We start from the raw sequence: 69,474 nt of genomic DNA, 5'->3' as shown, positions 1-69,474 counted from the left end.
TGTGGGAGCTGTAGGCACAGTGTGCATTTATAAGAGGTGATTTCTGAGATAGCTGTTCAACCCAGCCTGTTTGAGCTGGGTCCATTTCATCAATCTTTACCCATGCTATCGTACCAGGAAACGCAGGAGGAGGTCCTGGTGGAATCGGTAGTCAGTTAGGCAGGTCTTTGCTCCCAGTCCTTCAGATCTAGCCCTAGGGTGTTGTGTGCGTTAGTAAAATCAGCTGCAGGTTCTTTCTGGATGTGGAGCTCAAAACAGAGGTGCATGGCAGCAAAGTATATCTTCAGCGAGAGTGGAAGAAACAATAGACAGGCTGATGTTGGAGTCCGTGTTTCCTCCCTGCTCTGTGTTTCAGCTTTGCCTCCCTCACCGAGAGATGTCTTGCTTCAGACCCTGTCCCCCACGCCCCTGCGGAGCCTGTGGCCCAACCCCACTTGCAAGCAGCTGCAGCGAGCCCTGCGTCGCCCGCTGCGCTGACTCGACGGTGGCCATCGAGGCTTCCCCGGTGGTGGTGACCCTGCCGGGCCCCATCCTCACCTCTTTCCCGCAGAGCACAGCCGTGGGATCCTCTCTGTCAGCTGCTGTCGGGAGCTCCCTCAGCACCGGGGGGGTTCCCATCTCTTCTGGGGGCTCCCTTGGTCTGGGGGGGTCAGGGCTGTGTCTGCCTATCCCCCGCTGCAGTCTGAACTGCTGAAGCCGGCGCATCATCCCCTTTGGAGCGGGAGGGAAGACGGGAACTCTGCAGCAGGAGTGTGGCCACGGCTTGCCGATGGGCTGGGTGTCCCCATCCCAGCAGGCAGGAGGGACCTGCGCCCGCTGCTCCTCACTGCATGGCAGGCCTCGCCGTGCCTCCCCTGGCTCCGATTTGCTCTGAGCTCCTTGAGAAAGGGCTCGTTCTTTTCTGCTTTGCTGAATCTCCTGCTGATGGGGAGAGGGTGCTGGAGTTAGGGACTGCTCTTGGTGGGCTGCGATTGCCACCAGGTAGAGCAGAATGGGAAAAGGCAAGCGCTTTGTGTGGAGCTTCTCCTTGGGCAGCGGGCCATTTTCTTTGCCTCCCTGCAGACGTGTGTCTTGGTCTCGGCCCTGTGCCACTGCATTTGCTCCTTCTCATTAAAGACTTTGTGCAGCATAGCTGGAGACTCGTGGTGGTTTGTTTCCCCCCCGCCTCAGCTGGCCAACACCTCTGAAAGGAAGAGCAACTCGCCTCTGACTCAAGCTTACACTCAGTTGTGAATAGAGCTCCAAGCATTTATACTAGAGCAGCAAAAGTAAGCAACCAGGAAAGAGAAACACCAAAAATGAAAATGAAAGCCTTGTGATCATGGCCCTGTGATATCTCTCAGGATCAGCCATGAGTGAGTTCCATCACTGAAAGCATTCAAGAGCTGACCTCATTTCTTCTGCCAGTGTGCCCAGCGCATCTTGCATGTACGCTTAGGAAGCCGTGACTCTTCTCCTCCTGCCCCAAGTAAGCCCTGGGCAGAGGACAGAAGCAGGCTTATGAACTGGGCTGAGATGACAACATAAAAATATGGATATGTGTGCTCAGCTGAGTTGTTGAGGGTGCCTTTGCAACATGCAAAGACATGTTGCCTTTCTGAGCATAAATCTCCGGCAGAGTCCTGGTATTTGGAAGTCAGGTTTATACCTCTTTTCCTTTTGCTGATGCCCTTTGCTACTCACAGGAGGTTTGGAGACAAAAAAGCACCAAAGCTGCTCAGCAGGAAAGCAGGGCCTCCTACATGCAAGCATGCAGCTAAGCACAAAGGAATATCCAGTCTCTCAGACGAGGCATTTCTCTCCTCCACGCTGCGCCACCAAACCCTCTCAGCAGTCATTGCTGATCGAGTTGCACAAACTTTGGGACAGGTGCACGTCTTCCTCTGACTGAACGCTGTTGCTTCTGCTTTCTCTCTTCCTCCATCTATTCCCAGCAGCAAGTGGAAATCCTTCTGCTAAGTGTTGTTCCTCTGCAGGAGACCTGGACGTCTGCATGCTAGGTCCCCTTACAGGGGCTCCACGGGTGTCATTGTGTGGCTGCTTCCCACTTCTGCACAGCTAGAGGTTTTGTCAGCCCTGCCAAAGGGACACTGAGGTGATTAAGGACTTGGCTCATCTGTCATACAGAGAGAGGCTGGGACGGCTGGGGTTGCTTAGCCTGGGGAAGGGAAGGGAAGGGAAGGGAAGGGAAGGGAAGGGAAGGGAAGGGAAGGGAAGGGAAGGGAAGGGAAGGGAAGGGAAGGGAAGGGAAGGGAAGGGAAGGGAAGGGAAGGGAAGGGAAGGGAAGGGAAGGGAAGGGAAGGGAAGGGAAGGGAAGGGAAGGGAAGGGAAGGGAAGGGAAGGGAAGGGAAGGGAAGGGAAGGGAAGGGAAGGGAAGGGAAGGGAAGGGTGAGGAGGCACCTTATCCATGTCTCCAAATACCTGGGGTGGGAGGGATGACAGGCAACGTAAAGGAGAATGCCATCTTCTTGTGAGGAGAAGAGGGAGAACTTGCTCCCTCCCATGTGTGTCAGGTCTCTGCCCTGTGCCACCGCATTTGCTCCTTCTCATTAAAGACTTTGTGCAGCGTAGCTGGAAACTCGTGGTGGTTTGTTTCCCCCCCCGCCTCGGCTGGCCAACACCGCTGAGAGGAAGAAGGAGAACCTGCTCTCTCCCACGACAGTGAGTCTGCCCCCCTGCATGGGGCACTCCCAGCTATGGGTGGAGCTCCCTGAGCCGGAGCACCAAAAATAAGCAAGCAGGCAAGGGAAAGTCAGAAACGCCTCAGAGCAACGGAGAGAGCAAGAAGCACTGGACAGAATTGGAAATACAAGTACTGCCACAAACAGTGGTGGTCAAAGATGGGAAACGTGTGCCCAGGGAGGTTGCAGAGTCTCCATCTCTGGAGATGTCCAACATCCAACCAGACAAAGGATGGCCTACAGGCCGTAAGCTGCAAGAGAAATGAGGGTGTCTCAGTTCTTATTTACCAGGAACATCGTTACACCCAATTCCTGTAAACTGCAGGGTGTCTCTGCAATGGTGGAGCCTGAACAGGGTAGGTCAGGGTCTGCAGGGGGACTGCAGATGAGACAGGCAGGCCTTTGCGCCATTACATAAAGAATAGATGAACGGAGCACCTCTCTTATGAGGAAAGGCTGCAGTGAGGAGCCCAGGAGACCTCCCAGCAGGCAGAAAGCACTGGTCTCAGTTGGTCTCTAAGATGCAGGGAGGCAAAGGGACTGGCTTGAAACCGCAAGGGGGAAAGCTGAGTATTTTTTGAGCAGGACAACCTGCCAGCAGAAGAAGATGTAAGAAAGCCTGGAGCCAGGCTGAAGAGATATCTGTTTGCATTGTCCAGGAATTGAAGCCGGGTCAACTGCTTGGAAGGCGGCTGTGCTCAGCACAAGTCCACCAACGCACCTGTGTGCAGTGCTGCCTCCTGCTCCTCCAGATCAGAGCCTGGCTGGCCTCCTGCTTCCAGCCTCACACAGACTCACTTCCTCCTGAAATCACACTCCCACCCCCTGCCACACCCCCACCTTCCCCCCATGGCAGGACATCTGAGATGCCTGGCTGAGGACAAGGCACTGGGAGCTGCCACCATAGCTCCTGGTGTTACACCTCTCAAGGCTTCTGGAAGGCTGGCACCAGGTGCCCGTCATGCTCCGTGCAGGTTGCAACTGCAAATCTTTGAGTGAAGGCTGGCACTGGAACTCCCCGGGAGCAGGGTGTCATTGCAGAGGGCACGTGATGAGCAGGGCAGAGACAGCTGGAGCAGGTAGTTGTGGCCGAGTGGTGAAGGCGATGGACTAGAAATCCATTGGGGTTTCCCCGCGCAGGTTCGAATCCTGCCAACTACGGGGCGCAGTCCCCTTTTGGTCTCCCTGCAACTGACCAGGCTGCAGCTGTGGGACTCGGCTCCATGTACCTGGTGCCCAGGGAGACAGTAAAACCCCTTGCCTGCAGCACTTGTCCGTGCCCCTCCCCTGAAATTCCTGCACGAATGGGAAATCCTGCTCCCTCCCCTGAAATTCCTGCACGAGTGGGAAATCCTGCTCCCGTTGACAAGGTAGGCAAGTTGAGGGCAGCAGAGAACGGACCAGTGCTGAGTATGAGCCACGAAACAGAGGGCCGCTGTTGTTGCTTCTTGAGCAGAACTTCAGAGCCTCTTCTCACCTGACACGCCAAGCAGCACAGCCCCAGCAGCTGTCTTCCCTATCCCTGAAACTACAGCAGCTCACCTCCAAAGACAGCCTGCACAACATGGCCCTCGGTGCTAAAGATGAAGGGAAGACACCTCATGGATTGGAGATCCTGCCAGCACTCACAAAGTGCCCCTCACTTTAGGTCTCACTAAGGCGGACCGGTGTGGAGCAGCAGCCAAGCTGGGGGAAGAGAAGGGGCCAGCACCGAATACGAGCTGCAGAAGAGGTGCTTCTTTGCACACCAGTGGACCTCACTGCTAACGATGAAGGGCAGACACGTCAGAGATCTGCGATCTTGCCTGCGGTCCTGGGGATGTTCTGCCTGAGCCGTTCCCGGTCCTTGCACACATGGACAAACTTTCCCAGGGGCTTTCACAAATTTTCCTTAAGGACGGAAAGATGAGAGGTGGGTCTCTTCTGTCTCTTCCTCTTCGGGAAAAGAGGTGGAAGTGCAAGAGAGCAGATGGTGGTGACCGTGGCATCAGGAAACCACCCCCCGCCACCACGGACCTCGATGGGTGGGACAGAGGAGAGCCGGAGGCTTCCCAGGAGACTTCTTTCAGTCCCGTACCCAGCTGCTCCCAACAGAGCGGCAGCAGAGGAGAAGGTGCTGGCAGCCTGCCTGGGTGGTGCAGCATCTTAAAGAAAAGGGAAACTCTGAGGGGCACACGCAGCGAGAGCCTGGAGAAAGAGGAGAGAAAAGCCTATTGCTGGTGCATGGTCCGTTCCCCGCAGCCGTGCCACTGAGGGCCAGGGAAGCATTGCAAGGGAAAAAAAAGATCAGAGAGATTGTCGGTATGAATGAAGAAGGGAAGGGACAATGGAGAGGGCACCTGAGCTGAGCCATGGGCCTCTTGATCTGCAGTGAAGAACTTTCCTCTGAGTAACAGCTCCTGCAGCAGACCACAGCTGTGGCCTGCAGCTGGCCACACTCCCCATGCTCACATCGGTGCCCACATCCCAGCCCTCTCCATCCTGCTTTTGCTTTTCTCTCCTCTGCCTGGCTGCTGCATGCTCTGGCCTGTGGATGGGTCGGGGAACCAGCAAACACTAGCCCAAAAATGCAAGCTTCAGCACTGCCACCTCGTCCCTTACCCTCACCAAGACGCTCTACCAGCTCAGCGTGCCCAGAGCCCAGATGCCTTGCAGCATCTAAGACTGGCCGCCACCCACTTCAGCTGGGCCAGCCCTGCCCTGGGGCGACTGGGAGCCACCTGCACGCCAGCAGTGTTGGGCAGGACAGGAATGGCATCAGGTTCAGAGAGAAGGGGTTTCTCTGGCTCTTTGGCACCCTGCATGGTGGCAGGGGCAGCCCTCGGCTGTTGGGCAGCAGCAAGGGCAAGACTGCGCCAGGAGGGAGGACACGCCAGGAGCTGTGGGGGAGCACAGCACAGCACAGCACGGGCAGGGAAAGGGGGAAAGGCTCTTGCAGCCTGTGTGAAAGGAAAGGTGCTAAGTGCTATGCAACTTGCTTAGAGGAACAAACACTGACTAGGGCTAAGAGCTTTTACCTCAGGGTCAATGTGACTGAAGACTTAATCTAAACCGGCTCTCACTGACGGAGAACTGCTCATACAGACAATAAAAAACCAGGAGATCTGTCTTTCAGAAAACCCCCAGGCATATAACCATAGCCATAACAGCAATGGGCCTGAATCTGATACAAAGCCCCTTCACCTACACGGGACATTAGTTTAGAAGAATGAGGATTAACACCCCACTGACCATACATTCACACACCCTGTTCCGGGATGAGCACAGGGCGATTTTGCGAGCAAGAATAACTGATTTGCCCACCCCTTCACATGAATAATTTGACTGGGCAACACAACTGTATTGGAAACGTATAACTCCTGTTTTCCTCTATAGACGGTCCGCCCTGCGTTAGGCTGGGGCACCGCTCTGCGCAGAGCTAAAACAGGAGAATCAATTCCCTTGGTAATTCTATGCTAATCATCCTTGTCTCACTCCTCGGCCAGCAAGGAACTGACTTTTACACAACGTACAGTCTGGCAGCATCTGGAGAGCTGGATTTGTGGGCAGGGTTGCAGCCCTCGTGAGCTCTCTGGAGAGCACCTCCTCTCCACCCTGCCAAGCAACAAGGTGCCCCCTTGCTCTGGGGTTTCCTTCCCTTCCTCCAGAGCCAGCTCAGATGGTCAAAGAGACAGACCCCGTGCAGGGTTACGGGCAGGAGGTGTGGGGAGAAGGGCAAAGCAAGGTCCTTGAGCTACCCAGCCCAGGCGCAAATGAGGTGAACTTTGCAGGGAGACAATTTTCCACCCCAGGTGAGGGCACAGGTAACAGGAAGGGAAGGAGGCCTGAGCGCTGGCAATGCCAGGGAGCATCAGGCAGGCCTGTGGGAGGTCCAGCTGAAGCGCTGTGGGGAGCAGAGTGGCGCAGCGGAAGCATGCTGGGCCCACGACCCAGAGGTCGATGGATCGAAACCATCCTGTGCTAATGGGCTTATTAAAGCTAGAGCCTCCTGATAGGCTTAGTTTTAACCTGCAGTGCTCTAGCTCTTTGGGAAAGCAGGGCCCTCCCGCACCTTCAGCCCCTTCTCTCTGTCCTCACGCCTTCTTTCTCCCTTGCTTTCTTAGCAGCCAGCACCCCCAAAGTCCAAAGTCACCCTCAGCAAGGCAGACGGGTAGGTGTGGAGCAGCAGGCAGAGCACAGCGCAGAGCTCCCCCCACCAGGCAGTGGGTGTCCTGGCGACCCAGGTCTTTCGGTCATCTCATCAGGCAGCTCAATTCCAACTTCCAGCCACAAGCAGGGACTTCCAGGACTCTGCAGGTGGGGAGGTGTGGGAGAATGGCTAGCTGAGAAGAGTCACGTAGACATGATCCAGCTGGCCGAGCAAAAGCTTGAGAAACATCGGATTCAGCCCCCATAACTGCTGGGCTGGCAAGGACACCTTGTCCTTGACTATAATTGTTGTATGATAACAGGGAGATTGCAGCTGCTCAGGCATGGGAAAAGAGGATGAAAGTAACTGTAAAGAAGGAATGACCATGACCTTTCAATTGCAATGACCCTTCAAAAGCAATTGAGAGTGGCCTCTGCCAGAAGTTCTCCTTGTCTGAGTGCTTCACGAGCTGTCAGCAGCAACACGGCATAGGTATCTGCAGGTGAGCTGCCTCCCACCTGGGTACTTGGTGGGCCAGAGGGTCGCTTGGATGTTGACTGTGGGGTCCCCTCTGGCTCTGCAGGTGGTGGGCCATCCACAGGAATACCACTTGCCCTAGGTGCTTGTCTTCATTTCATGGTGGATGCCACTCTGGTATAAACTGCATGGTATATCTTTTTATATCTGAGCACTTCTTGGTCCAAAGGAAGTGGACAGCCCACCAGAGGGAGATCTGAGAACGTGGTCAAAAATGGCCATCAGGCAATCACAAAGCAGTATGAGAACCCATGGGGAACGACGCTGTCAAAAGTTGCCTCTTCTGGGTATGTAGTGAGTGGGGGCTTCCTTGCCTGACGTGCTTCTGGGTACACGGGTAGGGTGGGCTGGTCCTGGCAGCCAATCACAGGTCTGCCTGAGAGCAGGTGGGTATGAAGGGGTCAAGAAATGGCTGTCAGCCAGTCACAGAGCAGCATGAAAATATCTTGGTAATGGTCTATAACAAGAAAACGCAGCTGAAAAACTGGTGCCTCCTGTGTACGCAGGGGAAGGTACTTCCTGGTCAGATGGACACCATCACTCGTCAGTGATGGCATGGGCATTCACCAAAGCGATCATCCACCACCAAAACCAGCAGCGGCGCAAGGCAGACTTTAGACCAGGAACTGATAATGGGTAGAATCCGGCCAAACAAATTGCTGACGGGCGTGCAGCACGCAATGTGGCAGATGCTCATATTTGACCAAATTATATAAACCGAGAAACCTGTGCTAGAAAATATCCACCTAGCCTACGCACACATCATACCATAGGGCAGGTGATTGTTACCGTAGCATTGCCTGCTTTTTGCTCACCGATTGCTGGGCTAATACTAGACAAGTGTACAAGATATAGACATATTCAGTGCCTAAGAAGAAACCCAGGCTGGTTGACCTGACCCTCGTTTCAACCAAAGGGCTCACCATGCAACCACGTTAGCCCGGGACAGCGTGAATGTGACTGCGACTGGGGCAGACTCCAACGGTGTTACCTCAGTGTTATGCCCTATGGTATTCCCAACTGTATTGGCTTCATATGGCAAGGTTTTGGAAGTGTCCGGGGTAGGGGATGCTGCAGAGTGCCCTCTGTGAGAAGAGATAAGGGGCTGCCCTGTGTCAGGCACAGCTCCACAGCGGACCCATCACACAAGACAGCTGAGCCATCATCAAAGTTTGTGGCCCCTCTGTGAAAAGATATTCCAGAAAGGGCAGAAAATGCCAGACAGGGAGAGGGGGAAGGAACAAAACAAGGAGGAAGAGCAGAGGGAAGATACACCCTGCTTGGGCAGATAAAGGAGTCTGGTGTGAAGGAGTAAAGTTGATCCAGGGACAGGGGAGAGGAAAGGCGATGCTCTGCATTTGTCAAATAATTGGCAAATCTATTTATTTGTTTGTTTGTTTATTTCCCCAGTCAAGCCTGATTTGCCCACAAGAGTTTTCGCTAAGGCATTTCCCTCTGTTTATCTTGACCCATGAGCTTTCTCATCCTCTTTTGCATGCTCTGGATCCCCCTGAGGGTGGGGAAAGGAGTGAGCAGCTGGGTGGGTGTTTGTCTGGGCTTAAAGCGCTGCAGGTACCTACACACAAGCGCACATACACTTTCATAGTACATGCACAGCTGGCACACATATGAACGCAGATGGGGAGAGGCAGCATTGGCAGCACCGAGCATCTTGAGTTTCCCTGGCCAACATCTGCACCCAGAGAAGCATACATGGCAGGTTGTGGTCGTGCATGTGCCGGGGTGCGGAAGCAGGAGTCCGTCCAGCGTGTCCACCTCTCTCTGGGCCCTGCCCTTGAGCCAGTTTTTAACCCAGCGAAGGGTACTCCCACCCAAGCCATGGGCAGCCAGTTTCTCCAGGAGGATACTGTGGGAGACTCTATCAAAGGCTTTACTAACTAAAGTCCAGGTAAACAACATCCACAGCCTTTCTCTCATCCCCCAAGCGGCTCGCCTTGTCATAGAAGGAGGTCGAGTTTGTCAAGAAGGACCTGCCTTTCATGAACCCGTGCTGGCTGGGCCTCATCGCCTGGGAGTCCTTCATGCCCCACAGTCTTCTCATCTCCAGGCTAAACAGGCCCAGGTCTCTCAGCCTCTCCTCATAAGAGAGGCACTCCGTTCATCTATTCTTTATGCAATGTCGCAAAGGCCTGCCTGTCTCATCTGCAGTCCCCCTGGAGACAGTGACCTAGCCTGTTCAGGCTCCGGCATTGCAGAGACACCCTGTACTTTACTGGAATTGGGTGTAACGATGTTCCTGGTAACTAAGAACCGAGACACCCTCATTTCTCTTGCAGCTTATGGCCAAGGGGAACACAAGGAGCCTCTCTCAGTAGGACTCTCTACCTGAAGGGGACAGAGATTGCCAAGTCTCTGATTCCAGGGTTGCTTAAAGAAAAAAGCAATGTCCTTTGCTGTGCTGACAGTCAAAAGCCAATCTGGATGGTGGGTTGTACGTGGGGGTGGTGTAGCACAGTATTTACAGACTCCCACTCTCTCATCAGCAGTGCTACAAGTAGACGGAGTTACGAAGACCAGGATCGTGATTGTGCATGCTCCGGTCCCTACCAAAATGCCCACCCTAACCCCATCCTGCAGTCACACTGCCTACAGAGACATCCTCATGCAATCCCACCACAGGTTGCAATTTTCAGAAGGACCGCAGTCAGGAAGTATGAGCCACAGAAGAGGTCTGCTGGGTGAAGGTGGCTCTCTGGCTTGCCAAGGTCTGCCCTCAGACAGAAAGGCCTCAGGAGTGCAGGACCTGGATTGACCTGGTGTCCTGTGTGGGACAGCCTGGCCCGAGCTGCAGGTCCCAGGCCCTGGGGAGCTCTGGGAGGTCTCTGGCTGCACACTGAATCCTGTAAGGGGGGCACAAAGGGTTCTCCCCAGGGAGGAGCAGCATCAGAGCCTACAGCGGTAGGAGCAGTTACCATGAGCTTGGGGAAGCAAACAGGCTGGGGACCATGGCAGCCCCAGCAGCTGGTGCTGCCAGGAAGGAAACCAAAGAGAAAAGCGAGGAACCTGCCTGCACTGGCCCACTACACCCACTGGCCCACTACATCCACTGGCCCAGAATCCTTTCTCCCCGATTGCTGAGTAAGCCTAGCAGAGCCCCAGGAGCACCCTCCACTGCTTGGAGGAATGCTGTCTCAGCCCCACAAGGGGCATTCCTCCTCCTGCAGCTGCAGAGTATCTGCATACCAAACATACCTTCCCTGTTTCCAAGACCTTCAGAGACTGGGTCCTGCCATACTGCCTCGGTCCCAGCAGAAGTCGGCAGTCCAGCTTGTGCAATCAGTAACACGCTGCTTTGGGTCCTGGTGCCAACTCTTCCCTCTGTTGAACCTCATTCCCTGCCCTCTCTCTTCGTCCCCTCGTTCAGCAAGGTCAGGAGCTCGGCTAGGACTGCAACCAAGAGTAAGCATATCTAGTTAATGGCTGCTTCATACTAGCTCCAGGTGAGAAACCAGAGAGGCAATAACTTACACAGGCAGATTGGCAGGTTGTCCAACACGGGGGTGAAGGGAGGCAGCAGCAGAGGTAGAATCATAGAATGGTTTGTGTTAGAAGGGGCCTTAAAGATCATCAAGTTCCAACCCCCCTGCCATGGGCAGGGACACCTCCCACTAGACCAGGTTGCTGACAGCCCCATCCAGCCTGGTCATGAACACCTCCAGGCATGGGGCATCCACAGCTTCTCTGGGCAACCAACCTCACAGTAAAGAATTTCTTCCTAATACCTAGTCTAAATGTCCCCTCTTTCAGTTCAAAACCCTTCCCCCTCCTCCTATGGCTCCACTCCCTGATCAAGAGTCCCTCTCCGTCTCTCGTGTAGTCCCCCTTTGGGTACTGGAAGGCTGCTATAAGGTCTCCCCGGAGCCTTCTCTTCTTCTCCAAGTGGAGAAGAGATGGCAAGTGCAGGCATCGAACCACCGATGACTGGTCCGTGAAGGTCCCCTGTGAGGTGCAACGTTGAAGAGGTTCTACTGGAAACTTCATAACCGGGTTTAATTAGGGAGAAGCAAGGGGTTCACAGCCTGGGTCTTGCAAGAGAGGGCATACCAGGCTTGCCCAAAGAGGTCTGCAGCTCCCTCCAAAGGTGAAATGAGCAGAGAACGCTTGGTGGCCCTGTAGAGAGGCCATACTTGGTGATGGGCAGGGAGACAGAGAGACTGCCAGGCTTGGCCAGGGGGATTTGGCTGAGTGAGGGTGACCACAGTGGAAAAAGAAGCACCATCCAGGAGGTCCCATGGCGTAATGGTAAGCACTCTGGACTCTGAATCCAGCGATCTGAGTGCAAACCTCAGTGGGGCCTGGTCCTTTTGGCTCCCTCACCATGCTTACACCCAATTCCCTTGACTTGCTCTTGGGTCAATTCTTTGATGCACTCACATCTTCCTTCTTTTCCTGCGCTTGCAGCACTGGCACTGACATCAGTGACCCTTCTACCCTGTGCCCACCAAGTCCCTGCAGCTTTCGTCAGAAATGGCCAGCGCCCCCTCTCTGCTGACTTCTGCTTGATGGCTGCTCCTGGATGAGGGCCTCCAGCAGGGCCTCAGAGAATCACACAGCAGACAGGGTGGAGACACGATGCAGTCTGAGCCTGAGCCCAGCTCAAAGCAAGGCCAAGTAGAGGCCGTTTTTCATCCTTTGTCTGGTTGGATGCTGCACATCTCCAGAGATGGAGACTCTGCAACCTCCCTGGGCACACGTTTCCCATCTTTGACCACCACTGTTTGTGGCAGTACTTGTATTTCCAATTCTGTCCAGTGCTTCTTGCTCTCTCCGTTGCTCTGAGGCGTTTCTGACTTTCCCTTGCCTGCTTGCTTATTTTTGGTGCTCCGGCTCAGGGAGCTCCACCCACAGCTGGGAGTGCCCCATGCAGGGGGGCAGACTCACTGTCATGGGAGAGAGCAGGTTCTCCTTCTTCCTTTCAGCGGTGTTGGCCAGCCGAGGCGGGGGGGAAACAAACCACCACGAGTCTCCAGCTATGCTGCACAAAGTCTTTAATGAGAAGGAGCAAATGCGGTGGCACAGGGCAGAGACCTGACACACATGGGAGGGAGCAGGTTCTCCCTCTTCTCCTCACAAGAAGATGGCATTCTCCTTTACGTTGCCTGTCATCCCTCCCACCCCAGGTATTTGGAGACATGGATAAGGTGCCTCCTCACCCTTCCCTTCCCTTCCCTTCCCTTCCCTTCCCTTCCCTTCCCTTCCCTTCCCTTCCCTTCCCTTCCCTTCCCTTCCCTTCCCTTCCCTTCCCTTCCCTTCCCTTCCCTTCCCTTCCCTTCCCTTCCCTTCCCTTCCCTTCCCTTCCCCAGGCTAAGCAACCCCAGCCGTCCCAGCCTCTCTCTGTATGACAGATGAGCCAAGTCCTTAATCACCTCAGTGTCCCTTTGGCAGGGCTGACAAAACCTCTAGCTGTGCAGAAGTGGGAAGCAGCCACACAATGACACCCGTGGAGCCCCTGTAAGGGGACCTAGCATGCAGACGTCCAGGTCTCCTGCAGAGGAACAACACTTAGCAGAAGGATTTCCACTTGCTGCTGGGAATAGATGGAGGAAGAGAGAAAGCAGAAGCAACAGCGTTCAGTCAGAGGAAGACGTGCACCTGTCCCAAAGTTTGTGCAACTCGATCAGCAATGACTGCTGAGAGGGTTTGGTGGCGCAGCGTGGAGGAGAGAAATGCCTCGTCTGAGAGACTGGATATTCCTTTGTGCTTAGCTGCATGCTTGCATGTAGGAGGCCCTGCTTTCCTGCTGAGCAGCTTTGGTGCTTTTTTGTCTCCAAACCTCCTGTGAGTAGCAAAGGGCATCAGCAAAAGGAAAAGAGGTATAAACCTGACTTCCAAATACCAGGACTCTGCCGGAGATTTATGCTCAGAAAGGCAACATGTCTTTGCATGTTGCAAAGGCACCCTCAACAACTCAGCTGAGCACACATATCCATATTTTTATGTTGTCATCTCAGCCCAGTTCATAAGCCTGCTTCTGTCCTCTGCCCAGGGCTTACTTGGGGCAGGAGGAGAAGAGTCACGGCTTCCTAAGCGTACATGCAAGATGCGCTGGGCACACTGGCAGAAGAAATGAGGTCAGCTCTTGAATGCTTTCAGTGATGGAACTCACTCATGGCTGATCCTGAGAGATATCACAGGGCCATGATCACAAGGCTTTCATTTTCATTTTTGGTGTTTCTCTTTCCTGGTTGCTTACTTTTGCTGCTCTAGTATAAATGCTTGGAGCTCTATTCACAACTGAGTGTAAGCTTGAGTCAGAGGCGAGTTGCTCTTCCTTTCAGAGGTGTTGGCCAGCTGAGGCGGGGGGGAAACAAACCACCACGAGTCTCCAGCTATGCTGCACAAAGTCTTTAATGAGAAGGAGCAAATGCGGTGGCACAGGGCAGAGACCAAGACACACGTCTGCAGGGAGGCAAAGAAAATGGCCCGCTGCCCAAGGAGAAGCTCCACACAAAGCGCTTGCCTTTTCCCATTCTGCTCTACCTGGTGGCAATCGCAGCCCACCAAGAGCAGTCCCTAACTCCAGCACCCTCTCCCCATCAGCAGGAGATTCAGCAAAGCAGAAAAGAACGAGCCCTTTCTCAAGGAGCTCAGAGCAAATCGGAGCCAGGGGAGGCACGGCGAGGCCTGCCATGCAGTGAGGAGCAGCGGGCGCAGGTCCCTCCTGCCTGCTGGGATGGGGACACCCAGCCCATCGGCAAGCCGTGGCCACACTCCTGCTGCAGAGTTCCCGTCTTCCCTCCCGCTCCAAAGGGGATGATGCGCCGGCTTCAGCAGTTCAGACTGCAGCGGGGGATAGGCAGACACAGCCCTGACCCCCCCAGACCAAGGGAGCCCCCAGAAGAGATGGGAACCCCCCCGGTGCTGAGGGAGCTCCCGACAGCAGCTGACAGAGAGGATCCCACGGCTGTGCTCTGCGGGAAAGAGGTGAGGATGGGGCCCGGCAGGGTCACCACCACCGGGGAAGCCTCGATGGCCACCGTCGAGTCAGCGCAGCGGGCGACGCAGGGCTCGCTGCAGCTGCTTGCAAGTGGGGTTGGGCCACAGGCTCCGCAGGGGCGTGGGGGACAGGGTCTGAAGCAAGACATCTCTCGGTGAGGGAGGCAAAGCTGAAACACAGAGCAGGGAGGAAACACGGACTCCAACATCAGCCTGTCTATTGTTTCTTCCACTCTCGCTGAAGATATACTTTGCTGCCATGCACCTCTGTTTTGAGCTCCACATCCAGAAAGAACCTGCAGCTGATTTTACTAACGCGCACAACACCCTAGGGCTAGATCTGAAGGACTGGGAGCAAAGACCTGCCTAACTGACTACCGATTCCACCAGGACCTCCTCCTGCGTTTCCTGGTACGATAGCATGGGTAAAGATTGATGAAATGGACCCAGCTCAAACAGGCTGGGTTGAACAGCTATCTCAGAAATCACCTCTTATAAATGCACACTGTGCCTACAGCTCCCACAACACTCACTGTGCCCTCCGAGTTGTGCGGGATGGGAAGGCTGACCCCCTTTGAGATAGGACCCAGCACAGTGGGTGTAAAGCGCCTGTGGAAAGACTGATCACATTCCATCCCCAGAACTAACACTGCTGCATTGAAGAAGGCACTGGATGAGCTTGTCCAGTTGGTTAGAGAGCACGTGCTGCAGGTGCAAATTCTGGTGGGCAGACCTCCCTGCGGCTGAGCCCCATTGATCCCCTTCTGCTTGAAAGAACCCCTCCCTTCCCACCTCTCCCCGGCCACCACCATCAAAAGGCAAAGAGGTGGCAGCCCTCAAACAGTTCTGTTGTAGGGCCAGGCTGAGGCAGCCCAAGTGTCAGCCTGAGTAACCACCATGATAGCAGTTCAGCCCACGGGGAGAGATGGAGCGGACGCGGGCTTACCTTGCTCCTTGAGGAAAAGGAGGCAAGAGAGGAGCATGCGGAGCCAGGAGCAGCGCAGGCTTTTATGCTGCGTCCCAGAGCCCCATGGGGCCACAAACATTCCTTGCTCATGAAGCATCTGAACACCTAGCAGTTACTGCTCGCTGAAGCCCCAATGGTGATTAAGCGCTGGCCTCTTTCACCTGAAATGTTTTGCTCCAGCTGCATACCATCGAATGCCAATATATTTAATTTGTGTCCAGGCCTGCAAAAACCCACTGGCTCAGAGGTCTCAGGCTAGCTGGGCATAGATTTTACGTGGCTTTCCATCACACGGATGACACTTGTTCCGTCACCTTCTTCACGGTGAGCTTGGCCACCAGTCACGTTATTCAGCTATTAGGGACGCCTCCAGTCAGCTCTCAAGTGCTTTCAGTCCAGGGGCTCATGCTGACCCGGGGAGATACGCCTCTCCAGCGGGTCATTGTAGGCTCACAGGAGATGGTGGGAGAAGAGACTCATATCTCCAGGGATGTGGCAAAGCTCAAGGGCAAGGAAAAGCCATTGTGGGCTGAGGGCAAGCTTGAGGGCCTCAGGGACCTTGCTTACGCTCAGCAGGCTCTGCCAGAACCTGTCTTTTCTGCCCGCGAGCCCAGGGAACAAAGGCAGTTTCTTCACGATGAAGAGCAGAGGGTCGGGCAGGTCCCTCTCAACTAATCTCTCCCTGGGATCTCCATTGCCATGTACCCTGATGACTTGACCAGGCCCTCACGCTTCTTCCAACCAGGGGGTTGGGCTCAGCTTGGGAAGCGGAGAACCTGATGGAAAAGAGCAAATCAGCGCGTAGGAGGGTGATCAAAGAGATGCCCGCGTCCTCCCCTGAAGGGGAAAACCCGCACCCAAATTGACCTGTTTTGCTCAGTGAGTTCACCCCGGAGGCCAAAGGCCGGATGGTCTGCTTTTGAGGAGAGCCTCAGGGCAGGGAGCCAAAAGCTCATGGCTCTCTTTTCTGGGTAAGGGATGGGGTGGCTCGTTCCCTGCATTTCAAATTTCAAAGGGACATGGGATCGGTCTCCCAGAGCACCTGGGAGTCATTGTGATGTGGAAGAGTTGGGAAAAACCCTGAGCTCCAGGCAAACATGACTCATCATGCTGTGGACTTCACTGGACACGGTGGCCTGGCCTCAGATGTGCCAGGGATACCAGAGCTCATAGGCTCATTCCTCCCAAAGCGGCTGCTTTCCTCTAGGCTATTTCCACACATTTTAGCACCATTCCTGAATCAGCTGGTGCTTCTGTGGCTTCTCGTGCTGCCGCTGCCGCCTTCCAGGGCATTGCCTTTTGTTGGCTGCTCAAGAGAGCATGTGACTCAGTGCACCCCGGAATAAGGAAGGTTAGAAGGGACCTCTGGAAGTCCTCTGGCTGACCTCCTGCTCTGAGCAGACAAACCTTTCCAGTGACCTCAGCAGGCTCTAGGCCTTTTCTTCTGAACTTTTGACTGCTGAACACTGCCACTGTTGAAGAGGTCACTGTCTCCCAGGCACCTCTTCCCGGGCTGCACCGCCACCTCCATCACTTCTTTTCCCCAAAAGACAGTTGGCATTAGCCTTGTTGCAACTTGTGAGTAATGTGGGTCTTAATGATTAGTCTCTCCCCTCTCCCGCCACGTGGCCTGTTGTGATTGGCTGATGGGACCAGCTGCCCCTTCCCGTTTACCTGCAAGTACATCTGACCATGAAGTACCTTCCCCTACATACAAGGGGCGCACCATTTTCTGTCAGCTGCCATTTTTAACACTGTCACAGCTGCATATTCTCAGATCTCCTCTAGTGGGCTGTCCACTTCCTTTGGACCAAGTGGTGTTCGCATATGAAAAGATATACCATGCAGTGGCATCCACTACAAAATTAAGACAAGCACCTAGGGCAAGTGGTATTCCTGTGGATGGCCCATCACACGCAGAGCCAGAGGGGATCTCACAGTCAACATCCAAGTGACCTTCTGGCCCACCAAGTACTCGGGTAGGAGGCAGCTCACCTGCAGATACCTATGCCGTGTTGCTGCTGCTAGCTCACAGACAAGGAGAACTTCTGGCAGAGGCCACTCTCAACTGGTTTTGGAGGGTCATGGCCTGGCAAGGGAAGGAGCAACTCATCCTGGAGCTCCATCACAGATGCCACAAACTCGGCTGATGGCTCAGTGTTATCCAGCTGGGTCCAGCACAGGGCAGCCCCTTACCCCTTCTCACAGAGGCCACCCGCTGCCCTCCATACCAACGCCTGGCCACATACAGCCAATACAGTGCCCACTGGGAATACCTGCTCGGACCTGCTCCTGGCTGGACCTGCGAGTGGGCATGGCAGCAAACAGACTAGGATGGAGAAAGCCATAGGGTTAGGAGTGAAGACTCATCCCAAGGATTTACAGTGAAATCTGTGTTGGAAGAGACTTTCTCTCCTCTCTCCAGGCCTTCTGGCCAGAAGGGTCTTCTAGTCACTGGCATGAAACTGAAATGCAGAGCAGGTGGATTCCTTACACACAGCAGCCCTGTTGCTCTCCAAGGTGGCAGATGAAGCACACTCCGACCTCTTGGTGCATGCAGATCAAACCTAGAAGTAGATGGGTTTTTAAAGTGGGATGAAACAATTCAGCTGAGAATGAGGTAAAGAAAAGGGAATCCTTGAGGTATCACTATAGAGAAGACAAGAAAACTTCCATTCAACCCATCAGCAGACCTTACCCCATAACCCTAGCATCTGCTCTCCAGTGCAGCCACTTAAAGGCAATGGCCAGGAAGGCAGCTGCAGTACAAGATTAGACAGAAGTAGCAGCTGATTCAGGAACGGTGCTAAAACCTGAGGAAATGCCCTTGAGGAAAGCGGCACTTTTAGAGGAATGAGGCTATGAGCTCTGGTATCCCTGTCACGCCTGAGACAGGGGCCCAGTGTCCACTGAAGCCAACAGCACGACGGCTCATGTTTGCCTGGAGCTCAGGGTTTTTCCCAACTCTTCCACATCACGATGACTCCCAGGTGCTCTGGGAGACTGATTCCATGTCCCTTTGAAATCTGAAATGCAGGGAACGAGCCACCCGATCCCTTACCCAGAAAAGAGAGCCATGAGCTTTTGGCTCCCTGCCCCGAGGCTCTCCTCAAAAGCAGACCATCCAAGCCTTTGGCCTCTGGGGTGAACTGACTGAGCAAAACAGGTCAATTTGGGTGCGGGCCTCTTCCAGGGAAGGACGCGGGCATCTCTTTGATCACCCTCCTACGCACTGATTTGCTCTTTTCCAACAGGTTCTCCGCTTCCCAAGCTGAGCCCAGACTCCTGGTTGGAAGAAGCATGAAAGCCTGGTCGAGTCATCAGGGTACATGGCAACGGAGGTCCCATGGAGAGAGAGACTTGAGAGAGACCTGCCTGCCCCTCTGGTCTGCTCTTTGGTCATTATGAATAGCCTTCCTTCCCTGGGCTCATGGGCAGAAAAAAACCCGGCTGTGACAGAGCTGAGGAGAATATGCAAGGTCCTCGTGGCCCTCACTCCTGTCCACAAGGGGCTTCACTCCAGCCCACAGGGATCCTGCTTTGACTTTGAGCTTTGGCACATCCCTGGAGACGTCTCTCATCTCACCACCTGTCAACTGTGTGCTTACAGGGACCGCCAGGGAGAGATGTCTCTCACTGTTAGCTGTGTCTGTGGATGGAAAACCCTTGAGAGCTGGCTTGACGCCTAGAACCAGGTGGGCTTTAAAGCAGGACGTGACCACCAAGCTAAGAATGAGAGAGAGAAGTGGTGGCTCTTAATGTACCATTGTACAGACTGCATGAAAACTTTTAATTCAACCCAATTAACAAGAAAGCCAAGAACAAAGGCATTCTGGAAATCCCTTTACTGAACACAGCCCTTTCCCCAGGACAGTGATTTGAGATTGTCGCATGAGCACAAAACCTTCGCGCACCAGCTCAGTCTCCTAAGAATAACCTCCACCCACCAAAAAACACAAAAAGAGAACATTAGATGTGAGGCTCTAGTTATGATTTTCATGGAGATTATGTGAATCAAACGGTTTTACTTGAAATAGCAACAGCTACAAAGCACGTCACAGAAAAGATAGGTGGCAGTCAGTTTGCACGTGTAGTGCAACACCCACTTTTAAGACCCACCTAGTTCTACTCTGGATCTGAACTAGCCAGGAGATCTTAGTGTGCTCCACGCCACCATGGAGAGCACAAGGGCTCAGTGGGTGCATGAAATGCCGCCTGCTCTGCATTTCACTTTCATGCCAGTGACTAGAAAGCACTCTTCTGGGCAGAAGAGCTGGGAGGAGGAGGAGGGAAAGTCTGTCCCAGCGCAGCTTTCACTGTAAATCACTGAGGAACACTTCACTCCCAATCCTGATAGTTCCTTCCTGTCCACCTCCAGACCTTAGCCCCAAACCCCGGCATCTTCTCACCAGTACTGGCACTGTCACTACCATCTCCTGGTGGCCCACTTGTGAGTGTGGGAGGCTCAGCTGTGAGATCCCCTGGCTGCTATGGTGGGGACCAGGCCTCGAGTCCCTGCCCAGGTGAAAGTGTAACTGTTAGGTGGATACGTGGTTGGAGTGGGTGGTGTCAAAAGGTCCTTTCCAACTGAAGCTGTTTGATGAAAGCTGAGGGGAGCGATCATTGCCCTTCCCTTGGCACTGCAGAGGCCACATCTGGATTGGTGCGTCCCCTGGAACAAGAGAGCTGGTGACGGTCTGTCATGGGCAGAGGTACTGGCAGAGGACCAGGCAGAACGTTAAGGGCTGGAGCACATGACGTATGGGGTGAAGCCAATGGCACTAAGATTGCGGAACCTGGTGGAGGTGAGCAAAGTGGGGAGGAAGGGCTGGAACTGCTGTCTCCCACTAGCTACAGGAGGTTATGGAAAGCATGGAGCCAGAGCCTCCTGAGAGGTGCGCTGCAAAAGGGCATGAGGCCACCATCGCAAGTTGCAACAAGGCTCATGCCAGCTGTCTTTTTGGGAAAGGAAATGACAGGGGGCACGGTGCAGACCTGGAAGAGCTGATGAAGAAACAATGAGCTCTCAGACAGTGGCAGTGTTCAAAAGTGAATGGGATAAGGCTCTGAGACTGCTGAGGTACCGGGGAGGTTTGGAAGCAGTGGATAGGAGCAGAAGACTTGCAGACGTCCATTCCAACCTTTGTTATTCTAGGGTACACTGAGCCACACAAGCCCTTGAGCAGCCACTGAAAGGCAATTCCTTGGAACAGAGCGAATGCAGGAGATTGCATAGAAGGACCGTTGTTTCAGGAACAGTGCTAAAACCTGAGGAAATGCCCTTGAGGAAAGCGGCACTTGGTGGTCACTTAGCACTTAGTTCTAGTTAGGTCCCTTCTAACCTTCCTTATTCCGGGGTGCACTGAGTCACATGCTCTCTTGAGCAGCCAACAAAAGGCAATGCCCTGGAAGGCGGCAGCGGCAGCACGAGAAGCCACAGAAGCACCAGCTGATTCAGGAATGGTGCTAAAATGTGTGGAAATAGCCTAGAGGAAAGCAGCCGCTTTGGGAGGAATGAGCCTATGAGCTCTGGTATCCCTGGCACATCTGAGGCCAGGCCACCGTGTCCAGTGAAGTCCACAGCATGATGAGTCATGTTTGCCTGGAGCTCAGGGTTTTTCCCAACTCTTCCACATCACAATGACTCCCAGGTGCTCTGGGAGACCGATCCCATGTCCCTTTGAAATTTGAAATGCAGGGAACGAGCCACCCCATCCCTTACCCAGAAAAGAGAGCCATGAGCTTTTGGCTCCCTGCCCTGAGGCTCTCCTCAAAAGCAGACCATCCGGCCTTTGGCCTCCGGGGTGAACTCACTGAGCAAAACAGGTCAATTTGGGTGCGGGTTTTCCCCTTCAGGGGAGGACGCGGGCATCTCTTTGATCACCCTCCTACGCGCTGATTTGCTCTTTTCCAACAGGTTCTCCACTTCCCAAGCTGAGCCCAACCCCCTGGTTGGAAGAAGCGTGAGGGCCTGGTCAAGTCATCAGGGTACATGGCAATGGAGATCCCAGGGAGAGATTAGTTGAGAGGGACCTGCCCGACCCTCTGCTCTTCATCGTGAAGAAACTGCCTTTGTTCCCTGGGCTCGCGGGCAGAAAAGACAGGTTCTGGCAGAGCCTGCTGAGCGTAAGCAAGGTCCCTGAGGCCCTCAAGCTTGCCCTCAGCCCACAATGGCTTTTCCTTGCCCTTGAGCTTTGCCACATCCCTGGAGATATGAGTCTCTTCTCCCACCATCTCCTGTGAGCCTACAATGACCTGCTGGAGAGGCGTATCTCCCCGGGTCAGCATGAGCCCCTGGACTGAAAGCACTTGAGAGCTGACTGGAGGCGTCCCTAATAGCTGAATAACGTGACTGGTGGCCAAGCTCACCGTGAAGAAGGCGACGGAACAAGTGTCATCCGTGTGATGGAAAGCCACGTAAAATCTCTGCCCAGCTAGCCTGAGACCTCTGAGCCAGTGGGTTTTTGCAGGCCTGGACACAAATTAAATATATTGGCATTCGATGGTATGCAGCTGGAGCAAAACATTTCAAGTGAAAGAGGCAAGGGCTTAATCACCATTGGGGCTTCAGCGAGCAGTAACTGCTAGGTGTTCAGATGCTTCATGAGCAAGGAATGTTTGTGGCCCCATGGGGCTCTGGGACGCAGCATAAAAGCCTGCGCTGCTCCTGGCTCCGCATGCTCCTCTCTTGCCTCCTTTTCCTCAAGGAGCAAGGTAAGCCCGAGTCCGCTCCATCTCTCCCCGTGGGCTGAACTGCTGTCATGGTGGTTACTCAGGCTGACACTTGGGCTGCCTCAGCCTGGCCCTACAACAGAACTGTTTGAGGGCTGCCACCTCTTTGCCTTTTGATGGTGGTGGCCGGGGAGAGGTGGGAAGGGAGGGGTTCTTTCAAGCAGAAGGGGATCAACGGGGCTCAGCCGCAGGGAGGTCTGCCCACCAGAATTTGCACCTGCAGCACGTGCTCTCTAACCAACTGGACAAGCTCATCCAGTGCCTTCTTCAATGCAGCAGTGTTAGTTCTGGGGATGGAATGTGATCAGTCTTTCCACAGGCGCTTTACACCCACTGTGCTGGGTCCTATCTCAAAGGGGGTCAGCCTTCCCGTCCCGCACAACTCGGAGGGCACAGTGAGTGCTGTGGGAGCTGTAGGCACAGTGTGCATTTATAAGAGGTGATTTCTGAGATAGCTGTTCAACCCAGCCTGTTTGAGCTGGGTCCATTTCATCAATCTTTACCCATGCTATCGTACCAGGAAACGCAGGAGGAGGTCCTGGTGGAATCGGTAGTCAGTTAGGCAGGTCTTTGCTCCCAGTCCTTCAGATCTAGCCCTAGGGTGTTGTGCGCGTTAGTAAAATCAGCTGCAGGTTCTTTCTGGATGTGGAGCTCAAAACAGAGGTGCATGGCAGCAAAGTATATCTTCAGCGAGAGTGGAAGAAACAATAGACAGGCTGATGTTGGAGTCCGTGTTTCCTCCCTGCTCTGTGTTTCAGCTTTGCCTCCCTCACCGAGAGATGTCTTGCTTCAGACCCTGTCCCCCACGCCCCTGCGGAGCCTGTGGCCCAACCCCACTTGCAAGCAGCTGCAGCGAGCCCTGCGTCGCCCGCTGCGCTGACTCGACGGTGGCCATCGAGGCTTCCCCGGTGGTGGTGACCCTGCCGGGCCCCATCCTCACCTCTTTCCCGCAGAGCACAGCCGTGGGATCCTCTCTGTCAGCTGCTGTCGGGAGCTCCCTCAGCACCGGGGGGGTTCCCATCTCTTCTGGGGGCTCCCTTGGTCTGGGGGGGTCAGGGCTGTGTCTGCCTATCCCCCGCTGCAGTCTGAACTGCTGAAGCCGGCGCATCATCCCCTTTGGAGCGGGAGGGAAGACGGGAACTCTGCAGCAGGAGTGTGGCCACGGCTTGCCGATGGGCTGGGTGTCCCCATCCCAGCAGGCAGGAGGGACCTGCGCCCGCTGCTCCTCACTGCATGGCAGGCCTCGCCGTGCCTCCCCTGGCTCCGATTTGCTCTGAGCTCCTTGAGAAAGGGCTCGTTCTTTTCTGCTTTGCTGAATCTCCTGCTGATGGGGAGAGGGTGCTGGAGTTAGGGACTGCTCTTGGTGGGCTGCGATTGCCACCAGGTAGAGCAGAATGGGAAAAGGCAAGCGCTTTGTGTGGAGCTTCTCCTTGGGCAGCGGGCCATTTTCTTTGCCTCCCCGAACCCTGCAGACGTGTGTCTTGGTCTCTGCCCTGTGCCACCGCATTTGCTCCTTCTCATTAAAGACTTTGTGCAGCATAGCTGGAGACTCGTGGTGGTTTGTTTCCCCCCCGCCTCAGCTGGCCAACACCTCTGAAAGGAAGAGCAACTCGCCTCTGACTCAAGCTTACACTCAGTTGTGAATAGAGCTCCAAGCATTTATACTAGAGCAGCAAAAGTAAGCAACCAGGAAAGAGAAACACCAAAAATGAAAATGAAAGCTTTGTGATCATGGCCCTGTGATATCTCTCAGGATCAGCCATGAGTGAGTTCCATCACTGAAAGCATTCAAGAGCTGACCTCATTTCTTCTGCCAGTGTGCCCAGCGCATCTTGCATGTACGCTTAGGAAGCCGTGACTCTTCTCCTCCTGCCCCAAGTAAGCCCTGGGCAGAGGACAGAAGCAGGCTTATGAACTGGGCTGAGATGACAACATAAAAATATGGATATGTGTGCTCAGCTGAGTTGTTGAGGGTGCCTTTGCAACATGCAAAGACATGTTGCCTTTCTGAGCATAAATCTCCGGCAGAGTCCTGGTATTTGGAAGTCAGGTTTATACCTCTTTTCCTTTTGCTGATGCCCTTTGCTACTCACAGGAGGTTTGGAGACAAAAAAGCACCAAAGCTGCTCAGCAGGAAAGCAAGGCCTCCTACATGCAAGCATGCAGCTAAGCACAAAGGAATATCCAGTCTCTCAGACGAGGCATTTCTCTCCTCCACGCTGCGCCACCAAACCCTCTCAGCAGTCATTGCTGATCGAGTTGCACAAACTTTGGGACAGGTGCACGTCTTCCTCTGACTGAACGCTGTTGCTTCTGCTTTCTCTCTTCCTCCATCTATTCCCAGCAGCAAGTGGAAATCCTTCTGCTAAGTGTTGTTCCTCTGCAGGAGACCTGGACGTCTGCATGCTAGGTCCCCTTACAGGGGCTCCACGGGTGTCATTGTGTGGCTGCTTCCCACTTCTGCACAGCAAGAGGTTTTGTCAGCCCTGCCAAAGGGACACTGAGGTGATTAAGGACTTGGCTCATCTGTCATACAGAGAGAGGCTGGGACGGCTGGGGTTGCTTAGCCTGGGGAAGGGAAGGGAAGGGAAGGGAAGGGAAGGGAAGGGAAGGGAAGGGAAGGGAAGGGAAGGGAAGGGAAGGGAAGGGAAGGGAAGGGAAGGGAAGGGAAGGGAAGGGAAGGGAAGGGAAGGGAAGGGAAGGGAAGGGAAGGGAAGGGAAGGGAAGGGAAGGGAAGGGAAGGGAAGGGAAGGGAAGGGAAGGGAAGGGAAGGGAAGGGAAGGGAAGGGAAGGGAAGGGAAGGGAAGGGAAGGGAAGGGAAGGGAAGGGTGAGGAGGCACCTTATCCATGTCTCCAAATACCTGGGGTGGGAGGGATGACAGGCAACGTAAAGGAGAATGCCATCTTCTTGTGAGGAGAAGAGGGAGAACCTGCTCCCTCCCATGTGTGTCAGGTCTCTGCCCTGTGCCACCGCATTTGCTCCTTCTCATTAAAGACTTTGTGCAGCGTAGCTGGAAATTCGTGGTGGTTTGTTTCCCCCCCCGCCTCGGCTGGCCAACACCGCTGAAAGGAAGAAGGAGAACCTGCTCTCTCCCACGACAGTGAGTCTGCCCCCCTGCATGGGGCACTCCCAGCTATGGGTGGAGCTCCCTGAGCCGGAGCACCAAAAATAAGCAAGCAGGCAAGGGAAAGTCAGAAACGCCTCAGAGCAACGGAGAGAGCAAGAAGCACTGGACAGAATTGGAAATACAAGTACTGCCACAAACAGTGGTGGTCAAAGATGGGAAACGTGTGCCCAGGGAGGTTGCAGAGTCTCCATCTCTGGAGATGTCCAACATCCAACCAGACAAAGGATGGCCTACAGGCCGTAAGCTGCAAGAGAAATGAGGGTGTCTCAGTTCTTATTTACCAGGAACATCGTTACACCCAATTCCTGTAAACTGCAGGGTGTCTCTGCAATGGTGGAGCCTGAACAGGGTAGGTCAGGGTCTGCAGGGGGACTGCAGATGAGACAGGCAGGCCTTTGCGCCATTACATAAAGAATAGATGAACGGAGCACCTCTCTTATGAGGAAAGGCTGCAGTGAGGAGCCCAGGAGACCTCCCAGCAGGCAGAAAGCACTGGTCTCAGTTGGTCTCTAAGATGCAGGGAGGCAAAGGGACTGGCTTGAAACCGCAAGGGGGAAAGCTGAGTATTTTTTGAGCAGGACAACCTGCCAGCAGAAGAAGATGTAAGAAAGCCTGGAGCCAGGCTGAAGAGATATCTGTTTGCATTGTCCAGGAATTGAAGCCGGGTCAACTGCTTGGAAGGCGGCTGTGCTCAGCACAAGTCCACCAACGCACCTGTGTGCAGTGCTGCCTCCTGCTCCTCCAGATCAGAGCCTGGCTGGCCTCCTGCTTCCAGCCTCACACAGACTCACTTCCTCCTGAAATCACACTCCCACCCCCTGCCACACCCCCACCTTCCCCCCATGGCAGGACATCTGAGATGCCTGGCTGAGGACAAGGCACTGGGAGCTGCCACCATAGCTCCTGGTGTTACACCTCTCAAGGCTTCTGGAAGGCTGGCACCAGGTGCCCGTCATGCTCCGTGCAGGTTGCAACTGCAAATCTTTGAGTGAAGGCTGGCACTGGAACTCCCCGGGAGCAGGGTGTCATTGCAGAGGGCACGTGATGAGCAGGGCAGAGACAGCTGGAGCAGGTAGTTGTGGCCGAGTGGTGAAGGCGATGGACTAGAAATCCATTGGGGTTTCCCCGCGCAGGTTCGAATCCTGCCAACTACGGGGCGCAGTCCCCTTTTGGTCTCCCTGCAACTGACCAGGCTGCAGCTGTGGGACTCGGCTCCATGTACCTGGTGCCCAGGGAGACAGTAAAACCCCTTGCCTGCAGCACTTGTCCGTGCCCCTCCCCTGAAATTCCTGCACGAATGGGAAATCCTGCTCCCTCCCCTGAAATTCCTGCACGAGTGGGAAATCCTGCTCCCGTTGACAAGGTAGGCAAGTTGAGGGCAGCAGAGAACGGACCAGTGCTGAGTATGAGCCACGAAACAGAGGGCCGCTGTTGTTGCTTCTTGAGCAGAACTTCAGAGCCTCTTCTCACCTGACACGCCAAGCAGCACAGCCCCAGCAGCTGTCTTCCCTATCCCTGAAACTACAGCAGCTCACCTCCAAAGACAGCCTGCACAACATGGCCCTCGGTGCTAAAGATGAAGGGAAGACACCTCATGGATTGGAGATCCTGCCAGCACTCACAAAGTGCCCCTCACTTTAGGTCTCACTAAGGCGGACCGGTGTGGAGCAGCAGCCAAGCTGGGGGAAGAGAAGGGGCCAGCACCGAATACGAGCTGCAGAAGAGGTGCTTCTTTGCACACCAGTGGACCTCACTGCTAACGATGAAGGGCAGACACGTCAGAGATCTGCGATCTTGCCTGCGGTCCTGGGGATGTTCTGCCTGAGCCGTTCCCGGTCCTTGCACACATGGACAAACTTTCCCAGGGGCTTTCACAAATTTTCCTTAAGGACGGAAAGATGAGAGGTGGGTCTCTTCTGTCTCTTCCTCTTCGGGAAAAGAGGTGGAAGTGCAAGAGAGCAGATGGTGGTGACCGTGGCATCAGGAAACCACCCCCCGCCACCACGGACCTCGATGGGTGGGACAGAGGAGAGCCGGAGGCTTCCCAGGAGACTTCTTTCAGTCCCGTACCCAGCTGCTCCCAACAGAGCGGCAGCAGAGGAGAAGGTGCTGGCAGCCTGCCTGGGTGGTGCAGCATCTTAAAGAAAAGGGAAACTCTGAGGGGCACACGCAGCGAGAGCCTGGAGAAAGAGGAGAGAAAAGCCTATTGCTGGTGCATGGTCCGTTCCCCGCAGCCGTGCCACTGAGGGCCAGGGAAGCATTGCAAGGGAAAAAAAAGATCAGAGAGATTGTCGGTATGAATGAAGAAGGGAAGGGACAATGGAGAGGGCACCTGAGCTGAGCCATGGGCCTCTTGATCTGCAGTGAAGAACTTTCCTCTGAGTAACAGCTCCTGCAGCAGACCACAGCTGTGGCCACACTCCCCATGCTCACATCGGTGCCCACATCCCAGCCCTCTCCATCCTGCTTTTGCTTTTCTCTCCTCTGCCTGGCTGCTGCATGCTCTGGCCTGTGGATGGGTCGGGGAACCAGCAAACACTAGCCCAAAAATGCAAGCTTCAGCACTGCCACCTCGTCCCTTACCCTCACCAAGACGCTCTACCAGCTCAGCGTGCCCAGAGCCCAGATGCCTTGCAGCATCTAAGACTGGCCGCCACCCACTTCAGCTGGGCCAGCCCTGCCCTGGGGCGACTGGGAGCCACCTGCACGCCAGCAGTGTTGGGCAGGACAGGAATGGCATCAGGTTCAGAGAGAAGGGATTTCTCTGGCTCTTTGGCACCCTGCATGGTGGCAGGGGCAGCCCTCGGCTGTTGGGCAGCAGCAAGGGCAAGACTGCGCCAGGAGGGAGGACACGCCAGGAGCTGTGGGGGAGCACAGCACAGCACAGCACGGGCAGGGAAAGGGGGAAAGGCTCTTGCAGCCTGTGTGAAAGGAAAGGTGCTAAGTGCTATGCAACTTGCTTAGAGGAACAAACACTGACTAGGGCTAAGAGCTTTTACCTCAGGGTCAATGTGACTGAAGACTTAATCTAAACCGGCTCTCACTGACGGAGAACTGCTCATACAGACAATAAAAAACCAGGAGATCTGTCTTTCAGAAAACCCCCAGGCATATAACCATAGCCATAACAGCAATGGGCCTGAATCTGATACAAAGCCCCTTCACCTACACGGGACATTAGTTTAGAAGAATGAGGATTAACACCCCACTGACCATACATTCACACACCCTGTTCCGGGATGAGCACAGGGCGATTTTGCGAGCAAGAATAACTGATTTGCCCACCCCTTCACATGAATAATTTGACTGGGCAACACAACTGTATTGGAAACGTATAACTCCTGTTTTCCTCTATAGACGGTCCGCCCTGCGTTAGGCTGGGGCACCGCTCTGCGCAGAGCTAAAACAGGAGAATCAATTCCCTTGGTAATTCTATGCTAATCATCCTTGTCTCACTCCTCGGCCAGCAAGGAACTGACTTTTACACAACGTACAGTCTGGCAGCATCTGGAGAGCTGGATTTGTGGGCAGGGTTGCAGCCCTCGTGAGCTCTCTGGAGAGCACCTCCTCTCCACCCTGCCAAGCAACAAGGTGCCCCCTTGCTCTGGGGTTTCCTTCCCTTCCTCCAGAGCCAGCTCAGATGGTCAAAGAGACAGACCCCGTGCAGGGTTACGGGCAGGAGGTGTGGGGAGAAGGGCAAAGCAAGGTCCTTGAGCTACCCAGCCCAGGCGCAAATGAGGTGAACTTTGCAGGGAGACAATTTTCCACCCCAGGTGAGGGCACAGGTAACAGGAAGGGAAGGAGGCCTGAGCGCTGGCAATGCCAGGGAGCATCAGGCAGGCCTGTGGGAGGTCCAGCTGAAGCGCTGTGGGGAGCAGAGTGGCGCAGCGGAAGCATGCTGGGCCCACGACCCAGAGGTCGATGGATCGAAACCATCCTGTGCTAATGGGCTTATTAAAGCTAGAGCCTCCTGATAGGCTTAGTTTTAACCTGCAGTGCTCTAGCTCTTTGGGAAAGCAGGGCCCTCCCGCACCTTCAGCCCCTTCTCTCTGTCCTCACGCCTTCTTTCTCCCTTGCTTTCTTAGCAGCCAGCACCCCCAAAGTCCAAAGTCACCCTCAGCAAGGCAGACGGGTAGGTGTGGAGCAGCAGGCAGAGCACAGCGCAGAGCTCCCCCCACCAGGCAGTGGGTGTCCTGGCGACCCAGGTCTTTCGGTCATCTCATCAGGCAGCTCAATTCCAACTTCCAGCCACAAGCAGGGACTTCCAGGACTCTGCAGGTGGGGAGGTGTGGGAGAATGGCTAGCTGAGAAGAGTCACGTAGACATGATCCAGCTGGCCGAGCAAAAGCTTGAGAAACATCGGATTCAGCCCCCATAACTGCTGGGCTGGCAAGGACACCTTGTCCTTGACTATAATTGTTGTATGATAACAGGGAGATTGCAGCTGCTCAGGCATGGGAAAAGAGGATGAAAGTAACTGTAAAGAAGGAATGACCATGACCTTTCAATTGCAATGACCCTTCAAAAGCAATTGAGAGTGGCCTCTGCCAGAAGTTCTCCTTGTCTGAGTGCTTCACGAGCTGTCAGCAGCAACACGGCATAGGTATCTGCAGGTGAGCTGCCTCCCACCTGGGTACTTGGTGGGCCAGAGGGTCGCTTGGATGTTGACTGTGGGGTCCCCTCTGGCTCTGCAGGTGGTGGGCCATCCACAGGAATACCACTTGCCCTAGGTGCTTGTCTTCATTTCATGGTGGATGCCACTGTGGTATAAACTGCATGGTATATCTTTTTATATCTGAGCACTTCTTGGTCCAAAGGAAGTGGACAGCCCACCAGAGAGAGATCTGAGAACGTGGGTCAAAAATGGCCATCAGGCAATCACAAAGCAGTATGAGAACCCATGGGGAACGACGCTGTCAAAAGTTGCCTCTTCTGGGTATGTAGTGAGTGGGGGCTTCCTTGCCTGACGTGCTTCTGGGTACACGGGTAGGGTGGGCTGGTCCTGGCAGCCAATCACAGGTCTGCCTGAGAGCAGGTGGGTATGAAGGGGTCAAGAAATGGCTGTCAGCCAGTCACAGAGCAGCATGAAAATATCTTGGTAATGGTCTATAACAAGAAAACGCAGCTGAAAAACTGGTGCCTCCTGTGTACGCAGGGGAAGGTACTTCCTGGTCAGATGGACACCATCACTCGTCAGTGATGGCATGGGCATTCACCAAAGCGATCATCCACCACCAAAACCAGCAGCGGCGCAAGGCAGACTTTAGACCAGGAACTGATAATGGGTAGAATCCGGCCAAACAAATTGCTGACGGGCGTGCAGCACGCAATGTGGCAGATGCTCATATTTGACCAAATTATATAAACCGAGAAACCTGTGCTAGAAAATATCCACCTAGCCTACGCACACATCATACCATAGGGCAGGTGATTGTTACCGTAGCATTGCCTGCTTTTTGCTCACCGATTGCTGGGCTAATACTAGACAAGTGTACAAGATATAGACATATTCAGTGCCTAAGAAGAAACCCAGGCTGGTTGACCTGACCCTCGTTTCAACCAAAGGGCTCACCATGCAACCACGTTAGCCCGGGACAGCGTGAATGTGACTGCGACTGGGGCAGACTCCAACGGTGTTACCTCAGTGTTATGCCCTATGGTATTCCCAACTGTATTGGCTTCATATGGCAAGGTTTTGGAAGTGTCCGGGGTAGGGGATGCTGCAGAGTGCCCTCTGTGAGAAGAGATAAGGGGCTGCCCTGTGTCAGGCACAGCTCCACAGCGGACCCATCACACAAGACAGCTGAGCCATCATCAAAGTTTGTGGCCCCTCTGTGAAAAGATATTCCAGAAAGGGCAGAAAATGCCAGACAGGGAGAGGGGGAAGGAACAAAACAAGGAGGAAGAGCAGAGGGAAGATACACCCTGCTTGGGCAGATAAAGGAGTCTGGTGTGAAGGAGTAAAGTTGATCCAGGGACAGGGGAGAGGAAAGGCGATGCTCTGCATTTGTCAAATAATTGGCAAATCTATTTATTTGTTTGTTTGTTTATTTCCCCAGTCAAGCCTGATTTGCCCACAAGAGTTTTCGCTAAGGCATTTCCCTCTGTTTATCTTGACCCATGAGCTTTCTCATCCTCTTTTGCATGCTCTGGATCCCCCTGAGGGTGGGGAAAGGAGTGAGCAGCTGGGTGGGTGTTTGTCTGGGCTTAAAGCGCTGCAGGTACCTACACACAAGCGCACATACACTTTCATAGTACATGCACAGCTGGCACACATATGAACGCAGATGGGGAGAGGCAGCATTGGCAGCACCGAGCATCTTGAGTTTCCCTGGCCAACATCTGCACCCAGAGAAGCACACATGGCAGGTTGTGGTCGTGCATGTGCCGGGGTGCGGAAGCAGGAGTCCGTCCAGCGTGTCCACCTCTCTCTGGGCCCTGCCCTTGAGCCAGTTTTTAACCCAGCGAAGGGTACTCCCACCCAAGCCATGGGCAGCCAGTTTCTCCAGGAGGATACTGTGGGAGACTCTATCAAAGGCTTTACTAACTAAAGTCCAGGTAAACAACATCCACAGCCTTTCTCTCATCCCCCAAGCGGCTCGCCTTGTCATAGAAGGAGGTCGAGTTTGTCAAGAAGGACCTGCCTTTCATGAACCCGTGCTGGCTGGGCCTCATCGCCTGGGAGTCCTTCATGCCCCACAGTCTTCTCATCTCCAGGCTAAACAGGCCCAGGTCTCTCAGCCTCTCCTCATAAGAGAGGCACTCCGTTCATCTATTCTTTATGCAATGTCGCAAAGGCCTGCCTGTCTCATCTGCAGTCCCCCTGGAGACAGTGACCTAGCCTGTTCAGGCTCCGGCATTGCAGAGACACCCTGTACTTTACTGGAATTGGGTGTAACGATGTTCCTGGTAACTAAGAACCGAGACACCCTCATTTCTCTTGCAGCTTATGGCCAAGGGGAACACAAGGAGCCTCTCTCAGTAGGACTCTCTACCTGAAGGGGACAGAGATTGCCAAGTCTCTGATTCCAGGGTTGCTTAAAGAAAAAAGCAATGTCCTTTGCTGTGCTGATAGTCAAAACCAATCTGGATGGTGGGTTGTACGTGGGGGTGGTGTAGCACAGTATTTACAGACTCCCACTCTCTCATCAGCAGTGCTACAAGTAGACGGAGTTACGAAGACCAGGATCGTGATTGTGCATGCTCCGGTCCCTACCAAAATGCCCACCCTAACCCCATCCTGCAGTCACACTGCCTACAGAGACATCCTCATGCAATCCCACCACAGGTTGCAATTTTCAGAAGGACCGCAGTCAGGAAGTATGAGCCACAGAAGAGGTCTGCTGGGTGAAGGTGGCTCTCTGGCTTGCCAAGGTCTGCCCTCAGACAGAAAGGCCTCAGGAGTGCAGGACCTGGATTGACCTGGTGTCCTGTGTGGGACAGCCTGGCCCGAGCTGCAGGTCCCAGGCCCTGGGGAGCTCTGGGAGGTCTCTGGCTGCACACTGAATCCTGTAAGGGGGGCACAAAGGGTTCTCCCCAGGGAGGAGCAGCATCAGAGCCTACAGCGGTAGGAGCAGTTACCATGAGCTTGGGGAAGCAAACAGGCTGGGGACCATGGCAGCCCCAGCAGCTGGTGCTGCCAGGAAGGAAACCAAAGAGAAAAGCGAGGAACCTGCCTGCACTGGCCCACTACACCCACTGGCCCACTACATCCACTGGCCCAGAATCCTTTCTCCCCGATTGCTGAGTAAGCCTAGCAGAGCCCCAGGAGCACCCTCCACTGCTTGGAGGAATGCTGTCTCAGCCCCACAAGGGGCATTCCTCCTCCTGCAGCTGCAGAGTATCTGCATACCAAACATACCTTCCCTGTTTCCAAGACCTTCGGAGACTGGGTCCTGCCATACTGCCTCGGTCCCAGCAGAAGTCGGCAGTCCAGCTTGTGCAATCAGTAACACGCTGCTTTGGGTCCTGGTGCCAACTCTTCCCTCTGTTGAACCTCATTCCCTGCCCTCTCTCTTCGTCCCCTCGTTCAGCAAGGTCAGGAGCTCGGCTAGGACTGCAACCAAGAGTAAGCATATCTAGTTAATGGCTGCTTCATACTAGCTCCAGGTGAGAAACCAGAGAGGCAATACCTTACACCGGCAGATTGGCAGGTTGTCCAACACGGGGGTGAAGGGAGGCAGCAGCAGAGGTAGAATCATAGAATGGTTTGTGTTAGAAGGGGCCTTAAAGATCATCAAGTTCCAACCCCCCTGCCATGGGCAGGGACACCTCCCACTAGACCAGGTTGCTGACAGCCCCATCCAGCCTGGTCATGAACACCTCCAGGCATGGGGCATCCACAGCTTCTCTGGGCAACCAACCTCACAGTAAAGAATTTCTTCCTAATACCTAGTCTAAATGTCCCCTCTTTCAGTTCAAAACCCTTCCCCCTCCTCCTATGGCTCCACTCCCTGATCAAGAGTCCCTCTCCGTCTCTCGTGTAGTCCCCCTTTGGGTACTGGAAGGCTGCTATAAGGTCTCCCCGGAGCCTTCTCTTCTTCTCCAAGTGGAGAAGAGATGGCAAGTGCAGGCATCGAACCACCGATGACTGGTCATTCTACATGACAGCATGTAGAATAAAGATCTTCTAATAGGGTGAATGCAGTTCTAGGTGCAGTTTAGCTGGCCAAAGCTGTTGGTGTCACTGAGCATGGTCCATGCCATCACGACCTAAAGGGTTACTTGGCCTGTGGCTGTGCACAGATTGCGACTGTGTGTTTGCAGGATTCCGTAATACCCAAGGAAATGGAGGCTTCATCCTCAAAATTTCTTTACTTTATTACAGATTTCACAAATAGTACAAAAAACATCACTAGCAAGTATACCTATGATTAATAAAGCAAATATATATATTGCAAGCTATTGCAAATTATTATCAGCAAACAATAACGACAATAAATTATAGCAACAATCAATAACAGTGACAATAATAGCAGCACTCAATAACAACAGCAACATCTGTATATATAATACACACAGGTTACTACAAACTTATTCCTAGTAACGCGAACTTATCGATAATATAACAGCAGATTATGATAGATCGCTTACATGCACGTATACGGTCCCAAGAGCATTAAACCAATGCCAGAGGGGGGCAAACTATCCCAGAAAGCAGGACAAACTGCTCTCAGAAGGGGACCCAACCATCTCAGAAGTGGGAGGACAGCCCACACAGACCCCAGAAGTGGGTCCAGAGGGGGATGAAATAAAATAACAGAGTCTTGGTTCAAAAGTCATCTACATGACAGAGTTTGGGGTGAGCCAGGTGTCCCTGGCGAGGGCCCAAAATTTCGTAGAAAGTTGATACAGAGAACTCAACCTACTTCGGAAAAGCATGTGCAGAGCACAGGCAGGAGAAAGGGAAGGGGACCTGAGGACAAGCACTGGTGCTGGCAGTGCCAGGGGGCATCATCCACCACTGTGGGAGGGCGCAGGCAAAGGGGCCACAGGAAGCAGAGTGGCGCAGCGGAAGCGTGCTGGGCCCATAACCCAGAGGTCGATGGATCGAAACCATCCTCTGCTAGCCAGATGCTCTTTTCCCCCCTGCCAAAAGGAGAAGGTCCCACTGAGATTTGAACTCAGATCGCTGGATTCAGAGTCCAGAGTGCTTACCATTACACCATGGGACCTCCTGGATGGTGCTTCTTTTTCCACTGTGGTCACCCTCACTCAGCCAAATCCCCCTGGCCAAGCCTGGCAGTCTCTCTGTCTCCCTGCCCATCACCAAGTATGGCCTCTCTACAGGGCCACCAAGCGTTCTCTGCTCATTTCACCTTTGGAGGGAGCTGCAGACCTCTTTGGGCAAGCCTGGTATGCCCTCTCTTGCAAGACCCAGGCTGTGAACCCCTTGCTTCTCCCTAATTAAACCCGGTTATGAAGTTTCCAGTAGAACCTCTTCAACGTTGCACCTCACAGGGGACCTTCACGGACCAGTCATCGGTGGTTCGATGCCTGCACTTGCCATCTCTTCTCCACTTGGAGAAGAAGAGAAGGCTCCGGGGAGACCTTATAGCAGCCTTCCAGTACCCAAAGGGGGACTACACGAGAGACGGAGAGGGACTCTTGATCAGGGAGTGGAGCCATAGGAGGAGGGGGAAGGGGTTTGAACTGAAAGAGGGGACATTTAGCCTAGGTATTAGGAAGAAATTCTTTACTGTGAGGTTGGTTGCCCAGAGAAGCTGTGGATGCCCCATGCCTGGAGGTGTTCATGACCAGGCTGGATGGGGCTGTCAGCAACCTGGTCTAGTGGGAGGTGTCCCTGCCCATGGCAGGGGGGTTGGAACTTGATGATCTTTAAGGCCCCTTCTAACACAAACCATTCTATGATTCTACCTCTGCTGCTGCCTCCCTTCACCCCCGTGTTGGACAACCTGCCAATCTGCCGGTGTAAGTTATTGCCTCTCTGGTTTCTCACCTGGAGCTAGTATGAAGCAGCCATTAACTAGATATGCTTACTCTTGGTTGCAGTCCTAGCCTGCAGCTCGGGCCAGGCTGTCCCACACAGGACACCAGGTCACTCCGGGTCCTGCACTCCCGAGGCCTTTCTGTCTGAGGGCAGACCTTGGCAAGCCAGAGAGCCACCTTCACCCAGCAGACCTCTTCTGTGGCTCATACTTCCTGACTGCGGTCCTTCTGAAAATTGCAACCTGTGGTGGGATTGCATGAGGATGTCTCTGTAGGCAGTGTGACTGCAGGATGGGGTTAGGGTCGGCATTTTGGTAGGGACCGGAGCATGCACAATCACGATCCTGGTCTTCGTAACTCCGTCTACTTGTAGCACTGCTGATGAGAGAGTGGGAGTCTGTAAATACTGTGCTACACCACCCCCACGTACAACCCACCATCCAGATTGGCTTTTGACTGTCAGCACAGCAAAGGACATTGCTTTTTTCTTTAAGCAACCCTGGAATCAGAGACTTGGCAATCTCTGTCCCCTTCAGGTAGAGAGTCCTACTGAGAGAGGCTCCTTGTGTTCCCCTTGGCCATAAGCTGCAAGAGAAATGAGGGTGTCTCGGTTCTTAGTTACCAGGAACATCGTTACACCCAATTCCAGTAAAGTACAGGGTGTCTCTGCAATGCCGGAGCCTGAACAGGCTAGGTCACTGTCTCCAGGGGGACTGCAGATGAGACAGGCAGGCCTTTGCGCCATTACATAAAGAACAGATGAACGGAGCACCTCTCTTATGAGGAAAGGCTGAGAGACCTGGGCCTGTTTAGCCTGGAGATGAGAAGACTGCGGGGCATGAAGGACTCCCAGGCGATGAGGCCCAGCCAGCACGGATTCACGAAAGGCAGGTCCTTCTTGACAAACTCGACCTCCTTCTATGACAAGGTGAGCCGCTTGGGGGATGAGAGAAAGGCTGTGGATGTTGTTTACCTGGACTTTAGTTAGTAAAGCCTTTGATAGAGTCTCCCACAGTATCCTCCTGGAGAAACTGGCTGCCCATGGCTTGGGTGGGAGTACCCTTCGCTGGGTTAAAAACTGGCTCAAGTTTTGGTGCTCTGGTTTGGGGAGCTCCACCCACAACTGGGAGTGCCCCATGCATGGGGGCAGACTCACTGTCATGGGAGGGAGCAGGTTCTCCCTCTTCTCCTCACAAGAAGATGGCATTCTCCTTTACGTTGCCTGTCATCCCTCCCACCCCAGGTATTTGGAGACATGGATAAGGTGCCTCCTCATCCTTCCCTTCCCTTCCCTTCCCTTCCCTTCCCTTCCCTTCCCTTCCCTTCCCTTCCCTTCCCTTCCCTTCCCTTCCCTTCCCTTCCCTTCCCTTCCCTTCCCTTCCCTTCCCTTCCCTTCCCTTCCCTTCCCTTCCCTTCCCTTCCCTTCCCTTCCCTTCCCTTCCCTTCCCCAGGCTAAGCAACCCCAGCCGTCCCAGCCTCTCTCTGTATGACAGATGAGCCAAGTCCTTAATCACCTCAGTGTCCCTTTGGCAGGGCTGACAAAACCTCTAGCTGTGCAGAAGTGGGAAGCAGCCACACAATGACACCCGTGGAGCCCCTGTAAGGGGACCTAGCATGCAGACGTCCAGGTCTCCTGCAGAGGAACAACACTTAGCAGAAGGATTTCCACTTGCTGCTGGGAATAGATGGAGGAAGAGAGAAAGCAGAAGCAACAGCGTTCAGTCAGAGGAAGACGTGCACCTGTCCCAAAGTTTGTGCAACTCGATCAGCAATGACTGCTGAGAGGGTTTGGTGGCGCAGCGTGGAGGAGAGAAATGCCTCGTCTGAGAGACTGGATATTCCTTTGTGCTTAGCTGCATGCTTGCATGTAGGAGGCCCTGCTTTCCTGCTGAGCAGCTTTGGTGCTTTTTTGTCTCCAAACCTCCTGTGAGTAGCAAAGGGCATCAGCAAAAGGAAAAGAGGTATAAACCTGACTTCCAAATACCAGGACTCTGCCGGAGATTTATGCTCAGAAAGGCAACATGTCTTTGCATGTTGCAAAGGCACCCTCAACAACTCAGCTGAGCACACATATCCATATTTTTATGTTGTCATCTCAGCCCAGTTCATAAGCCTGCTTCTGTCCTCTGCCCAGGGCTTACTTGGGGCAGGAGGAGAAGAGTCACGGCTTCCTAAGCGTACATGCAAGATGCGCTGGGCACACTGGCAGAAGAAATGAGGTCAGCTCTTGAATGCTTTCAGTGATGGAACTCACTCATGGCTGATCCTGAGAGATATCACAGGGCCATGATCACAAAGCTTTCATTTTCATTTTTGGTGTTTCTCTTTCCTGGTTGCTTACTTTTGCTGCTCTAGTATAAATGCTTGGAGCTCTATTCACAACTGAGTGTAAGCTTGAGTCAGAGGCGAGTTGCTCTTCCTTTCAGAGGTGTTGGCCAGCTGAGGCGGGGGGGAAACAAACCACCACGAGTCTCCAGCTATGCTGCACAAAGTCTTTAATGAGAAGGAGCAAATGCGGTGGCACAGGGCAGAGACCAAGACACACGTCTGCAGGGTTCGGGGAGGCAAAGAAAATGGCCCGCTGCCCAAGGAGAAGCTCCACACAAAGCGCTTGCCTTTTCCCATTCTGCTCTACCTGGTGGCAATCGCAGCCCACCAAGAGCAGTCCCTAACTCCAGCACCCTCTCCCCATCAGCAGGAGATTCAGCAAAGCAGAAAAGAACGAGCCCTTTCTCAAGGAGCTCAGAGCAAATCGGAGCCAGGGGAGGCACGGCGAGGCCTGCCATGCAGTGAGGAGCAGCGGGCGCAGGTCCCTCCTGCCTGCTGGGATGGGGACACCCAGCCCATCGGCAAGCCGTGGCCACACTCCTGCTGCAGAGTTCCCGTCTTCCCTCCCGCTCCAAAGGGGATGATGCGCCGGCTTCAGCAGTTCAGACTGCAGCGGGGGATAGGCAGACACAGCCCTGACCCCCCCAGACCAAGGGAGCCCCCAGAAGAGATGGGAACCCCCCCGGTGCTGAGGGAGCTCCCGACAGCAGCTGACAGAGAGGATCCCACGGCTGTGCTCTGCGGGAAAGAGGTGAGGATGGGGCCCGGCAGGGTCACCACCACCGGGGAAGCCTCGATGGCCACCGTCGAGTCAGCGCAGCGGGCGACGCAGGGCTCGCTGCAGCTGCTTGCAAGTGGGGTTGGGCCACAGGCTCCGCAGGGGCGTGGGGGACAGGGTCTGAAGCAAGACATCTCTCGGTGAGGGAGGCAAAGCTGAAACACAGAGCAGGGAGGAAACACGGACTCCAACATCAGCCTGTCTATTGTTTCTTCCACTCTCGCTGAAGATATACTTTGCTGCCATGCACCTCTGTTTTGAGCTCCACATCCAGAAAGAACCTGCAGCTGATTTTACTAACGCGCACAACACCCTAGGGCTAGATCTGAAGGACTGGGAGCAAAGACCTGCCTAACTGACTACCGATTCCACCAGGACCTCCTCCTGCGTTTCCTGGTACGATAGCATGGGTAAAGATTGATGAAATGGACCCAGCTCAAACAGGCTGGGTTGAACAGCTATCTCAGAAATCACCTCTTATAAATGCACACTGTGCCTACAGCTCCCACAGCACTCACTGTGCCCTCCGAGTTGTGCGGGACGGGAAGGCTGACCCCCTTTGAGATAGGACCCAGCACAGTGGGTGTAAAGCGCCTGTGGAAAGACTGATCACATTCCATCCCCAGAACTAACACTGCTGCATTGAAGAAGGCACTGGATGAGCTTGTCCAGTTGGTTAGAGAGCACGTGCTGCAGGTGCAAATTCTGGTGGGCAGACCTCCCTGCGGCTGAGCCCCATTGATCCCCTTCTGCTTGAAAGAACCCCTCCCTTCCCACCTCTCCCCGGCCACCACCATCAAAAGGCAAAGAGGTGGCAGCCCTCAAACAGTTCTGTTGTAGGGCCAGGCTGAGGCAGCCCAAGTGTCAGCCTGAGTAACCACCATGACAGCAGTTCAGCCCACGGGGAGAGATGGAGCGGACTCGGGCTTACCTTGCTCCTTGAGGAAAAGGAGGCAAGAGAGGAGCATGCGGAGCCAGGAGCAGCGCAGGCTTTTATGCTGCGTCCCACAGCCCCATGGGGCCACAAACATTCCTTGCTCATGAAGCATCTGAACACCTAGCAGTTACTGCTCGCTGAAGCCCCAATGGTGAGTAAGCCCTGGCCTCTTTCACCTGAAATGTTTTGCTCCAGCTGCATACCATCGAATGCCAATATATTTAATTTGTGTCCAGGCCTGCAAAAACCCACTGGCTCAGAGGTCTCAGGCTAGCTGTGCAGGGATTTTACGTGGCTTTCCATCACACGGATGACACTTGTTCCGTCGCCTTCTTCACGGTGAGCTTGGCCACCAGTCACGTTATTCAGCTATTAGGGACGCCTCCAGTCAGCTCTCAAGTGCTTTCAGTCCAGGGGCTCATGCTGACCCGGGGAGATACGCCTCTCCAGCGGGTCATTGTAGGCTCACAGGAGATGGTGGGAGAAGAGACTCATATCTCCAGGGATGTGGCAAAGCTCAAGGGCAAGGAAAAGCCATTGTGGGCTGAGGGCAAGCTTGAGGGCCTCAGGGACCTTGCTTACGCTCAGCAGGCTCTGCCAGAACCTGTCTTTTCTGCCCGCGAGCCCAGGGAACAAAGGCAGTTTCTTCACGATGAAGAGCAGAGGGTCGGGCAGGTCCCTCTCAACTAATCTCTCCCTGGGATCTCCATTGCCATGTACCCTGATGACTTGACCAGGCCCTCACGCTTCTTCCAACCAGGGGGTTGGGCTCAGCTTGGGAAGCGGAGAACCTGATGGAAAAGAGCAAATCAGCGCGTAGGAGGGTGATCAAAGAGATGCCCGCGTCCTCCCCTGAAGGGGAAAACCCGCACCCAAATTGACCTGTTTTGCTCAGTGAGTTCACCCCGGAGGCCAAAGGCCGGATGGTCTGCTTTTGAGGAGAGCCTCAGGGCAGGGAGCCAAAAGCTCATGGCTCTCTTTTCTGGGTAAGGGATGGGGTGGCTCGTTCCCTGCATTTCAAATTTCAAAGGGACATGGGATCGGTCTCCCAGAGCACCTGGGAGTCATTGTGATGTGGAAGAGTTGGGAAAAACCCTGAGCTCCAGGCAAACATGACTCATCATGCTGTGGACTTCACTGGACACGGTGGCCTGGCCTCAGATGTGCCAGGGATACCAGAGCTCATAGGCTCATTCCTCCCAAAGCGGCTGCTTTCCTCTAGGCTATTTCCACACATTTTAGCACCATTCCTGAATCAGCTGGTGCTTCTGTGGCTTCTCGTGCTGCCGCTGCCGCCTTCCAGGGCATTGCCTTTTGTTGGCTGCTCAAGAGAGCATGTGACTCAGTGCACCCCGGAATAAGGAAGGTTAGAAGGGACCTCTGGAAGTCCTCTGGCTGACCTCCTGCTCTGAGCAGACAAACCTTTCCAGTGACCTCAGCAGGCTCTAGGCCTTTTCTTCTGAACTTTTGACTGCTGAACACTGCCACTGTTGAAGAGGTCACTGTCTCCCAGGCACCTCTTCCCGGGCTGCACCGCCACCTCCATCACTTCTTTTCCCCAAAAGACAGTTGGCATTAGCCTTGTTGCAACTTGTGAGTAATGTGGGTCTTAATGATTAGTCTCTCCCCTCTCCCGCCACGTGGCCTGTTGTGATTGGCTGATGGGACCAGCTGCCCCTTCCCGTTTACCTGCAAGTACATCTGACCATGAAGTACCTTCCCCTACATACAAGGGGCGCACCATTTTCTGTCAGCTGCCATTTTTAACACTGTCACAGCTGCATATTCTCAGATCTCCTCTAGTGGGCTGTCCACTTCCTTTGGACCAAGTGGTGTTCGCATATGAAAAGATATACCATGCAGTGGCATCCACTACAAAATTAAGACAAGCACCTAGGGCAAGTGGTATTCCTGTGGATGGCCCATCACACGCAGAGCCAGAGGGGATCTCACAGTCAACATCCAAGTGACCTTCTGGCCCACCAAGTACTCGGGTAGGAGGCAGCTCACCTGCAGATACCTATGCCGTGTTGCTGCTGCTAGCTCACAGACAAGGAGAACTTCTGGCAGAGGCCACTCTCAACTGGTTTTGGAGGGTCATGGCCTGGCAAGGGAAGGAGCAACTCATCCTGGAGCTCCATCACAGATGCCACAAACTCGGCTGATGGCTCAGTGTTATCCAGCTGGGTCCAGCACAGGGCAGCCCCTTACCCCTTCTCACAGAGGCCACCCGCTGCCCTCCATACCAACGCCTGGCCACATACAGCCAATACAGTGCCCACTGGGAATACCTGCTCGGACCTGCTCCTGGCTGGACCTGCGAGTGGGCATGGCAGCAAACAGACTAGGATGGAGAAAGCCATAGGGTTAGGAGTGAAGACTCATCCCAAGGATTTACAGTGAAATCTGTGTTGGAAGAGACTTTCTCTCCTCTCTCCAGGCCTTCTGGCCAGAAGGGTCTTCTAGTCACTGGCATGAAACTGAAATGCAGAGCAGGTGGATTCCTTACACACAGCAGCCCTGTTGCTCTCCAAGGTGGCAGATGAAGCACACTCCGACCTCTTGGTGCATGCAGATCAAACCTAGAAGTAGATGGGTTTTTAAAGTGGGATGAAACAATTCAGCTGAGAATGAGGTAAAGAAAAGGGAATCCTTGAGGTATCACTATAGAGAAGACAAGAAAACTTCCATTCAACCCATCAGCAGACCTTACCCCATAACCCTAGCATCTGCTCTCCAGTGCAGCCACTTAAAGGCAATGGCCAGGAAGGCAGCTGCAGTACAAGATTAGACAGAAGTAGCAGCTGATTCAGGAACGGTGCTAAAACCTGAGGAAATGCCCTTGAGGAAAGCGGCACTTTTAGAGGAATGAGGCTATGAGCTCTGGTATCCCTGTCACGCCTGAGACAGGGGCCCAGTGTCCACTGAAGCCAACAGCACGACGGCTCATGTTTGCCTGGAGCTCAGGGTTTTTCCCAACTCTTCCACATCACGATGACTCCCAGGTGCTCTGGGAGACTGATTCCATGTCCCTTTGAAATTTGAAATGCAGGGAACGAGCCACCCGATCCCTTACCCAGAAAAGAGAGCCATGAGCTTTTGGCTCCCTGCCCCGAGGCTCTCCTCAAAAGCAGACCATCCAAGCCTTTGGCCTCTGGGGTGAACTGACTGAGCAAAACAGGTCAATTTGGGTGCGGGCCTCTTCCAGGGAAGGACGCGGGCATCTCTTTGATCACCCTCCTACGCACTGATTTGCTCTTTTCCAACAGGTTCTCCGCTTCCCAAGCTGAGCCCAGACTCCTGGTTGGAAGAAGCATGAAAGCCTGGTCGAGTCATCAGGGTACATGGCAACGGAGGTCCCATGGAGAGAGAGACTTGAGAGAGACCTGCCTGCCCCTCTGGTCTGCTCTTTGGTCATTATGAATAGCCTTCCTTCCCTGGGCTCATGGGCAGAAAAAAACCCGGCTGTGACAGAGCTGAGGAGAATATGCAAGGTCCTCGTGGCCCTCACTCCTGTCCACAAGGGGCTTCACTCCAGCCCACAGGGATCCTGCTTTGACTTTGAGCTTTGGCACATCCCTGGAGACGTCTCTCATCTCACCACCTGTCAACTGTGTGCTTACAGGGACCGCCAGGGAGAGATGTCTCTCACTGTTAGCTGTGTCTGTGGATGGAAAACCCTTGAGAGCTGGCTTGACGCCTAGAACCAGGTGGGCTTTAAAGCAGGACGTGACCACCAAGCTAAGAATGAGAGAGAGAAGTGGTGGCTCTTAATGTACCATTGTACAGACTGCATGAAAACTTTTAATTCAACCCAATTAACAAGAAAGCCAAGAACAAAGGCATTCTGGAAATCCCTTTACTGAACACAGCCCTTTCCCCAGGACAGTGATTTGAGATTGTCGCATGAGCACAAAACCTTCGCGCACCAGCTCAGTCTCCTAAGAATAACCTCCACCCACCAAAAAACACAAAAAGAGAACATTAGATGTGAGGCTCTAGTTATGATTTTCATGGAGATTATGTGAATCAAACGGTTTTACTTGAAATAGCAACAGCTACAAAGCACGTCACAGAAAAGATAGGTGGCAGTCAGTTTGCACGTGTAGTGCAACACCCACTTTTAAGACCCACCTAGTTCTACTCTGGATCTGAACTAGCCAGGAGATCTTAGTGTGCTCCACGCCACCATGGAGAGCACAAGGGCTCAGTGGGTGCATGAAATGCCGCCTGCTCTGCATTTCACTTTCATGCCAGTGACTAGAAAGCACTCTTCTGGGCAGAAGAGCTGGGAGGAGGAGGAGGGAAAGTCTGTCCCAGCGCAGCTTTCACTGTAAATCACTGAGGAACACTTCACTCCCAATCCTGATAGTTCCTTCCTGTCCACCTCCAGACCTTAGCCCCAAACCCCGGCATCTTCTCACCAGTACTGGCACTGTCACTACCATCTCCTGGTGGCCCACTTGTGAGTGTGGGAGGCTCAGCTGTGAGATCCCCTGGCTGCTATGGTGGGGACCAGGCCTCGAGTCCCTGCCCAGGTGAAAGTGTAACTGTTAGGTGGATACGTGGTTGGAGTGGGTGGTGTCAAAAGGTCCTTTCCAACTGAAGCTGTTTGATGAAAGCTGAGGGGAGCGATCATTGCCCTTCCCTTGGCACTGCAGAGGCCACATCTGGATTGGTGCGTCCCCTGGAACAAGAGAGCTGGTGACGGTCTGTCATGGGCAGAGGTACTGGCAGAGGACCAGGCAGAACGTTAAGGGCTGGAGCACATGACGTATGGGGTGAAGCCAATGGCACTAAGATTGCGGAACCTGGTGGAGGTGAGCAAAGTGGGGAGGAAGGGCTGGAACTGCTGTCTCCCACTAGCTACAGGAGGTTATGGAAAGCATGGAGCCAGAGCCTCCTGAGAGGTGCGCTGCAAAAGGGCATGAGGCCACCATCGCAAGTTGCAACAAGGCTCATGCCAGCTGTCTTTTTGGGAAAGGAAATGACAGGGGGCACGGTGCAGACCTGGAAGAGCTGATGAAGAAACAATGAGCTCTCAGACAGTGGCAGTGTTCAAAAGTGAATGGGATAAGGCTCTGAGACTGCTGAGGTACCGGGGAGGTTTGGAAGCAGTGGATAGGAGCAGAAGACTTGCAGACGTCCATTCCAACCTTTGTTATTCTAGGGTACACTGAGCCACACAAGCCCTTGAGCAGCCACTGAAAGGCAATTCCTTGGAACAGAGCGAATGCAGGAGATTGCATAGAAGGACCGTTGTTTCAGGAACAGTGCTAAAACCTGAGGAAATGCCCTTGAGGAAAGCGGCACTTGGTGGTCACTTAGCACTTAGTTCTAGTTAGGTCCCTTCTAACCTTCCTTATTCCGGGGTGCACTGAGTCACATGCTCTCTTGAGCAGCCAACAAAAGGCAATGCCCTGGAAGGCGGCAGCGGCAGCACGAGAAGCCACAGAAGCACCAGCTGATTCAGGAATGGTGCTAAAATGTGTGGAAATAGCCTAGAGGAAAGCAGCCGCTTTGGGAGGAATGAGCCTATGAGCTCTGGTATCCCTGGCACATCTGAGGCCAGGCCACCGTGTCCAGTGAAGTCCACAGCATGATGAGTCATGTTTGCCTGGAGCTCAGGGTTTTTCCCAACTCTTCCACATCACAATGACTCCCAGGTGCTCTGGGAGACCGATCCCATGTCCCTTTGAAATTTGAAATGCAGGGAACGAGCCACCCCATCCCTTACCCAGAAAAGAGAGCCATGAGCTTTTGGCTCCCTGCCCTGAGGCTCTCCTCAAAAGCAGACCATCCGGCCTTTGGCCTCCGGGGTGAACTCACTGAGCAAAACAGGTCAATTTGGGTGCGGGTTTTCCCCTTCAGGGGAGGACGCGGGCATCTCTTTGATCACCCTCCTATGCGCCGATTTGCTTCGTTCCCACAGGTTCTCCACTTCCCAAGCTGAGCCCAAACCCCTGGTTGGAAGAAGCGTGAGGGCCTGGTCAAGTCATCAGGGTACATGGCAATGGAGATCCCAGGGAGAGATTAGTTGAGAGGGACCTGCCCGACCCTCTGCTCTTCATCGTGAAGAAACTGCCTTTGTTCCCTGGGCTCGCGGGCAGAAAAGACAGGTTCTGGCAGAGCCTGCTGAGCGTAAGCAAGGTCCCTGAGGCCCTCAAGCTTGCCCTCAGCCCACAATGGCTTTTCCTTGCCCTTGAGCTTTGCCACATCCCTGGAGATATGAGTCTCTTCTCCCACCATCTCCTGTGAGCCTACAATGACCCGCTGGAGAGGCGTATCTCCCCGGGTCAGCATGAGCCCCTGGACTGAAAGCACTTGAGAGCTGACTGGAGGCGTCCCTAATAGCTGAATAACGTGACTGGTGGCCAAGCTCACCGTGAAGAAGGTGACGGAACAAATGGCATCCCTGTGATGGAAAGCCACGTAAAATCCCTGCACAGCTAGCCTGAGACCTCTGAGCCAGTGGGTTTTTGCAGGCCTGGACACAAATTAAATATATTGGCATTCGATGGTATGTAGCTGGAGCAAAACATTTCAAGTGAAAGAGGCAAGGGCTTAATCACCATTGGGGCTTCAGCGAGCAGTAACTGCTAGGTGTTCAGATGCTTCATGAGCAAGGAATGTTTGTGGCCCCATGGGGCTCTGGGACGCAGCGTAAAAGCCTGTGCTGCTCCTGGCTCCGCATCCTGCAGCACGTGCTCTCTAACCAACTGGACAAGCTCATCCAGTGCCTTCTTCAATGCAGCAGTGTTAGTTCTGGGGATGGAATGTGATCAGTCTTTCCACAGGCGCTTTACACCCACTGTGCTGGGTCCTATCTCAAAGGGGGTCAGCCTTCCCGTCCCGCGCAACTCGGAGGGCACAGTGAGTGTTGTGGGAGCTGTAGGCACAGTGTGCATTTATAAGAGGTGATTTCTGAGATAGCTGTTCAACCCAGCCTGTTTGAGCTGGGTCCATTTCATCAATCTTTACCCATGCTATCGTACCAGGAAATGCAGGAGGAGGTCCTGGTGGAATCGGTAGTCAGTTAGGCAGGTCTTTGCTCCCAGTCCTTCAGATCTAGCCCTAGGGTGTTGTGCGCGTTAGTAAAATCAGCTGCAGATTCTTTCTGGATGTGGAGCTCAAAACAGAGGTGCATGGCAGCAAAGTATATCTTCAGCGAGAGTGGAAGAAACAATAGACAGGCTGATGTTGGAGTCCGTGTTTCCTCCCTGCTCTGTGTTTCAGCTTTGCCTCCCTCACCGAGAGATGTCTTGCTTCAGACCCTGTCCCCCACGCCCCTGCGGAGCCTGTGGCCCAACCCCACTTGCAAGCAGCTGCAGCGAGCCCTGCGTCACCCGCTGCGCTGACTCGACGGTGGCCATCGAGGCCTCCCCGGTGGTGGTGACCCTGCCGGGCCCCATCCTCACCTCTTTCCCGCAGAGCACAGCCGTGGGATCCTCTCTGTCAGCTGCTGTCGGGAGCTCCCTCAGCACCGGGGGGGTTCCCATCTCTTCTGGGGGCTCCCTTGGTCTGGGGGGGTCAGGGCGGTGTCTGCCTATCCCCTGCTGCAGTCTGAACTGCTGAAGCCGGCGCATCATCCCCTTTGGAGCGGGAAGGAAGACGGGAACTCTGCAGCAGGAGTGTGGCCACGGCTTGCCGATGGGCTGGGTGTCCCCATCCCAGCAGGCAGGAGGGACCTGCGCCCGCTGCTCCTCACTGCATGGCAGGCCTCGCCGTGCCTCCCCTGGCTCCGATTTGCTCTGAGCTCCTTGAGAAAGGGCTCGTTCTTTTCTGCTTTGCTGAATCTCCTGCTGATGGGGAGAGGGTGCTGGAGTTAGGGACTGCTCTTGGTGGGCTGCGATTGCCACCAGGTAGAGCAGAATGGGAAAAGGCAAGCGCTTTGTGTGGAGCTTCTCCTTGGGCAGCGGGCCATTTTCTTTGCCTCCCCGAACCCTGCAGACGTGTGTCTTGGTCTCTGCCCTGTGCCACCGCATTTGCTCCTTCTCATTAAAGACTTTGTGCAGCATAGCTGGAGACTCGTGGTGGTTTGTTTCCCCCCCGCCTCAGCTGGCCAACACCTCTGAAAGGAAGAGCAACTCGCCTCTGACTCAAGCTTACACTCAGTTGTGAATAGAGCTCCAAGCATTTATACTAGAGCAGCAAAAGTAAGCAACCAGGAAAGAGAAACACCAAAAATGAAAATGAAAGCTTTGTGATCATGGCCCTGTGATATCTCTCAGGATCAGCCATGAGTGAGTTCCATCACTGAAAGCATTCAAGAGCTGACCTCATTTCTTCTGCCAGTGTGCCCAGCGCATCTTGCATGTACGCTTAGGAAGCCGTGACTCTTCTCCTCCTGCCCCAAGTAAGCCCTGGGCAGAGGACAGAAGCAGGCTTATGAACTGGGCTGAGATGACAACATAAAAATATGGATATGTGTGCTCAGCTGAGTTGTTGAGGGTGCCTTTGCAACATGCAAAGACATGTTGCCTTTCTGAGCATAAATCTCCGGCAGAGTCCTGGTATTTGGAAGTCAGGTTTATACCTCTTTTCCTTTTGCTGATGCCCTTTGCTACTCACAGGAGGTTTGGAGACAAAAAAGCACCAAAGCTGCTCAGCAGGAAAGCAAGGCCTCCTACATGCAAGCATGCAGCTAAGCACAAAGGAATATCCAGTCTCTCAGACGAGGCATTTCTCTCCTCCACGCTGCGCCACCAAACCCTCTCAGCAGTCATTGCTGATCGAGTTGCACAAACTTTGGGACAGGTGCACGTCTTCCTCTGACTGAACGCTGTTGCTTCTGCTTTCTCTCTTCCTCCATCTATTCCCAGCAGCAAGTGGAAATCCTTCTGCTAAGTGTTGTTCCTCTGCAGGAGACCTGGACGTCTGCATGCTAGGTCCCCTTACAGGGGCTCCACGGGTGTCATTGTGTGGCTGCTTCCCACTTCTGCACAGCTAGAGGTTTTGTCAGCCCTGCCAAAGGGACACTGAGGTGATTAAGGACTTGGCTCATCTGTCATACAGAGAGAGGCTGGGACGGCTGGGGTTGCTTAGCCTGGGGAAGGGAAGGGAAGGGAAGGGAAGGGAAGGGAAGGGAAGGGAAGGGAAGGGAAGGGAAGGGAAGGGAAGGGAAGGGAAGGGAAGGGAAGGGAAGGGAAGGGAAGGGAAGGGAAGGGAAGGGAAGGGAAGGGAAGGGAAGGGAAGGGAAGGGAAGGGAAGGGAAGGGAAGGGAAGGGAAGGGAAGGGAAGGGAAGGGAAGGATGAGGAGGCACCTTATCCATGTCTCCAAATACCTGGGGTGGGAGGGATGACAGGCAACGTAAAGGAGAATGCCATCTTCTTGTGAGGAGAAGAGGGAGAACCTGCTCCCTCCCATGACAGTGAGTCTGCCCCCATGCATGGGGCACTCCCAGTTGTGGGTGGAGCTCCCCAAACCAGAGCACCAAAACTTGAGCCAGTTTTTAACCCAGCGAAGGGTACTCCCACCCAAGCCATGGGCAGCCAGTTTCTCCAGGAGGATACTGTGGGAGACTCTATCAAAGGCTTTACTAACTAAAGTCCAGGTAAACAACATCCACAGCCTTTCTCTCATCCCCCAAGCGGCTCACCTTGTCATAGAAGGAGGTCGAGTTTGTCAAGAAGGACCTGCCTTTCGTGAATCCGTGCTGGCTGGGCCTCATCGCCTGGGAGTCCTTCATGCCCCGCAGTCTTCTCATCTCCAGGCTAAACAGGCCCAGGTCTCTCAGCCTTTCCTCATAAGAGAGGTGCTCCGTTCATCTGTTCTTTATGTAATGGCGCAAAGGTCTGCCTGTCTCGTCAGCAGTCCCCCTGGAGACACTGACCTAGCCTGTTCAGGCTCCAGCATTGCAGAGACACCCTGCACTTTACTGGAATTGGGTGTAACGATGTTCCTGGTAACTAAGAACCGAGACACCCTCATTTCTCTTGCAGCTTATGGCCAAGGGGAACACAAGGAGCCTCTCTCAGTAGGACTCTCTACCTGAAGGGGACAGAGATTGCCAAGTCTCTGATTCCAGGGTTGCTTAAAGAAAAAAGCAATGTCCTTTGCTGTGCTGACAGTCAAAAGCCAATCTGGATGGTGGGTTGTACGTGGGGGTGGTGTAGCACAGTATTTACAGACTCCCACTCTCTCATCAGCAGTGCTACAAGTAGACGGAGTTACGAAGACCAGGATCGTGATTGTGCATGCTCCGGTCCCTACCAAAATGCCGACCCTAACCCCATCCTGCAGTCACACTGCCTACAGAGACATCCTCATGCAATCCCACCACAGGTTGCAATTTTCAGAAGGACCGCAGTCAGGAAGTATGAGCCACAGAAGAGGTCTGCTGGGTGAAGGTGGCTCTCTGGCTTGCCAAGGTCTGCCCTCAGACAGAAAGGCCTCGGGAGTGCAGGACCCGGAGTGACCTGGTGTCCTGTGTGGGACAGCCTGGCCCGAGCTGCAGGCTAGGACTGCAACCAAGAGTAAGCATATCTAGTTAATGGCTGCTTCATACTAGCTCCAGGTGAGAAACCAGAGAGGCAATAACTTACACCGGCAGATTGGCAGGTTGTCCAACACGGGGGTGAAGGGAGGCAGCAGCAGAGGTAGAATCATAGAATGGTTTGTGTTAGAAGGGGCCTTAAAGATCATCAAGTTCCAACCCCCCTGCCATGGGCAGGGACACCTCCCACTAGACCAGGTTGCTGACAGCCCCATCCAGCCTGGTCATGAACACCTCCAGGCATGGGGCATCCACAGCTTCTCTGGGCAACCAACCTCACAGTAAAGAATTTCTTCCTAATACCTAGGCTAAATGTCCCCTCTTTCAGTTCAAACCCCTTCCCCCTCCTCCTATGGCTCCACTCCCTGATCAAGAGTCCCTCTCCGTCTCTCGTGTAGTCCCCCTTTGGGTACTGGAAGGCTGCTATAAGGTCTCCCCGGAGCCTTCTCTTCTTCTCCAAGTGGAGAAGAGATGGCAAGTGCAGGCATCGAACCACCGATGACTGGTCCGTGAAGGTCCCCTGTGAGGTGCAACGTTGAAGAGGTTCTACTGGAAACTTCATAACCGGGTTTAATTAGGGAGAAGCAAGGGGTTCACAGCCTGGGTCTTGCAAGAGAGGGCATACCAGGCTTGCCCAAAGAGGTCTGCAGCTCCCTCCAAAGGTGAAATGAGCAGAGAACGCTTGGTGGCCCTGTAGAGAGGCCATACTTGGTGATGGGCAGGGAGACAGAGAGACTGCCAGGCTTGGCCAGGGGGATTTGGCTGAGTGAGGGTGACCACAGTGGAAAAAGAAGCACCATCCAGGAGGTCCCATGGTGTAATGGTAAGCACTCTGGACTCTGAATCCAGCGATCTGAGTTCAAATCTCAGTGGGACCTTCTCCTTTTGGCTCCCTCACCATGCTTGCACCCAATTCCCTTGCCTTGCTCTTGGGTCAATTCGTTGATGCACTCACATCTTCCTTCTTTTCCCGTGCTCCCAGCACTGGCACTGACATCAGTGACCCTTCTACCCTGTGCCCACCAAGTCCCTGCAGCTTTCGTCAGAAATGGCCAGCGCCCCCTCTCTGCTGACTTCTGCTTGATGGCTGCTCCTGGATGAGGGCCTCCAGCAGGGCCTCAGAGAATCACACAGCAGACAGGGTGGAGACACGATGCAGTCTGAGCCCAGCTCAAAGCAAGGCCAAGTAGAGGCCGTTTTTCATCCTTTGTCTGGTTGGATGCTGCACATCTCCAGAGATGGAGACTCTGCAACCTCCCTGGGCACACGTTTCCCATCTTTGACCACCACTGTTTGTGGCAGTACTTGTATTTCCAATTCTGTCCAGTGCTTCTTGCTCTCTCCGTTGCTCTGAGGCGTTTCTGACTTTCCCTTGCCTGCTTGCTTATTTTTGGTGCTCCGGCTCAGGGAGCTCCACCCACAGCTGGGAGTGCCCCATGCATGGGGGCAGACTCACTGTCATGGGAGAGAGCAGGTTCTCCTTCTTCCTCTCAGCGGTGTTGGCCAGCCGAGGCGGGGGGAGAACAAACCACCACGAGTCTCCAGCTATACTGCACAAAGTCTTTAACGAGAAGGAGCAAATGCGGTGGCACAGGGCAGAGACCAAGACACACGTCTGCAGGGCTTTTTTATAAGCCCTGCGCAGGTTTTGTGCATGGGGCAGAAGCAGGACGGGTGCCATGACTCAGGCCCAGTAGAAGGTCCAACAATTGTTATCGCTTCTTTTCTTTTGTCTGGTAAGGGAGATAAGGAGGTGGAACAAAGACAGGAGGAAGCTGGATCCTACAGAAAGAGACTTCAGTGCCTGAAATCACACTGAATTCACAGCATGTAGAATAAAGATCTTCTAATAGGGTGAATGCAGTTCTAGGTGCAGTTTAGCTGGCCAAAGCTGTTGGTGTCACTGAGCATGGTCCATGCCATCACGACCTAAAGGGTTACTTGGCCTGTGGCTGTGCACAGATTGCGACTGTGTGTTTGCAGGATTCCGTAATACCCAAGGAAATGGAGGCTTCATCCTCAAAATTTCTTTACTTTATTACAGATTTCACAAATAGTACAAAAAACATCACTAGCAAGTATACCTATGATTAATAAAGCAAATATATATATTGCAAGCTATTGCAAATTATTATCAGCAAACAATAACGACAATAAATTATAGCAACAATCAATAACAGTGACAATAATAGCAGCACTCAATAACAACAGCAACATCTGTATATATAATACACACAGGTTACTACAAACTTATTCCTAGTAACGCGAACTTATCGATAATATAACAGCAGATTATGATAGATCGCTTACATGCACGTATACGGTCCCAAGAGCATTAAACCAATGCCAGAGGGGGGCAAACTATCCCAGAAAGCAGGACAAACTGCTCTCAGAAGGGGACCCAACCATCTCAGAAGTGGGAGGACAGCCCACACAGACCCCAGAAGTGGGTCCAGAGGGGGATGAAATAAAATAACAGAGTCTTGGTTCAAAAGTCATCTACATGACAGAGTTTGGGGTGAGCCAGGTGTCCCTGGCGAGGGCCCAAAATTTCGTAGAAAGTTGATACAGAGAACTCAACCTACTTCGGAAAAGCATGTGCAGAGCACAGGCAGGAGAAAGGGAAGGGGACCTGAGGACAAGCACTGGTGCTGGCAGTGCCAGGGGGCATCATCCACCACTGTGGGAGGGCGCAGGCAAAGGGGCCACAGGAAGCAGAGTGGCGCAGCGGAAGCGTGCTGGGCCCATAACCCAGAGGTCGATGGATCGAAACCATCCTCTGCTAGCCAGATGCTCTTTTCCCCCCTGCTCCTGACAGGCGCTGCCTCTGCCTTGCTTCCTTCAGCAAGTTTTAACCTGCTCTGCTCTAGCTCTTTGGGAAACCAGGGCCGTGTCCCTCCCACACCCTCAGCCCCTTCTCTCTGTCCTCACGCCTTCTTTCTCCTTTGCTTTCTTAGCAGCCAGCAGTCACCCTCAGCAAGGCAGAGACAGGTAGGAGCAGCAGGCAGAGCTCCCCCCACCAGGCAGTGGGTGTCCTGGGGACACGGGTGTGTCTGTCTTCCCATCAGGCAGCTCAATCCCAACTTCCCAGCCACAAGCAGGGCTCTGCAGGTGGGGAGGAGGACAAGACTGGTGCTAGTTTGGGAAAGACCAGTGCGGTAAACTTGGCCATCTGGTGGCTTTCTCCATCCTAGTCTGTTTGCTGCCATGCCCACTCACAGGTCCAGCCAGGAGCAGGTCCGAGCAGGTATTCCCAATGGGCACTGTATGTGGCCAGGCACTGGTATGGAGGGCAGCGGGGATGCTGCAGGGTGGCCTCTGTGAGAAGGGGTAAGGGGCTGCCCTGTGCTGGACCCAGCTGGATAACACTGAGCCATCAGCCAAGTTTGTGGCACCTGTGATGGAGCTCCAGGATGAGTTGCTCCTTCCATCTCATGCCCTGCACACGGCTGGTTCCAGCTCCACAGCAGTCCAACTACAGGACACAGCTGAGCCATCGTTTGTGGCATCTATGAAAACATAATCCAGAAAGGACAGAAAATGCTCAGACAGAGAGAGGAGGTATAAAAAAAAAAATAGTGTCAGAAAGAGCAGAGGGAAAATGCATCCCCCCTGTGCCGCGTGGTTGGGCAGAGGAGCCTGGAGTGAGGGAGTGAAGCTGAGCCTGGGTAAGAGGGAGGGAAGTTGGTGGGTTTTGTTTGTCTTGTTGTTTCTCACTATGTGAATCTATTTCAATTGGCAATAAATTTATTTCCCCCAAACGGAATCTGTTTTACCCAGAACGGTTTTTGCTAAGGCGTGTCTTTGTGTTTATCCTGACCTGGAGGCTTCCTCATCCTAGTTTCTATGCTCTGCGTCCCACTCAAGGCGGGGAAAGCAGTGAGCAGCTGGGTGGGTGTTTGGCTACGCCCATGCCACTGCAGGTAGACACACACAAGCATGCTCAGACTTTCATAGTACATGCCCAGCTGGCACACGTATGAAGGCAGATGGGGAGCGGCAGCGTTGGCAGCACCCCCGGAAGCACCAGCAGCCCTCACACAAGCATGAACAAGACAGACATCCCGATCCTTTCCTTCCTCCCCGGCTGCTTAGGACCGGAGATCAGTGCTGGGACACCCCCGCTCCCCCCGACCGCCGACGTGCACACCAGGGGGTCCCGTGGAGCCTGTGCAGAGTCCGTGCCTGGAGGTCAGTCCCGGTTTGCCCAGTGTCCTGCTCCATCGCCGGGCAGTCGCTGATGCTGATCTCCCCTAGTCGGTGGCTAGTGCAGCTTGAGGTTTTCTAGCCAAGAAAAGCGCACGTGCTTCGTAGGAGGTTGTGGCAGCGTGTGCGCAGGGGGCGGGAGGAGGTGGCCAGCCGTGGCGCGGGGCAGCAGAGGCCGAGAGTGGGTGAAGGGGAGGAGCAGGAGTCGCGGTTAGGAGGCCGCAATAACAGGTGCGTTGGTGGTATAGTGGTGAGCATAGCTGCCTTCCAAGCAGTTGACCCGGGTTCGATTCCCGGCCAACGCAGGCGGGATTTCCTTTAGCTGGGCCTCGCCGCCTCCGCGGGGCAGCTAGCACCCAGCGCTGAGCCATGGGCGCCCTGACCGGGGGTACTGCCCTCCTGCTGGCGTCCACACAGCGCAGCTCTTGGCGGTCACCTGTCTTCCCCCCACCCCCGGGCAGGCCCAGCACCTCTGCCTGCTCTCCAGGCCCTGCCTTGCTGCTAGGCTCCACGAGGAGCCACAGGTCCCGTAAGTCCGGCCTTATGCAACCCTGGACTGTTGTGACCGAGCAGCAGGGGGCAGCATATTATATTCTTCCTGGTGAGGTAGCTCACTGTCGTGGAGTTGCTGCTTGCAACTGGCAAGGAAAGCGTGTTCTGCTGTGGCAGGGTAAAGATGAAGATCGAGAATGGCCACGGTGGGGACCAAGGCATACACGAGTAGGCGGTTTGGGGTTGGGGTGGGCTGAGCCCGGCGGGACGCCCTATCACTCCCCTCCTCAGCTAGAGAGGGGACAAAAAATATAACAAAAAGCTTGAGATAAGGACAGAGAGGTCCCTCAGCAATTACAGTCATGGGCAAAACAGCGGGAGGACTCTTCACGCTCTTCCCCTGCTCCAGCATGGGGTCCCTCTCACAGGAGATAGCGCTCCAGAAACTTCTCCAGCGTGAGTCCTTCCCATGGGCTGCAGATCTTCATGAACTGCGCCAGCACGGGTCCTGGCCCTTTCCACAGGGGCCAGTTTTTCAGGAACAGACTGCCCCAGCGTGTGTCCCCTGCGGGACCACAGGTCCTGCCAGAAAACCTGCTCCAGCATGGGCTCCTCTCTCCACGGGGTCACAGGTCCTGCCAAGAGCCTGCTCCCGCACAAGCTTCCCACAGGGTCACAGTCCCCTTTGGGCATCCATCTGCTCCAGCAAGGTGTCCTCCACGGGCTGCAGGTGGATATCTGCTCCACTGAGGACCACCATGGGCTGCAGAGGGGACAGTCTGCGTCGCTATGATCTTCACCACAGGCTGCAGGGGAATCCCCGCTCCAGCACCTAGAGCACCTCCTCCCCTCCTTCTTCGCTGACCTTGGTGTCTGCACCAGATGTGTGTTTCTCTCACATCTTCTCGCTCCTCTCTCTGGCTGCAATTGTGCAGTTGGTATTTTTTCCTGCCTTCTTGAATGTGTTATCACAGAGGCGCTACCACTGTTACTGATAGGCTCATCCTTGGCTGGCGGTGGATCTGTCTTGGAGCCGGCTGGCATTGGCCCTGTCAGACACGGGGAAAGATTCTGACATCTTCTTACAGAAGGGGGGCCTGTAGCCCCGCCGCTACCAAAGCCTTGCCATGCAAACCCAATGCAGGGGTACAGTGGGAGGATGTCTGTTCTTTATATAATGTCTCAAAGTCACACTGGAATGAATTTGCTCTCCAGCCTCCTCCATTTTTTCCCATCTCTCCAGTGCTGGCTGGTCAAATGGGGGGTTTCTTCCCCTTCAGAGGGGACACTGGTATTTACAATGCCTGTGTTCAGAGCACAGCATTAGTTCCTCTACAGCATTCTTTCCTGAAAACAGACACACTAACTTGGTTTGAAATACTCCGTTTAACAATCAAGACTGCATGTCTCGGAGACCCTACGCCCCCAGTGCTGACTGATTTTGTCCAGTCTCCGGCCCTGCAGAGACAACCTGAAGTCTACTGGAATTGGGTGTAACGACGTTCCTGGTAACCAAGAACTGAGACACCCTCATTTCTTTTGCAACTTTTGCAACTTGTGGGCCAAGGGAAACATAGGGAGCCTCTCACAACTAGACTTGAAGAGTCTCAAGGGTACAAAGCTTCTCACATCTCTGATTCCAGGGTTGCTTAAAGCAAAGGAAGCAATGCTCTTTGCTGTGCTGACAGTCAAAACCCAATCTGGGCAGCGAGCTTGTATGGAGGGTTTGGGTTGGCACAGTATTTACAGACTCCCACTCTGTCATCAGCAGTGCTACAAGTAGACGGAATTACGAAGACCAGGATCGTGACTCTGCATGCTCCGGTCCCTACCAAAATGCCCACCCTAACCCCATCTTGCAGCCACACTGTGTCGTTGTTGTTGAGACGGACAAACGACACGGACAGCAATCTTCAGAAGTTCAAGCAGTAACAGTCTACCTTTATTAGCACACGTATTTTCTTATATATTCTTTCTTAACACATGTGTTCTTTTCCTATTGATTACATATTGTCATAACAATATATCATTGGCTGTCTTTTGCAAAACATCAAAACTACTCCTTATCTTGTCAGTCTCCAGCTGGTACCTAAAAGTTGTTTTACTTCTCAGGATGTTTTCTACTCCCTTCTTTCTCAAGGATATACTTTAATCTCTGCAAGGTCAACTCCTGACTCCATTCCCACAATCAAGGGTTCCACGGACCTGCCGCAGTCCCCCACAACACTGCCTACATCCAGACCTGAAAGCCAGTGCTTTCCTCCTTTCCACTCCGTACCCACCCCCTGGAGATTATTCCCACAAAACTAACGAAAGAGAAAATTGCAATGGCTATTTTTCATAGGATGTTTATGAACAACAGCTGAGAGGACATATCAAAAGGCCTGTATTAACATTCACATCTGACCAATTGGGACAACGGTCTTTTGCCATCCTCACAGTAAAGGAAGGTTACTCTGGGTGGCATTTCTTGTATTTCCACCTGTGTCCATTGCTTTTTTGCCTGCCCACTGGGCACATCTCACAAGAAGATGGTGTTCTCCTTCACTCTGCCTGTCATCCCTCCCACCCCAGGTATTTGGAGACATGGATAAGGTGCCTCCTCATCCTTCCCTTCCCTTCCCTTCCCTTCCCTTCCCTTCCCTTCCCTTCCCTTCCCTTCCCTTCCCTTCCCTTCCCTTCCCTTCCCTTCCCTTCCCTTCCCTTCCCTTCCCTTCCCTTCCCCAGGCTAAGCAACCCCAGCCGTCCCAGCCTCTCTCTGTATGACAGATGAGCCAAGTCCTTAATCACCTCAGTGTCCCTCAGCCCAGTTCATAAGCCTGCTTCTGTCCTCTGCCAGGGCTTAGTCGGGGCAGGAGGAGAAGAGTCACGGCTTCATAAGCGTACATGCAAGATGCGCTGGGCACACTGACAGAAGAAATGAGGTCAGCTCTTGAATGCTTTCAGTGATGGAACTCACTCATGGCTGATCCTGAGAGATATCACAGGGCCGTGATCACAAGGCTTTCATTTTCATTTTTGGTGTTTCTCTTTCCTGGTTGCTTACCTTTGCTGGTCTAGTATAAATGCTTGGAGCTCTATTCACAACTGGGTGTAAGCTTGAGTCAGAGGCGAGTTGCTCTTCCTTTCAGAGGTGTTGGCCAGCTGAGGCGGGGGAGAACAATCCACCACGAGTCTCCAGCTATGCTACACAAAGTCTTTAATGAGAAGGAGCAAATGCGGTGGCACAGGGCAGAGACCAAGACACACGTCTGCAGGGTTCAGGGAGGCCTATGATCTCTGATATCCCTGGCATGTCTTAGGGCAGGGGCACAGTGTCCACTGAAGCTAACAGCACGATGACTCATGTTTGCCTGGAACTCAGGGTTTTTCCCGACTCTTCCACATCACAATGACTCCCAGGTGCTCAGGGAGACCAATCCCATGTCCCTTTGAAATGTGAAATGCATTGAAGGGGCCAACCCATCCCTGACCCAGAAAAGAGAGCCATGAGCTTTTGGCTCCCTGCCCCGAGGCTCTCTTCAAAAGCAGACCATCCAAGCCTTTGGCCTCTGGGATGAACTCACTGAGCACAACAGGTCAATTTGGGTGTGGGTTTTCTCCTTCGGGGAAGGACACGGGCACCTCTTTGATCACCCTCCTATGCACCGATTTGCTTCTTTCCCACAGGTTCTCCACTTCCCAAGCTGAGCCCAAACCCCCTGGTTGGAAGAAGTGTGAGGGCCTGGTCAAGTCATCAGGGTACATGGCAATGGAGATCCCAGGGAGAGATTAGTTGAGAGGGACCTGCCCGACCCTCTGCTCTTCATCGTGAAGAAACTGCCTTTGTTCCCTGGGCTCACGGGCAGAAAAGACAGGTTCTGGCAGAGCCTGCTGAGCGTAAGCAAGGTCCCCGAGGCCCTCAAGCTTGCCCTCAGCCCACAATCGTTTTTCCTTGTCGTTGAGCTTTGCCACATCCCTGGAGATATGAGTCTCTTCTCCCACCATCTCCTGTGAGCCTACAACGACCCGCTGGAGAGGCGTATCTCCCTGGGTCAGCCTGAGCCCCTGGACTGAAAGCACTTGAGAGCTGACTGGAGGCGTCCCTAATAGCTGAATATCGTGACTGGTCGCCAAGCTCACCGTGAAGAAGGCGATGGAACAAATGTCATCCATGTGATGGAAAGCTCGGAGGGCACAGTGAGTGTTGCGGGAGCTGTAGGCACAGTGTGCATTTATAAGAGGTGATTTCTGAGATACCCCAGTCAGCACTGGGGGCGTAGGGTCTCCGAGACATGCAGTCTTGATTGTTAAACGGAGTATTTCAAACCAAGTTAGTGTGTCTGTTTTCAGGAAAGAATGCTGTAGAGGAACTATATGCTGTGCTCTGAACACAGGCATTGTAAATACCAGTGTCCCCTCTGAAGGGGAAGAAACCCCCCATTTGACCAGCCAGCACTGGAGAGATGGGAAAAAATGGAGGAGGCTGGAGAGCAAATTCATTCCAGTGTGACTTTGAGACATTATATAAAGAACAGACATCCTCCCACTGTACCCCTGCATTGGGTTTGCATGGCAAGGCTTTGGTAGCGGCGGGGCTACAGGCCCCCCTTCTGTAAGAAGATGTCAGAATCTTTCCCCGTGTCTGACAGGGCCAATGCCAGCCGGCTCCAAGACAGATCCACCGCCAGCCAAGGATGAGCCTATCAGTAACAGTGGTAGCGCCTCTGTGATAACACATTCAAGAAGGCAGGAAAAAATACCAACTGCACAATTGCAGCCAGAGAGAGGAGCGAGAAGATGTGAGAGAAACACACATCTGGTGCAGACACCAAGGTCAGCGAAGAAGGAGGGGAGGAGGTGCTCTAGGTGCTGGAGCGGGGATTCCCCTGCAGCCTGTGGTGAAGATCATAGCGACGCAGACTGTCCCCTCTGCAGCCCATGGTGGTCCTCAGTGGAGCAGATATCCACCTGCAGCCCGTGGAGGACACCTTGCTGGAGCAGATGGATGCCCAAAGGGGACTGTGACCCTGTGGGAAGCTTGTGCGGGAGCAGGCTCTTGGCAGGACCTGTGACCCCGTGGAGAGAGGAGCCCATGCTGGAGCAGGTTTTCTGGCAGGACCTGTGGTCCCGCAGGGGACACACGCTGGGGCAGTCTGTTCCTGAAAAACTGGCCCCTGTGGAAAGGGCCAGGACCCGTGCTGGCGCAGTTCATGAAGATCTGCAGCCCATGGGAAGGACTCACGCTGGAGAAGTTTCTGGAGCGCTATCTCCTGTGAGAGGGACCCCATGCTGGAGCAGGGGAAGAGCGTGAAGAGTCCTCCCGCTGTTTTGCCCATGACTGTAATTGCTGAGGGACCTCTCTGTCCTTATCTCAAGCTTTTTGTTATATTTTTTGTCCCCTCTCTAGCTGAGGAGGGGAGTGATAGGGCGTCCCGCCGGGCTCAGCCCACCCCAACCCCAAACCGCCTACTCGTGTATGCCTTGGTCCCCACCGTGGCCATTCTCGATCTTCATCTTTACCCTGCCACAGCAGAACACGCTTTCCTTGCCAGTTGCAAGCAGCAACTCCACGACAGTGAGCTACCTCACCAGGAAGAATATAATATGCTGCCCCCTGCTGCTCGGTCACAACAGTCCAGGGTTGCATAAGGCCGGACTTACGGGACCTGTGGCTCCTCGTGGAGCCTAGCAGCAAGGCAGGGCCTGGAGAGCAGGCAGAGGTGCTGGGCCTGCCCGGGGGTGGGGGGAAGACAGGTGACCGCCAAGAGCTGCGCTGTGTGGACGCCAGCAGGAGGGCAGTACCCCCGGTCAGGGCGCCCATGGCTCAGCGCTGGGTGCTAGCTGCCCCGCGGAGGCGGCGAGGCCCAGCTAAAGGAAATCCCGCCTGCGTTGGCCGGGAATCGAACCCGGGTCAACTGCTTGGAAGGCAGCTATGCTCACCACTATACCACCAACGCACCTGTTATTGCGGCCTCCTAACCGCGACTCCTGCTCCTCCCCTTCACCCACTCTCGGCCTCTGCTGCCCCGCGCCACGGCTGGCCACCTCCTCCCGCCCCCTGCGCACACGCTGCCACAACCTCCTACGAAGCACGTGCGCTTTTCTTGGCTAGAAAACCTCAAGCTGCACTAGCCACCGACTAGGGGAGATCAGCATCAGCGACTGCCCGGCGATGGAGCAGGACACTGGGCAAACCGGGACTGACCTCCAGGCACGGACTCTGCACAGGCTCCACGGGACCCCCTGGTGTGCACGTCGGCGGTCGGGGGGAGCGGGGGTGTCCCAGCACTGATCTCCGGTCCTAAGCAGCCGGGGAGGAAGGAAAGGATCGGGATGTCTGTCTTGTTCATGCTTGTGTGAGGGCTGCTGGTGCTTCCGGGGGTGCTGCCAACGCTGCCGCTCCCCATCTGCCTTCATACGTGTGCCAGCTGGGCATGTACTATGAAAGTCTGAGCATGCTTGTGTGTGTCTACCTGCAGTGGCATGGGCGTAGCCAAACACCCACCCAGCTGCTCACTGCTTTCCCCGCCTTGAGTGGGACGCAGAGCATAGAAACTAGGATGAGGAAGCCTCCAGGTCAGGATAAACACAAAGACACGCCTTAGCAAAAACCGTTCTGGGTAAAACAGATTCCGTTTGGGGGAAATAAATTTATTGCCAATTGAAATAGATTCACATAGTGAGAAACAACAAGACAAACAAAACCCACCAACTTCCCTCCCTCTTACCCAGGCTCAGCTTCACTCCCTCACTCCAGGCTCCTCTGCCCAACCACGCGGCACAGGGGGGATGCATTTTCCCTCTGCTCTTTCTGACACTATTTTTTTTTTTATACCTCCTCTCTCTGTCTGAGCATTTTCTGTCCTTTCTGGATTATGTTTTCATAGATGCCACAAACGATGGCTCAGCTGTGTCCTGTAGTTGGACTGCTGTGGAGCTGGAACCAGCCGTGTGCAGGGCATGAGATGGAAGGAGCAACTCATCCTGGAGCTCCATCACAGGTGCCACAAACTTGGCTGATGGCTCAGTGTTATCCAGCTGGGTCCAGCACAGGGCAGCCCCTTACCCCTTCTCACAGAGGCCACCCTGCAGCATCCCCGCTGCCCTCCATACCAGTGCCTGGCCACATACAGTGCCCATTGGGAATACCTGCTCGGACCTGCTCCTGGCTGGACCTGTGAGTGGGCATGGCAGCAAACAGACTAGGATGGAGAAAGCCACCAGATGGCCAAGTTTACCGCACTGGTCTTTCCCAAACTAGCACCAGTCTTGTCCTCCTCCCCACCTGCAGAGCCCTGCTTGTGGCTGGGAAGTTGGGATTGAGCTGCCTGATGGGAAGACAGACACACCCGTGTCCCCAGGACACCCACTGCCTGGTGGGGGGAGCTCTGCCTGCTGCTCCTACCTGTCTCTGCCTTGCTGAGGGTGACTGCTGGCTGCTAAGAAAGCAAAGGAGAAAGAAGGCGTGAGGACAGAGAGAAGGGGCTGAGGGTGTGGGAGGGACACGGCCCTGGTTTCCCAAAGAGCTAGAGCAGAGCAGGTTAAAACTTGCTGAAGGAAGCAAGGCAGAGGCAGCGCCTGTCAGGAGCAGGGGGGAAAAGAGCATCTGGCTAGCAGAGGATGGTTTCGATCCATCGACCTCTGGGTTATGGGCCCAGCACGCTTCCGCTGCGCCACTCTGCTTCCTGTGGCCCCTTTGCCTGCGCCCTCCCACAGTGGTGGATGATGCCCCCTGGCACTGCCAGCACCAGTGCTTGTCCTCAGGTCCCCTTCCCTTTCTCCTGCCTGTGCTCTGCACATGCTTTTCCGAAGTAGGTTGAGTTCTCTGTATCAACTTTCTACGAAATTTTGGGCCCTCGCCAGGGACACCTGGCTCACCCCAAACTCTGTCATGTAGATGACTTTTGAACCAAGACTCTGTTATTTTATTTCATCCCCCTCTGGACCCACTTCTGGGGTCTGTGTGGGCTGTCCTCCCACTTCTGAGATGGTTGGGTCCCCTTCTGAGAGCAGTTTGTCCTGCTTTCTGGGATAGTTTGCCCCCCTCTGGCATTGGTTTAATGCTCTTGGGACCGTATACGTGCATGTAAGCGATCTATCATAATCTGCTGTTATATTATCGATAAGTTCGCGTTACTAGGAATAAGTTTGTAGTAACCTGTGTGTATTATATATACAGATGTTGCTGTTGTTATTGAGTGCTGCTATTATTGTCACTGTTATTGATTGTTGCTATAATTTATTGTCGTTATTGTTTGCTGATAATAATTTGCAATAGCTTGCAATATATATATTTGCTTTATTAATCATAGGTATACTTGCTAGTGATGTTTTTTGTACTATTTGTGAAATCTGTAATAAAGTAAAGAAATTTTGAGGATGAAGCCTCCATTTCCTTGGGTATTACGGAATCCTGCAAACACACAGTCGCAATCTGTGCACAGCCACAGGCCAAGTAACCCTTTAGGTCGTGATGGCATGGACCATGCTCAGTGACACCAACAGCTTTGGCCAGCTAAACTGCACCTAGAACTGCATTCACCCTATTAGAAGATCTTTATTCTACATGCTGTGAATTCAGTGTGATTTCAGGCACTGAAGTCTCTTTCTGTAGGATCCAGCTTCCTCCTGTCTTTGTTCCACCTCCTTATCTCCCTTACCAGACAAAAGAAAAGAAGCGATAACAATTGTTGGACCTTCTACTGGGCCTGAGTCATGGCACCCGTCCTGCTTCTGCCCCATGCACAAAACCTGCGCAGGGCTTATAAAAAAGCCCTGCAGACGTGTGTCTTGGTCTCTGCCCTGTGCCACCGCATTTGCTCCTTCTCGTTAAAGACTTTGTGCAGTATAGCTGGAGACTCGTGGTGGTTTGTTCTCCCCCCGCCTCGGCTGGCCAACACCGCTGAGAGGAAGAAGGAGAACCTGCTCTCTCCCATGACAGTGAGTCTGCCCCCATGCATGGGGCACTCCCAGCTGTGGGTGGAGCTCCCTGAGCCGGAGCACCAAAAATAAGCAAGCAGGCAAGGGAAAGTCAGAAACGCCTCAGAGCAACGGAGAGAGCAAGAAGCACTGGACAGAATTGGAAATACAAGTACTGCCACAAACAGTGGTGGTCAAAGATGGGAAACGTGTGCCCAGGGAGGTTGCAGAGTCTCCATCTCTGGAGATGTGCAGCATCCAACCAGACAAAGGATGAAAAACGGCCTCTACTTGGCCTTGCTTTGAGCTGGGCTCAGACTGCATCGTGTCTCCACCCTGTCTGCTGTGTGATTCTCTGAGGCCCTGCTGGAGGCCCTCATCCAGGAGCAGCCATCAAGCAGAAGTCAGCAGAGAGGGGGCGCTGGCCATTTCTGACGAAAGCTGCAGGGACTTGGTGGGCACAGGGTAGAAGGGTCACTGATGTCAGTGCCAGTGCTGGGAGCACGGGAAAAGAAGGAAGATGTGAGTACATCAACGAATTGACCCAAGAGCAAGGCAAGGGAATTGGGTGCAAGCATGGTGAGGGAGCCAAAAGGAGAAGGTCCCACTGAGATTTGAACTCAGATCGCTGGATTCAGAGTCCAGAGTGCTTACCATTACACCATGGGACCTCCTGGATGGTGCTTCTTTTTCCACTGTGGTCACCCTCACTCAGCCAAATCCCCCTGGCCAAGCCTGGCAGTCTCTCTGTCTCCCTGCCCATCACCAAGTATGGCCTCTCTACAGGGCCACCAAGCGTTCTCTGCTCATTTCACCTTTGGAGGGAGCTGCAGACCTCTTTGGGCAAGCCTGGTATGCCCTCTCTTGCAAGACCCAGGCTGTGAACCCCTTGCTTCTCCCTAATTAAACCTGGTTATGAAGTTTCCAGTAGAACCTCTTCAACGTTGCACCTCACAGGGGACCTTCACGGACCAGTCATCGGTGGTTCGATGCCTGCACTTGCCATCTCTTCTCCACTTGGAGAAGAAGAGAAGGCTCCGGGGAGACCTTATAGCAGCCTTCCAGTACCCAAAGGGGGACTACACGAGAGACGGAGAGGGACTCTTGATCAGGGAGTGGAGCCATAGGAGGAGGGGGAAGGGGTTTGAACTGAAAGAGGGGACATTTAGACTAGGTATTAGGAAGAAATTCTTTACTGTGAGGTTGGTTGCCCAGAGAAGCTGTGGATGCCCCATGCCTGGAGGTGTTCATGACCAGGCTGGATGGGGCTGTCAGCAACCTGGTCTAGTGGGAGGTGTCCCTGCCCATGGCAGGGGGGTTGGAACTTGATGATCTTTAAGGCCCCTTCTAACACAAACCATTCTATGATTCTACCTCTGCTGCTGCCTCCCTTCACCCCCGTGTTGGACAACCTGCCAATCTGCCGGTGTAAGTTATTGCCTCTCTGGTTTCTCACCTGGAGCTAGTATGAAGCAGCCATTAACTAGATATGCTTACTCTTGGTTGCAGTCCTAGCCTGCAGCTCGGGCCAGGCTGTCCCACACAGGACACCAGGTCACTCCGGGTCCTGCACTCCCGAGGCCTTTCTGTCTGAGGGCAGACCTTGGCAAGCCAGAGAGCCACCTTCACCCAGCAGACCTCTTCTGTGGCTCATACTTCCTGACTGCGGTCCTTCTGAAAATTGCAACCTGTGGTGGGATTGCATGAGGATGTCTCTGTAGGCAGTGTGACTGCAGGATGGGGTTAGGGTCGGCATTTTGGTAGGGACCGGAGCATGCACAATCACGATCCTGGTCTTCGTAACTCCGTCTACTTGTAGCACTGCTGATGAGAGAGTGGGAGTCTGTAAATACTGTGCTACACCACCCCCACGTACAACCCACCATCCAGATTGGCTTTTGACTGTCAGCACAGCAAAGGACATTGCTTTTTTCTTTAAGCAACCCTGGAATCAGAGACTTGGCAATCTCTGTCCCCTTCAGGTAGAGAGTCCTACTGAGAGAGGCTCCTTGTGTTCCCCTTGGCCATAAGCTGCAAGAGAAATGAGGGTGTCTCGGTTCTTAGTTACCAGGAACATCGTTACACCCAATTCCAGTAAAGTGCAGGGTGTCTCTGCAATGCTGGAGCCTGAACAGGCTAGGTCAGTGTCTCCAGGGGGACTGCTGACGAGACAGGCAGACCTTTGCGCCATTACATAAAGAACAGATGAACGGAGCACCTCTCTTATGAGGAAAGGCTGAGAGACCTGGGCCTGTTTAGCCTGGAGATGAGAAGACTGCGGGGCATGAAGGACTCCCAGGCGATGAGGCCCAGCCAGCACGGATTCACGAAAGGCAGGTCCTTCTTGACAAACTCGACCTCCTTCTATGACAAGGTGAGCCGCTTGGGGGATGAGAGAAAGGCTGTGGATGTTGTTTACCTGGACTTTAGTTAGTAAAGCCTTTGATAGAGTCTCCCACAGTATCCTCCTGGAGAAACTGGCTGCCCATGGCTTGGGTGGGAGTACCCTTCGCTGGGTTAAAAACTGGCTCAAGTTTTGGTGCTCTGGTTTGGGGAGCTCCACCCACAACTGGGAGTGCCCCATGCATGGGGGCAGACTCACTGTCATGGGAGGGAGCAGGTTCTCCCTCTTCTCCTCACAAGAAGATGGCATTCTCCTTTACGTTGCCTGTCATCCCTCCCACCCCAGGTATTTGGAGACATGGATAAGGTGCCTCCTCATCCTTCCCTTCCCTTCCCTTCCCTTCCCTTCCCTTCCCTTCCCTTCCCTTCCCTTCCCTTCCCTTCCCTTCCCTTCCCTTCCCTTCCCTTCCCTTCCCTTCCCTTCCCTTCCCTTCCCTTCCCTTCCCTTCCCTTCCCCAGGCTAAGCAACCCCAGCCGTCCCAGCCTCTCTCTGTATGACAGATGAGCCAAGTCCTTAATCACCTCAGTGTCCCTTTGGCAGGGCTGACAAAACCTCTAGCTGTGCAGAAGTGGGAAGCAGCCACACAATGACACCCGTGGAGCCCCTGTAAGGGGACCTAGCATGCAGACGTCCAGGTCTCCTGCAGAGGAACAACACTTAGCAGAAGGATTTCCACTTGCTGCTGGGAATAGATGGAGGAAGAGAGAAAGCAGAAGCAACAGCGTTCAGTCAGAGGAAGACGTGCACCTGTCCCAAAGTTTGTGCAACTCGATCAGCAATGACTGCTGAGAGGGTTTGGTGGCGCAGCGTGGAGGAGAGAAATGCCTCGTCTGAGAGACTGGATATTCCTTTGTGCTTAGCTGCATGCTTGCATGTAGGAGGCCCTGCTTTCCTGCTGAGCAGCTTTGGTGCTTTTTTGTCTCCAAACCTCCTGTGAGTAGCAAAGGGCATCAGCAAAAGGAAAAGAGGTATAAACCTGACTTCCAAATACCAGGACTCTGCCGGAGATTTATGCTCAGAAAGGCAACATGTCTTTGCATGTTGCAAAGGCACCCTCAACAACTCAGCTGAGCACACATATCCATATTTTTATGTTGTCATCTCAGCCCAGTTCATAAGCCTGCTTCTGTCCTCTGCCCAGGGCTTACTTGGGGCAGGAGGAGAAGAGTCACGGCTTCCTAAGCGTACATGCAAGATGCGCTGGGCACACTGGCAGAAGAAATGAGGTCAGCTCTTGAATGCTTTCAGTGATGGAACTCACTCATGGCTGATCCTGAGAGATATCACAGGGCCATGATCACAAAGCTTTCATTTTCATTTTTGGTGTTTCTCTTTCCTGGTTGCTTACTTTTGCTGCTCTAGTATAAATGCTTGGAGCTCTATTCACAACTGAGTGTAAGCTTGAGTCAGAGGCGAGTTGCTCTTCCTTTCAGAGGTGTTGGCCAGCTGAGGCGGGGGGGAAACAAACCACCACGAGTCTCCAGCTATGCTGCACAAAGTCTTTAATGAGAAGGAGCAAATGCGGTGGCACAGGGCAGAGACCAAGACACACGTCTGCAGGGTTCGGGGAGGCAAAGAAAATGGCCCGCTGCCCAAGGAGAAGCTCCACACAAAGCGCTTGCCTTTTCCCATTCTGCTCTACCTGGTGGCAATCGCAGCCCACCAAGAGCAGTCCCTAACTCCAGCACCCTCTCCCCATCAGCAGGAGATTCAGCAAAGCAGAAAAGAACGAGCCCTTTCTCAAGGAGCTCAGAGCAAATCGGAGCCAGGGGAGGCACGGCGAGGCCTGCCATGCAGTGAGGAGCAGCGGGCGCAGGTCCCTCCTGCCTGCTGGGATGGGGACACCCAGCCCATCGGCAAGCCGTGGCCACACTCCTGCTGCAGAGTTCCCGTCTTCCTTCCCGCTCCAAAGGGGATGATGCGCCGGCTTCAGCAGTTCAGACTGCAGCGGGGGATAGGCAGACACAGCCCTGACCCCCCCAGACCAAGGGAGCCCCCAGAAGAGATGGGAACCCCCCCGGTGCTGAGGGAGCTCCCGACAGCAGCTGACAGAGAGGATCCCACGGCTGTGCTCTGCGGGAAAGAGGTGAGGATGGGGCCCGGCAGGGTCACCACCACCGGGGAGGCCTCGATGGCCACCGTCGAGTCAGCGCAGCGGGTGACGCAGGGCTCGCTGCAGCTGCTTGCAAGTGGGGTTGGGCCACAGGCTCCGCAGGGGCGTGGGGGACAGGGTCTGAAGCAAGACATCTCTCGGTGAGGGAGGCAAAGCTGAAACACAGAGCAGGGAGGAAACACGGACTCCAACATCAGCCTGTCTATTGTTTCTTCCACTCTCGCTGAAGATATACTTTGCTGCCATGCACCTCTGTTTTGAGCTCCACATCCAGAAAGAACCTGCAGCTGATTTTACTAACGCGCACAACACCCTAGGGCTAGATCTGAAGGACTGGGAGCAAAGACCTGCCTAACTGACTACCGATTCCACCAGGACCTCCTCCTGCGTTTCCTGGTACGATAGCATGGGTAAAGATTGATGAAATGGACCCAGCTCAAACAGGCTGGGTTGAACAGCTATCTCAGAAATCACCTCTTATAAATGCACACTGTGCCTACAGCTCCCACAACACTCACTGTGCCCTCCGAGTTGTGCGGGACGGGAAGGCTGACCCCCTTTGAGATAGGACCCAGCACAGTGGGTGTAAAGCGCCTGTGGAAAGACTGATCACATTCCATCCCCAGAACTAACACTGCTGCATTGAAGAAGGCACTGGATGAGCTTGTCCAGTTGGTTAGAGAGCACGTGCTGCAGGATGCGGAGCCAGGAGCAGCACAGGCTTTTACGCTGCGTCCCAGAGCCCCATGGGGCCACAAACATTCCTTGCTCATGAAGCATCTGAACACCTAGCAGTTACTGCTCGCTGAAGCCCCAATGGTGATTAAGCCCTTGCCTCTTTCACTTGAAATGTTTTGCTCCAGCTACATACCATCGAATGCCAATATATTTAATTTGTGTCCAGGCCTGCAAAAACCCACTGGCTCAGAGGTCTCAGGCTAGCTGTGCAGGGATTTTACGTGGCTTTCCATCACAGGGATGCCATTTGTTCCGTCGCCTTCTTCACGGTGACCTTGGCCACCAGTCACGTTATTCAGCTATTAGGGACGCCTCCAGTCAGCTCTCAAGTGCTTTCAGTCCAGGGGCTCAGGCTGACCCGGGGAGATACGCCTCTCCAGCGGGTCGTTGTAGGCTCACAGGAGTTGGTGGGAGAAGAGACTCATATCTCCAGGGATGTGGCAAAGCTCAAGGGCAAGGAAAAGCCATTGTGGGCTGAGGGCAAGCTTGAGGGCCTCAGGG

At 54.0% G+C, this 69,474-nt stretch overlaps 10 non-coding genes across 10 annotated transcripts; 6 read left to right on the top strand and 4 right to left on the bottom strand.

The window, feature by feature from the left end:
* The first annotated feature begins 3,760 nt into the window (after positions 1-3,760).
* TRNAS-AGA (transfer RNA serine (anticodon AGA)) lies at positions 3,761-3,842 on the top strand. Its single transcript has one exon. It is a non-coding gene; the product is annotated as a tRNA-Ser (tRNA).
* A 22,361-nt stretch (positions 3,843-26,203) lies between these two features.
* On the top strand, positions 26,204-26,285 carry TRNAS-AGA (transfer RNA serine (anticodon AGA)). The gene has a single exon. It is a non-coding gene; the product is annotated as a tRNA-Ser (tRNA).
* An 8,342-nt stretch (positions 26,286-34,627) lies between these two features.
* TRNAM-CAU (transfer RNA methionine (anticodon CAU)) lies at positions 34,628-34,699 on the top strand. The gene has a single exon. It is a non-coding gene; the product is annotated as a tRNA-Met (tRNA).
* A 34-nt stretch (positions 34,700-34,733) lies between these two features.
* On the bottom strand, positions 34,734-34,805 carry TRNAQ-CUG (transfer RNA glutamine (anticodon CUG)). The gene has a single exon. It is a non-coding gene; the product is annotated as a tRNA-Gln (tRNA).
* A 16,120-nt stretch (positions 34,806-50,925) lies between these two features.
* On the top strand, positions 50,926-50,997 carry TRNAQ-CUG (transfer RNA glutamine (anticodon CUG)). The gene has a single exon. It is a non-coding gene; the product is annotated as a tRNA-Gln (tRNA).
* A 1,835-nt stretch (positions 50,998-52,832) lies between these two features.
* TRNAM-CAU (transfer RNA methionine (anticodon CAU)) lies at positions 52,833-52,904 on the top strand. Its single transcript has one exon. It is a non-coding gene; the product is annotated as a tRNA-Met (tRNA).
* A 1,654-nt stretch (positions 52,905-54,558) lies between these two features.
* On the top strand, positions 54,559-54,630 carry TRNAG-UCC (transfer RNA glycine (anticodon UCC)). The gene has a single exon. It is a non-coding gene; the product is annotated as a tRNA-Gly (tRNA).
* Positions 54,631-60,684: 6,054 nt separating this feature from the next.
* Positions 60,685-60,756, bottom strand: TRNAG-UCC (transfer RNA glycine (anticodon UCC)). Its single transcript has one exon. It is a non-coding gene; the product is annotated as a tRNA-Gly (tRNA).
* Positions 60,757-62,410: 1,654 nt separating this feature from the next.
* Positions 62,411-62,482, bottom strand: TRNAM-CAU (transfer RNA methionine (anticodon CAU)). The gene has a single exon. It is a non-coding gene; the product is annotated as a tRNA-Met (tRNA).
* A 1,835-nt stretch (positions 62,483-64,317) lies between these two features.
* TRNAQ-CUG (transfer RNA glutamine (anticodon CUG)) lies at positions 64,318-64,389 on the bottom strand. Its single transcript has one exon. It is a non-coding gene; the product is annotated as a tRNA-Gln (tRNA).
* Between the last annotated feature and the right edge of the window lie 5,085 nt (positions 64,390-69,474).

Source organism: Numenius arquata, unplaced genomic scaffold, assembly GCF_964106895.1.
Source record: "Numenius arquata unplaced genomic scaffold, bNumArq3.hap1.1 HAP1_SCAFFOLD_90, whole genome shotgun sequence".
Classification (NCBI taxonomy): domain Eukaryota; kingdom Metazoa; phylum Chordata; class Aves; order Charadriiformes; family Scolopacidae; genus Numenius; species Numenius arquata.
Note: the sequence above shows the minus strand (reverse complement) of the source record. Positions and strands in the feature narration are given on the sequence as shown.